Below are 64402 nucleotides of genomic sequence, written 5' to 3' on the forward strand. Positions count from 1 at the left end.
GGGAAACTATTGGTCACACTACCTTTCTGCAACAACTTGAGAGAAAATAACTTTAAACAGTGCAAAGTACCTTCACAAAACAGCTCAGAGTATAATCACCTACGAAAATATGATATACAGATAATACAACAATTGGGTCATAATGTGGATCACGATAAAACAGGCCTAGAAGAATGCTTTCCTAATTTTTCACCAGCGAAAACAACGATCAGATTGTATTTGGGTGACACCTCTCAGGGTCGTTTCCTGAAGCATGAGGTCGGGGAGGGTGGGTGGGGTCTGCACAGACAGGGCTGAGCTTGGAGAGGTCCCTGTGAACACAGGCACAGAATCCAAGGGACAGCTAGGCCTCTGCAGGGTTCAGGCAGGAGCAGCCCAGACATTAGGGTGGGAGCTGGGTGGGCAGGATGTGGCTGCGGGTGTGGGGGTCCCTGAGACGCCGGGTCTTCTCACCACCTATTTGTGCAAGTGCCCACCCTCTCTAACTCCTAGTTCCCCCGTGATGTCCTGATCTACAGCGTCCATTCAACAGAAAAGCACAACGTGGTAACAGCAGCGTGGCAGGACTGCAGAGGGCGGTTCGGACCGCTGAGATCAAGAAGCACTTGAGAAAGAGCAGCGCTGCTGAGCCCGGAGCCCCGGGAGACTCCTTCCGCCCCGCCCTGTCGGTGATCCCCAGCCCCGGAGCTTCCCGCTCGGTCCTCTTCTGGAGAGGGGCCGGGCGCCCGCAAGTCTGAGCCTTGGCCCCGCGACCGATCTCCGATGTGCCGCGCGCGCCCCTTCTCCCGGTCCTCCGCTCCGGTTCCCGCAGCGGCCGGAGGGCCAGGGTCGGGCCCGGCGGCGAGCGGGCAGGGATGCGCGGCCCCGCCGGTGGCCGCGTGCGGGGAGCGGGCGCAGTTTCTCCCCGCGGGCCGAGCCCGGTCGGTCGGAAGCCCTTAGCCCGGCGGAGGGGCCGCTGCGCCGCCGGCGGGGTCACCGGTTCCTCCACATCTCCGGCCTACGGGGTATCGGAACCGTCTCCGGGGCCCGGAGACCGCCCCGCTCTCTCCTCGCCGCCTCCCGGCTTCTCGGGGCGCACCCGGCTCCCGGGTTCCAGCGGCGGCCAGGGGCCCGGAGCTCCTGCGGGAACGGGACCCAGACCCCGCCCGGCCCCGGGCCTCCGTGCGCGTCGCCTGCTCCGCGGGCGCGGCTTCCCGGAGTGGCCGGCCGAGCGGCAGCCCCAGCTGGGGAGATGAAGCCGCTGGAGGCGCCGTCGGACGGGGACACGGGGCCGCCTGGGCTTCTGGCTCCGCCGGCCGCCCCGTCTGCAGCCCGAGGGCCGGGGACACCAAGCGAGGCGGCTTCGCCGTCTGCCCGCGGAGCAGAGGGGCGGCCCCGAAACTACGACTTGGGGTCAACTGCATGCGCGCCGCTTCTTTGATCCATGTCTCTGGTGTGGAAGAACCCAGATCTCCCGCCCTGGGCGGAAGAAATGTTCTTTATAAATATTTTGCAGAAGGCGTTCTTTCCCCGGCCAAAATAAGCCGATTGATGATTTGAAACGCCACCGTCACCCGCACTGTTGGCGGTGAGCCTGAAGGGCAGGTCTGAGCCCGACCCTCTGTGGGCGCGCGGAGCACAGAAGACTGCCCGCCTCGGCTGGTCATCAGCCGCCAGAGAGGCAGACACTCAGGACTGGACTCCAGCTCCAGGGCTGGGGCTGGAAAGGCGGCTTCTGTCCCTCTGGGAGCCTCAGTAGGTACTGACGACTTGATGGGCGAGGAACTGTGCCCAGCAAGTAACTGCTACTCAAAACTCGATGGGCGCCAGCGCGCAGCAGGAAAGGGGTACGGGACAGGACAGCTTCACTCCCTGCTCGAGGCTGGTACGCACAGATGAGGTTGTTGTAGCAAAAATAGAAATGAAGTGTTTCCTCTCCTGAGAACAAGCGAAGCCTAGAGAAGAAACATGACCGGTGGTCAGAGTTATTCGCTCCTAGTTTTACTTGAAGTGTTACTAACCTGTAGTGTCTGTAACCAGAAGTCCCTCATTCTACGTAATCTTCATCCTGTACCACATTTTTGCTCTCGCTGCACCCCTCTTGTAGCAAGTCACCCCTTAGAGTTTTGCTGCTGGATGTTTGATATTTCAAAGGAGAGATTCAAGCCTGGACTTGTGTTTCCAAACAGCAGTTGTTCTAATTAATGAAGCGTTTATCAAAGGTGATGTCCATTATCACGATTGTTGGAAACAGAGTCATTACTGAATGACCACACACTTTACTGATGTGGAGTGGAAGTGCCCCAGAGCCACACACCAGGGCTGGGAGAATCTGCCCCATGACAGGCGGTGGGAGGAGATCACATTCCCATCTTACCGAGTTTACCATCCACTGAATGATCATTCTCACACAGCAGCCCAAGATTCCACATGGAATGTTGAGAGGGTAACAGATCCAGGACCTACTAAGACCTGCACTAGTCCTACAGGTGCACAGAAAAAGAGTGAACTCACTTACATGTGGCATCTTAAAAAAATGAATAAATAAAATAAAAAGCAAAGCACCAAGGTCCTCAATACAGGGTCAGCTTGGTGGCTGCAGAAGGTGGGCTGTGGGGGTGTGTGAAGTAGGTGAAGGTCGTCAAAAGGCACAAACTTCCAATTACAGAAAAATAACTCATGGGATCATAATGTGTAGCATGGCAACTGTAGCTAATAATACTATTTTAAAAAATTATTTTGTATATTTGAAAGTTGCTAAAAGAGGGGATCTACCAAAGTCCTCATCACACACACACAAGATGTAACAATGTGAGATGATGGGGCATGAGATGGACTCATCATGGTGATGATTTCACAGTACATACAAATATTGAGTCATTATGTTGCACATCCAAAATGAATATGAAGGGATATGTCAACTATGCATCAGTTAAAAAAAGAAAATAGTGGAAGGACGATGTGCGCTCTCACAATTGCTGAGAAAGGTGAAGCACTGAGCTTGCCTCAGGATCTGCAGTCTCCCTTCCTCTCAGGGATGTAAAGGATACTTATGGCCTTGGACGCAGTGATGGGATAGGCCTGGGGCTCTGCATTTCTCAAAAGCTCCAGGAAATGACAATTCCTGCAGATCCCTGGCTGCATTTGAGTAGCAAGGTGTTAAAGCTCCTGAGGGTGGAGATTAGCTGGGCTGGTTTCTAAGGGATCCAGTTACACTTATGAGTATAGCACAGGGGCTTTTTTGGTCTCCACTCCTGACAGTGTGAAATAGCTGCGGGTGAGCCAAGGTGGTGTTTCCCTTTCAGAGAAGAGGAAATGGCAACTTTCATCAGACTGGAAATGATGCTGTTTTCATGTTCATATACCGATCTCCTCAGACAAATGGGGCCCACCAGCAAAGACCTTCAGAAATAAAGGCCAAAAGGCCATGGTGACTTTTAAAGTATTATTTTGGAGTGCTATCCACAATGAATAAACTAGATTAAAGGAAATGATTTTATGTCACAGCTCAAGTGGTTCAATTGCCTAGGAGCTTTTTTTTTTTTTAAGTTTTATCTTGAACCCTTCTTAGAAGGGTCTACAATTACATGAGGGCTTGATGGAGTGTGTCACTGCTTGTTCAAAGCTCTGGTGGCAAATAAAATATACAATGACAGGAAGGACCCTTCACTACACTTGTTAAAATATGGAAGGAACCTCCTTGGGAAGCTATAATTATTGGTCACCATGAGGAGTAGAAAGTGAGCCTGCAGAAGACACAGCTGGGCCACAGGAGAGGAGCCTGCTGAGCTCCCGTCCCTCTCAGCCCCTCTGATAAAGGCTCTGTCTGACCCCCAGACACTCAGCCATGCCTCCCGGGGCTCACAGACCCTGAGAGGCATGGCGTGGGTCCCGGTGCTCTCCTCTGACCTGGGGGAGGAAGCGGTGGGCTCAGGAGAGACCCTGGACGTGGAGTGAGGACCCCGGCCCGAGGTGCGCCATGCGCCGAGGAACACCATCTATGCGCTCCGCTGGTGTCGGCTTCCACGTGTGTAAGACGAGCGGCCCGGCTGCTCTTGGGTGTTTCTTTATACTTCAACGGTCCTTGGGCCTCAACAAAATTGGCAGAAGTCAGAAATGTGTAATCTCAGGCATCCCTGCTGACTCAGCGGTAAAGAATCTGCCTGCCAATGCAAGAGACATAGGTTTGATCGAGAAAAATCCACACGCTGTGGAGCAGCTAAGTCCGCGCACCACGACTATTGCTCCTGTAGAGCCCGGAGCCACAACCCCTGACGCCCGTGCCTCCCAGAGCCTGTCTCTGCAACAAGAGCGCCGGGGGCTTTCTTGGAGTGAAAGCTGCTCCCCCACAGCATGGACAGTGCCTGAGATGAGAGCCAGATGGCCCTGCAAGCTGACGGGGGAGCCACAGCCTTCAGTCACCGTGCAGGTGAGCAGTGAGCACCTCCAGGCCTGAGAGAGTCGTGGAGAGTCGTGGGGCCTGGATTCCTGTCCTCAGGAAGCCCTGGGCCTAAGAGGGGCATCAGACAAGATGGAAGTGCCCCACCATGTGGCACATGCTCACTGAGAAAAGGCACACAGGAACAGAAGAAAGACAAGGAGTTACAAAACAGCCCGAGGGAGTCAGGAAAATCAGCAGAGCAGATGGTTTTCAAGCCAAGGTCTCGGAGGAATGCAGTTCAGCAGCCAGGAATCCAGAACCAGGGCCAGTGGTAGGTGCAACAGAGAGCAGGTTCCCCAGAAAGACAGATGTGAAAACAGAGCGTTCATCTCACTCCTGGATGTCAAAGGTGGTGTGGACCGTGGGGTGGACGCAGGGGGTGAGGGCTGGCAGAGGAAGGGGGCAGGGGAGAGAGGGTAAAAGGCATTTAGAGCCTGGCCTGGGATGCCACTATCCTTCCTGGGAAGTGGGAGCCACTCAGATGCTGTGAGTAGAGAACACACATGTTCAGAACTGCAGTTAAAGCATATCAGTTATCACAGGGAGAAAGCGAACAGGAGGGCGGAGAGGCTGCAATCAGAGGGGGGTCAGGAGCCCAGCAAGAGCACTGGTGAGAGGAGCCCAGACTGAACTCAGGAGGTGGAGCTGGAGGGAGGAAGCCTGTCAGAGCAGGGGGAGGAGAAGGAGAGGGGGTGGTAGGAACATGGAGAGCAGCTCCTGCGGAGGCTGAGGATCCTCGTTGTTTGGTGATGAAGGGAAGCTCAGAGAAGTCGGTCCCTGAAGGAGGAAACCTGAATCCTCATCCCTGTCCAGATGTTTGCCTACAGACGTTAGAAGGGTGAGAACCAAACAAAACTCAGGATAAGATGTGTTTCTTGTGTGAATTCTTAAAAAAAAAAAAAAAAAAATCCTCTATCAATCACAATTTTTAAGTTGGAATCTAATTCACATATCATAAAATTTACTGTGTAAAATGTACAGCTCAGTGATTCATCATCTGTGTGCAAAGCTGTGCTGCTCTCATGGCTATCTAAATCAGAGCACTTCATCTCCTCACAGAGAAAGCCACTACCCACTAAACGGGCACTTCCCCTTCCACCTTCCCCCAGCTTTTGGCAATTGTCTGTGTGCTCTTTGACCCTAATGATTTGCCTATTCTGCATATCTAAAGTACATGGATTTGTACAACTGTGGCCACGTATGCTGGTTTCTTACACGTGGTGCTGTCTTTGAGACTCATCTATGTTTAGCACACGATTCATTCCTCTGTTTGACTTGAGAATTTTCCTTTCTAGGCCATTATAATACACACACACACACACACACACACACACACACACCCGAGTTCTTTTCTTTTTAATTGTGAAAAACTCACAGCATATAAAATTACCATTGTCACTCAGTCTACTTCACTAGGAACCGTCTTTGTGCAGGGAGCCTCTTTGCCTCACGGACCCTGAGCCACTGGCAAGCATAGAGAAACCAGCCCAGCCACGACACCCCTTCTCGGGACCCTCCGGACCACCCACCCGACCCAGACTCCACGTGGGCCTCCCCATGGCAGCCTAAGAAGAGAACTACATGGGGGGATGGGGGTGGCGCAGAGGTGGAGAAGGAGAGACCAGGAGAGAGGAGAGCAGAGGCAGGCAGAGGAGCCACCCACACTGAGCTCCTGTCTCAGTTGCATGCCTGCCAGACCAGCCCTGCTCAACTGCTGGGATCAGAAATGGTCAGATGGCTGAGGGAGGTGTGACCACGGATGCCAGCAGCTTCAACCAGACACCCGACAGTCTACACTGCAAACCTGCCAGGCCCAGCTCCACTCCCCGGGCCAGCTTCAGAACCCCAGAGCCCCAGCCTCATGTGGAGGGCTTCCCAGCCCATCCTCCAGAGCTCCACATCCCAGCTCTCAGGAGAGTCCTCTGAGCTCCCAGGAGGTCATGTCCACTCAGGGTGTATGACAAGTGGCATTAGGCTGGGACCAGTTGGAAGTGGCCAGAGTGAAATCAAGTTTCTCTGTATCTCCTCTGCCCCTGAAGTGCCCACTCTCTCCTACTCGCTCATGCCTGTTTTGTCCAGGCGTCCCCTGAACACAGCCAGGCTGCAGGGAGGGGTTTCAGGGCAGGGCAAGAGCTGCAGCATCTCATGGTGAGCAGGGCTGGCCACCAACTCATGCCCGACTCTGGGAGAGCATCACTGTGGGTCGGAAACTGACCCTCTGAAGGCACAGGTGACTGCTCCTGGATCACTCAGGGGCCCCAGAACTTAGATTTGTACTGTGACCTCTACAGCTGGCTCTAAAGGACAGAACATCTAGCAAGGAGACATCTGGACCCTGGTAATCACAGTCAGGTTGGTTAAGTACAAAGGGGATGGGGAGGGCAGTGAGAACGGGGGTGGGGGCCTCCTGCCTCTGCTGTTTCACCCCCAGTCCCCTGCTTTCCCCTGACTTTCTCCTCCTCAGTATCCTACCCGCGTATTGGGTTTTCTTGGCCCAGACACAACAGAAGTGATCATTAAGTTACTCGGTATTCAGTGGAATAGTCACGAAGTGACTTCAAGTGTAAAAAGAAATAAAATTGAAAATAAAACCCACCCAGACTATTAACATTTTGGATGAGGTTAGTGTCAGAGAAGATCCTTGGGCTCCTGGTAAAGGTCCCTCTGAAACTCTGTCTCTGGAAGGAGGGAGAAGAAGATGACCTTTGGTGAATGTGACCTAAGCCTGGTTTGTGTTTGACCAGCTCATTGATTTGATTATTGGTCATCATCACATTTTCTGAGCCCCGTTCTGCATCTGTTTGAGGTCCTCACAGGGCTCACAAGCTGGAGAGCTCACCGAAGTGTGCTTAAAGACTTGAGGGGTCCTGTTTGAGGCAGAAAATGGTGCAGGCAGAGCATGGGATCAAGAAAGGTGTCGTGGACCTGGTGAGTCTGAGCTTCAAGGGTGAGTTCGGCAGGGCCTGGCTCTGAGCAGGACTTAAATACACAATGAATGACTAAATGAATGAAAATGGAAATCTTCCCCAAAAAGAGCAAGACTGTCAGATTTTCTGTAACTGAGTCCAATCTTGTCCTGCTCACCTCATGACAGGCCAATAAATTGAGAGATGAGTTCTTGGGGCAAGGAATAGTTACTTTATTCAGAAGCCCAGGACCCTTGTCCCAGGACACATCTTGCCTGAGTTAGAATTCAGGCTTCCTTTATATTAATCCTCACAGGTGGTGGGGGAGGAAAGTCAAATATTTCCTCATTCTCATCAGGCTCCAGAGGGGATGTGTAAATGTCTGCCTCCCTGTCGTGATTCACAGGTGAGTCTGGTCATGAAGTTTCCTGTTAGTTAAACAAAGTTATTATTTTAGTTTGGTGCTCATTACCTGGGATGCAGGGCTCCCAGAGATGGGACTTTATGTACAAGCTTATAGGCAACATTCCTTTAGTGGTTAACTCGTAATAGGTAGAATACAAAGGGTCCTTCTCTATGACGCTTTCAGGCCAAAGCTTGGAACTGCAGGGCACCCGGGGACAGCGGGAGAGGCCCCGCAGGGTGCCCACTCCACCCCCTCACGGCTGTCTTGCTGACTAAGCAGCTTGTGTCTTGACTCCCTGGGGCACCTGTTTGCCCTTTTCTCTCGGACAGTGCTTGTTGTAAGGTATAGATTGGGCTGAGGCAGAGAAGGAGAGACAACCTCAACAGAAGTAGGTGACCTTTTTTCAGGCAAGGAGGGGCGTCAGTTGGCCTAGTGACCAGGCTGAGCCTGAGAGGGATCAGGGAGGCTTCATATTTAAAGGGAGGTTTGTAGAAGCGATAAGGGAAACGTTAGTCAGGCGGGATTCTTTAGTTGAGATGGCATTTGTAGCTGGGCAGGGGGTGATCAATCCTCTGGACAAGGGGTGACAAGTCCCAGGTAGATGCAACCAGCCTGGAGCATCAGGGCGGGACCTAAAGTTTGGTTTTGTTTTCCCCGAAGTTAGATGACTCAGCAAGGGCCTCTGAGACTGCTGTTTCCTTTTCTAGGCCCAAAGCCTCTTTCACTGGTCAGAAGCAGCACTCACCTGTGCCCCTCCCTGATCAGGCCCAAGCAAACCAGCTGCCCTCACCTGAAAGGGTGTTAGTCTCTCAATCACGTCCTTGCAACCCCATGGACTGTAGCCCACCAGGCTCCTTTGTCCATGGGATTTTCCAGGTAAGAATACTGGAGTGGGTTGTCATTTCCTTCTCCAGGGGATCTTCTCGACTCAGAGATTAAACCCAGGTCTCCTACATTACAGGTGTATTCTTTAACATCTGAACCACCAGGGACATGCATAAGAAACTGCTACCTCCCAAAACTGGGGTCAGAAGGCTGGGCATGTGGTTCAGGCTCTACAAGGCATTTCACATCCTCCTAGTATCTCCTCTTGTCTCCCTAAGAAGCTCTTACATCTCAGGACACCTCTAACCAATACCCTCTTTTGGTGGGAGCTAGTGCTCAGTGGTTAACATTTTCAGCCCAGAGAGACACAGCCTGTGCTTTAGACCATGGCAAACCCTCCCAGCTAGCCCCAGTCCATCCAAATTTATCCTGTTCCTCAGATCCCATGGCCAACAGGCAGTCCCTGAGTCTGTTCAGTGGACAAGCTCCCACAGTGTCCAGAGCTGAGGCTTCTCCCACCCCCGTGTCCCCTCAGCCCTGCACAATGAGCCTGCACTCCTGGGAATGGAGGGCCCCCTGTGTGCTTCTTCTGGGGCTGCTGCTGGGCCTTCTTCCTCCTTCAACCAGAGCAGGGAGCTGGTTCGGGCAGGCCCTTGGGTAGGGGGAGGATTGGGTAGGGGGAGGAGGGGACGAGCTGTCAGTCCCTCCGACTCCTGTGGGCTGGGCCCTGCGGGAGGAGGTGCTGGGGGCTGAGAGCGGGCTTGGCCTGCTCAGTGGTCAGGACTCGGGGCGCATTCGGGGGAGGCTGAACCTACTGGGGAGTGGTGACAGTGTTATGGTGACAAGCTGTTTCCATCTCTGTATGAGCTGGCCCGGTTCACCAAATTCTCCCAAAACTAACACCCATATATAAACACTCTTCCTCTGGCAACAGGGGGTGGGCTGAGTGTTTTCCAGGAAACTCCTCACTAACCTCTGGGAAAGATTCTGACAGAGTCTCTGATGAAGCAACAAATGTCCGCTTTGGTTCGGAATCAACAAGGACTCACTGTTTGGCACACGGATGTCAATGCTATGTAGCAGCCTCGAAGGGAGGGGAGTGTGGGGGAGAAAGGACGCGTGTGTGTGTTTGGCTGAACTGTTCCCCTTGGTGTTCACTTGAAACTGTCACAACACTGTTTGTTAACGGGCTACACCCCAAATACAAAATAAAGTTAAAAAAGAGAACAACATGTGACCAAACACTCACCAAAAGAAGACACTGGATGATCTGAACATTGGCTTCAAAGTGCATTTTGGTAACACAGAAAACTACAGTATTTTAAAATCCTAGTTTATGATTTAGAGTCTATGATATTTAGGTGACTGATCAATTGTTTAATACAGGCACTGATAAGAATACAAGCTAAAGGCTAAGCAGTTTTAATATCATAAATTTCACACTACAGTCTAAAGCCAGGGCACATAAGTCTATTTATCAGTCTCCCTCCCTCCAACTCCCTCTCTCTATAGTTTTAAGATTTGTGTCACCAGTGAGCTCGCTCCAGCTCTCCTGCAACACACACCCTTCATTCTGTGGGAGAAGTGATAACACTTGTTTACACTAGTGTAAGTGAGGAGGTGACGCATGGTGACAGAAGGAAGGAGACTGGAGGGGGGCTCGGCCTGGCCTCGGCCTGAGGGCTTTGCCCGGATCCTCACTCCCTCTCTCACCGCTGACCATAAAAGGGGCCTGGAGAAGCCTGTGAGGAGCCCTGGCCAAGAACCTTCATGCACGTCTCGCCATTTACATCGTGAGCATGAAGTTTTCTCAAAGATCTTCAAATTTCTGTCTTTTTCTGACTTTTTTCATCTTCATTAGTCTTCTCACCAGGGGTGTCGTTAAGTAAATCAGCCTATATATTATTAATATTAACATATATCATTGATATATAAATATTATATTAAAATAATAATAGTACATAACATTTAATGTTTATTTACATTATATGTGCATACATTTATGTAGCATTATGTTATAATAAATTAAATTAATAAATATAAATAAACTAGCATAGTGATATGAGTATATATTACTCCTCAGAGGCAGACCTTTGCCTTTTATGCAGTCAATTCTGCCTGCTGACCACATTTTGTTTGCCAGAAAAAAATGAAGACTGAGGCCAGAGTGAAAAGTGAGGGGAAGGCAGGCAGAGAAGACCCAACCTGAAATTACAGGGAGGCATAATTGAATCAGTCAAGTGAAACAAGAAGTGTGTTCCCAAGACCAGCCTGAAGTGAGGGGAGCGGATGCGACCCTGCACCCTGCCCGGCCTGTGGGCACCTTCTGGGGTGGGGTGAGCGGGAGGGAGCCTCCTCCGGGTGTCTCTCCGCCGGCTCCTCCGTGAGCCCACTTGTCCTCCCCAGGCTCTGCTGAGACCTTTGTGCTTTGCCGCCAGGAGGCCCATTTCCTGCCCTCCACTGTTCTCCGCCTACCATCTCTCTTTCCTGGATTCTCTGGGCTGCTACCGGCCAGGCTGGAGACACAGGCATCAGAAGACCTTCCCCCAGCCCGTGAGCTGTCCTCGCCCGGCCCTCCTCCTTTAGCGCTGGGTTAACGGGGTGCCTGGTGTTCATTGCTGAGACTTTCCTTGCTCATAGTTTCCTTCATTCTTGATGGTGGGATGCGCAGGGCAACTAAAGCCATTTCTGAATTTCCCTGAAGGTGGATGCTAGATGAACCTAGTTTGCTTATAGCAGAATCATGTTGTTCTAAAGAAAGATTTTTATATTCCTATTGAAAACCACTGGAAAACCCCCAAACAGGAAATGGTGACACCTCAAAGTCATACTGTTACATGACAAAAGCAAGTTGTAAAACAACACACATTATTTGATTAACTGAACTAAAAATGAACATATATTATCTGCGTGTAAATAAAATATATTTGAAAATGTTTTCTAAAAAGCTGGAGGAATATATACAAGTGAACCACAGATACTTTGATAAGGATGAAAGAGAAATTTTACTTTTACTCTAAATTATCCAGTTTCTTTTTGGGTGTACTTTTAACTCAGGAGGAACTTGAACGAGAGTGTATATTGTTTGCATTTAAATAAACACTACATATGATTGTACAGAACCAGCTTAGAAGGGCTAGAGACAGAAAGAGCGCACGAGCAGCACAAACAGTGAAACACTGGCTGCACGCTGCTGTGCCCTCCAGTCACTGGGCCATTCCCTGAACACTTGTTGGGTTTAAGGCAGCCTGGAAGTCAATCACCTGTCCAAGGCAAGTCTGAATTGATGCCAGGACCATAGTAAATACATATTTCAATTAGTAGCTCTCAGAGGTAGCAAAAGTACACTTTATTCTCTAAACTTATTTTGGCCCGTTCTATAATGGATTGTTCCATTAAAAACAAAACACTCAAACCAACATTAAAACCACCCTTTTGGTGTACCTGAAAGCTTTTGCCATTTTAGAGCTTTCTCTTTTGCTGTCATCTCTTAAACATGTAAAATAAATACAGTCAAGTCCCCTCAGGAGGGGCCACTCAGGGAGCTCTGGGCCTCAGTCGTTCCTAGGAATAAAAGTGGCAACGAGCAGTTTTGCTCCAGAACTCTCAAGGCATTTTGGTGTGGGATAATCGGGACCCGTGGAAAGCATATGATAGCCTGATACTGTTTCTCACATCTGCCACAGTTCGGTGATTTTCAATATCTTACTTTTTGTAACCAAAGATTGAGAATGCTCAGGAGAGAGCATAAATATAACTACATACTCGTTATAAATAGCATATAAGTAGAAAGTATAGTTAGATGTGAGTCTAACTTAGCTTAATATCCTAGTTCCTGTGGCTCTCAGTCCATAAGGCTCAGACTACATTCCTCGGGCACCTCTGCAGATTGGACAGTAGGTGGCGCTTTCAGCCTGTTTGAAACAGTTCACGGGCTTTGGCTTGTTTACTTGCTTTTTAACTGTTTTACCACCATTGCACAGAAAACAGAGTAATTTGGTACATAAGTGTATGAAGTCCAGATCAATGTCATGGGAGCAATTCCAGAAGAACACAAAGCCATATAACTGGATCTGTAGGAAGCATTTACAAATATCCACAGAAAAGACTTTACCTCTCCGTAGATTCAAACTGAAAACAGAAAGTGAAAGTCACTCAGTCGTGTCCAACTCTTTGGGATCCCTTAGACTGTAGCCCGCCAGGCTCCTCTGCCCATGGAATTCTCCAGGCAAGAATACTGGAGTGAGTTGCCATTCTCTTCTCTAGAGAACCATCCCAACTCAAATTATCCAGTAATAAAACGCTTTTAGGGTCTGTGTCACAAATGCTCCTCACTACTTTGATTCCTGGTAATGACAGAATCTCAGGTCGACCCGGGACCTGCCCTAAAGTAGTTTGTGTCCTGTAACCCTGGTCCACATAGACTTTAGTTCAGTTTTCTTGTTTGGAAACAATTTGACGTAGCTTGCTCACAAGCGAAAAGCAAACTACTATACCTTAAAATGTTCCAGTAGAGCACAGTCAAGTGCTCTTGATTCTAGGAACTTCAAAGGATGTTTTTAAGCCTTGTCAGCCACCAGCTTCTCTTGATTCTGAAAGCTGGGTTTACTAGGGACCGGCAGCAGTGGAAGTGTGATGAAATCACTGCAGCAGTGTTGTGCTTCAAAGCACAGAATCTGTACAGACCAGGAACAAAGATAAAATATTCTGAAGGGGTGAATCCAGGGCATTTACTCTTATCTGAACAAAAGCTTGTGCACAGATGCATTTTATGCATCACCAGGGAGGGCACAGGCTCCCTGGGCTCTCCAAATCCCTCAGGTTAAGAGCTCCTGGCCAGGGAGTGAAAGAAAGCAAAGGCAGCCCTTCCCTCTTCCCCATTCTGACCTCTGGTCCCATGAGAGGGACGGTGAATGCTCAGCGCTGTCCCAGCCGCAGGGCTGCCAGAGGAGTTACAGGAGCAGACCTGCCCAGTGGTGCCGCTGCTTGCTGCCTGCTGCCAGGCCTTGTGAGAAGGCCCCAAGGAGATCTAGGAAAAGCAAAGGGGAGTCCAACTCAGCAGAGCAGCCCCGAAGCACAGGGAGTTAAAGAAACAGGAAGCACGAGTCAGGTCAAGGAAGGACCCCTTTGTGAAGGCTGCGCTGATAACGGGTGTGGCTGAAGCATCACTCTCCAAGCACATGGGGCTCTGAGTCTGCAGGCACTTCCAGTTTGCCTCACCATGAGAGGCGCCTGCTTGTCAGAAGGCAGATCTTTTCTACCATCAATATACTGTCTTTTCCCCGCTGTCAGCCCTATAATCTGGCACTATATGTGCCTTGCTCCATTGGCTGCTAACACTTCTGTAAAAAGAGATCTAACTGTCAAGAGTTCAGAATTCCACGGGTCTGTGGAGTCCCGCCACCAATTCACTCCCCAGAGCTGTGTCTGAATCAAGTAAAAATGTTCATTATAGGCTTAGGATTGAAGATACTAAAGTGAGAACATGAATAAATTTAGAACTTTTGGAAAGTCTGATTTTAAAAGTATTTGTTTATCTTTAAAGTCCAATAATAAACATTTACTCTTGCTTGTCTTGTCTGAGGAATAAACATGGAAAGATACTTACTGAAAAAAAGCTACAAAATCTGAGGCTTTGAAGAAGGGAATTAAAAGAGAATGGGTCTCATGAAGAGTAACTCCTTTCAGACGGAGAAGCTGAGAGGAGAAAGAAATTGATTTAAGACAAGATCTTAATATTAGAGCTGAGGCCTTCTGCCATTTCATCAAATTTGCTTTTCTGCATGCAGGGTCACCTTATACAGACTCGTACAGACACACAATACAGCTACCATCTCCACTGATACCCAGAGAGGTGCCCTGGCCACCGCTTCAGACCACCTTGTGGGCACTCAGGATGCTCAGGACTCTGTCCTGTGTGTCCCTGGGAAGTGATTCCCAGGAGGTCCATCCACTGAGCCGAGTTTGTCTGTTTTCAAGCAGCCCTTTAAATCCCTGAGGCCAGCGACCCTCTCTCACAGCATAAAATGTACCCCCGTGTGTCACTGCTCCTCATCAACATGGCTGCTGCTTTTATAATCAGTCTTCAGATATGGTCACCTGATTCTGTTATTTTTTTATTATGCTGAAGTCAATCAAGTGTTTTATATCTTACTAGCATATTAATATGTCAGATTCAGAGAAATAATTCAAGGATGAAGTCAACTGATTATCCTCCTATCCATATGAAGTATATAAATATAATCTCTGGGAGATGGTGAAGGACAGGGAAGCCTGGTGTGCTGCAGTCCATGGGGTCGGAAAGAGTTGGACATGACTGAGTGACTGAACAATGATAAAGTATTATCTCAATTGATAATGAATGTACAGTGCATAGGGAAAAGTGGGAGAAAAGTATTTTAAAACTTGGATCAAGCTTAGCTAATAAAATTAGCAGTTGCAAATGTTGTTTGAGGGAAGAACATAACGAATTATGAATTAGGACATTTTCCTCTTATGTGAAAGGAAAACAGCAAAAGTCACAGAACATCCTCATGAGTAGATATATTTATTTATTTAGAAACTGGTTATTTTCTGTCAATCAATTTCCATTTTAAGAGTTTGTGGGGTTTCCATAATGGCTCATGGTAAAGAATCCTGCCAATGCAGGAGACATGAGTTCAATCCCTGGTCCAGGAAGATCCCATGTGCCTTCAGAGGAACTAAGCCTGTGAACCACAACCATCAAGCCTGTGCTCCACAGCCTGGGGGCCACAGCTCCTGAGCCCACGTTCTGCCACCACTGAAGCCTGGGGGCCCTGGGGCCCACGCTCCATAACAAGAGAAGCCGCTGCAACAAGAAGGTCAGGCACCACAACCAGAGTGCTCCCCGCTCACCGCAACCAGAGCAAACCTGTGCAGCAGCAAGGACCCAGCACAGCCCCCACCGAAGAAAAGAGCCTGTGAAAGAACAGCTGAAGCCCACGCAGTGCTGTGCCTACCCATCCAGTGGCCTGAGCAGTGGGCGCTGCAGGCCAGCCTTCAGGGGGATCTGCGGAGTAGGCAGCGAGCTCGCTGCCCGCCTGTGGACTAGGCCAGCACCTCAGATCCAGTAGCGTTGCACTCAGCTGCTGAAGTGACCCATTCACGGTGAAGTCCTCCTTGGTCAGAGCTTGCTCAGCTGGCACCTGCTCTTCCCTTTTAATCTCTTCAGAATCTGCAGATGTAGAGATCAGGCACGACCTCCCAAGAGTGTTCACAGGAAACAGTGCCGCGCACGGGCAGAACTTCCCCGGTGAGCATCTGCCAAGTCAGACCCACCGACAGCTCCCTGGTTGCCGGGAATGGGTCGTCTCCAGAGTGCAGAGGAGAGTCCGTGTCACACAGACCGATGGTAAGAAGTTCACATACATGCCTCTGGGAGAGGCCAGCGGTCAGCCCTGGCCTCGTAACCACCAGGAGTCTTGGCTCCTGGAAGCTGCCTGGGTCTGGTTAGTGGAGGCTCCAGGAGCGAAGTGGCTGACCAGAGGAGTGGTGGCAGCAAACTGCAGCTCAGCTCGCTGGCGAGGGTTCCTGGAGGACGCAGCAGGGACAGCAGCTGGGTTTTCACTGGCAACGATGGCATGAGCTGCCTACAGAAGCTTCTCCCAAGTTCTCTTCGGATTCCTAGTGTAGACGCCGTCACTTTTCCTTCTGTAGATGTACTGCTCCGTTGGGAAGTAAAGGTCGGTGCTACCTAAGTGGGCCCCTGCTGCAAGGAACGTGATGACGTCATCCTTCATTTGCTGGACATCAAGGACCGAGGATAGTGTAAAAGATTCACTTCCCGTTATGACAAGAATCCAGACAGTGCCCTATGGACCACTGTGTGGGTAGCGTGGGAAAAGCCTGAGAAGATGTTTTAGAGAAGCCAGATAATCTTTCTGATAAAACAAACTTGACTTTCATTCAGTTTGTAGAAATAACGCTGTGAGTTTTATTCTTTAGAGGTTTAAATTCTTTTATAATGTCTTGGCATTTCTGAGAAACTTATAATACATGTACAAGATTCAAGAACCTAGAAATATAAAATACTTCATATTACATTGTTCTTCCTACCGCCTCCCTTCTTGTCAAGGCCCTGCTGTTCCACAGTCAGCCACGTGTTTTGTTTCTCAGGAATAGCTTCTGGAGGTTTATTTATTTTTTCTAAGTATTTATTTGGCTGTGCCCGCGGGACCTTTGCCATGGGAACTCTTAGCTATGGCCTGTGGGTTCTAGTTTCCTGACAAGGTATTGAACTCAGGCCCCTACAATGAGAGTGCAGAGTCTTAGCCCCTGGATCAAGAGAGAAGGCCCAGAATGTCATTTTATGGATACACAAGCAACTATGAATATCTATTTCTTCTTCACTCCACATGTGGTGCTAATGGTAAAGAACCCACCTCCCTATGCAGGAGACATAAGGGACTCAGATTCAATCCCTTGGTCTGGAAGATCCTCTGGAGCAGGAAATGGCAACCCACTCTAGTATCCCTGCCTGGAGAATCGCCATGGGCAGAGGAGCCCGGTGGGCTACAGTCCATAGTGTCAAAAGTGTGGGATGTGACTGAGTGACTGAGCACAACCACATTTAAAACCATACATGGTCACATACTGTGCACAATGTTTTATGGTATCTTGCTTATATTCAGCTGACAATATCTTGGGGAATATTCTCTCTTGGAACACTATTTTCCACAAATCAGTCCACTGAATAGATGATGTACTATAATACGCTTTACTGGTCCACATTGGAATAAACACTAATATAAAATGACATCTTGACATCACAAAAAACTATGTAATGCATAACCTTAGCCTAATTTATTCCATTGCAGGAAATTGTATCAATTTCTAATGCATATGGAATTTCTATAAATCTAATGGATTTGTAGCCTGAAGTATTTCCAACTGAAATATAGCATCTGATAGGATGTTGCTGGTAAACTAGCACGTTGCTGGATTTCCCCCCCTCCCCCACTCCACCAAGGAGCTATGCAATGATCATTTCTCTTTCCTTAAGACTCAACCTCTCCTCTCCCAGATTTCTCCCTGATCTGTTTTCAAAAACATTCTCCAACCTCTTCTGCCCTTGTGACTTCTCTATAATCTGCTCCTCTTCTTAGCACTGTCCTTCATTCTCATGCCCTCATTGCCTGGTCTGGACTCTACCTGCCATCTCAACATTGCCCATCATTGCTCCACCCACTCCCCTGGAGATGGTATCAGTACGGCCAGATGGTTGAGTATAGAAAAATGGTTCGTGGATGATATTGAATCACTGAGCCTGGATGAGAAGGAGACATCCACAGGGGAGTCTAAGGTAGCTGGGGAAGAAGGAGAATTTAGGTTTTATCTGTGGTCTTCACTCAGGGGAAGATGCTACAGGGCCCACCAGGGAAGGAGAAGTCAGAGTCAGAGGTAAATACTTGGGAGGTGGTGTCCAGAAATTCCAGCAGGAGCTCTGGAGAGAAGAGTGAGGGAGAGCACCTGCTGTGAAGCTGCTGTGAGTGTTGGGCAGGGACACACATGGGGCAGCAGAGAAAGGAGCAGGAAGGTGATAACAGGCTTCCCGAGGGAAGGAGGGTGTCATGGTGATAGTGATGTGCACAGAGTTACACATGTCACGGAGATGAGGGAGGACGGAAAAGAGCCAGTGAGAGGGAGGGCGGATGCAACTAACACATCCTGTACACTGTTTCCTGAGAGGCCAAGAGCAGAGGCCAAGAGAGAGGCTGAGCCAGAGCACAGGACACAGTGAAGGAGACATGAAAGTTGATAAATAAAAACATAGGTGTTCAAATCAAGATTGTGTTAAAACGCTCTTTTAAGGAATACAGTTGGGGTTTTAAGGAACTCCTTTTAAGGAATATAGAAATAAAATTGCAGGTGAGATATTAATTCTTAGATGGTGATTCACAAGAATGACTCCCCTGCCTAAAGAGTGACCATCAGAAGCAGTTCTGTGCAGAGGAGAGCGGGGAGACGGCACAGCACAGTGGTGGAGACACGTGGTCGATGGAGACTCTGGGCCTTCATGGGACGAGGGGGGGTCCTGTAGACCCCATACGCCGGTGTGCTGAGAACATCGAGCAGGAGTTACTTGAGCCATTGAGAGTCACTGTACTTGAAGGGGTTTTTGTTTACACATAATTTTATTTCTTTTTGGCTGCCCTGGGTCTTCTTTGCTGCCTGCAGGCTCTCTCCACTTGTAGCAAGCAGGGCCTGTGCTCTAGTTGGGTGGTTGGGCTTCCCGCTTTGGTGGCTCCTCTTGCTGTGGAGCGCTGGGCTCTAGGATGCCTGGGCTCAGTCTTTGCGGTGTACAGACTTAATTTCTCTGTGGCATGAGGGATCTTCTGGGGACCAGAGATCGAACCGGTGTCCCCTGCACTGCAAGGTAGATTCTTAACCACTGGACCACCAGGGAAGCCCCTGTACTTGAAGTTTTCATTGGAGCTACCTAAAACATGATAAAAGTGATCTCAGCAAAAGGGGGAAGGAGCAGTGAGTGCACGGCCTGCCTTCCACCAAAGAGAGCCTGCTGGGTTTGCACAGACCCCTTTCCGTTTCTGAACCACACTTGCCTCTTTCTCCACCTACAAACCACACATTTCTTAAATTCTCCAAGCAATCTTCCTGGTGGCTATCTTCCATGGAAGTAGAATTTCTAGGTGAAAGATTCTGTGCAATCTTTCTATGTGAATATCAGAAGAAGGTGAACATTTTGTTTGAGGTTATGGTTCTGGAAATTCAGAATTAAATATATTTCAGCTCACATTGGCCAAACATGCTATACCTGGCCTCAGCCTCCTGTATTTTAGTTGGCTCACTGGTGTCATTAAGGTCCTGGGATCCCTCTAGCCCCTCAACTACTTCATCCACCTCCTATGGCATGGCAAAAAAAAAAGGCTCTCTGGTACCATTAATATCCCTGTTGATTGCAGATCCTGTGATCTTGCTGGTGCCTTGACTTACTGCAGCTTCCTAAGTTCTTACCTAGGATTTGTTGGCATAAAGTTCAACCAGGAAAAGCAGAAAACAAAACCTGTTTTAATGTGTCTCTTGATATTTGGTTTTGTTTTTACATTTGCAAGAGCAAAACAGAGAAAATGAAGCAAAGGATACTTTTAAACATATATGGTTAACTGATTTAGAATTACTGATTCAAAGAGTGTCTGTAAAAATAAAATGTGACTTCCACTCCCAGCTTTAAGAGGAACAGTATCTGAACTTGCTCACCTGGCACTGGTAATTAGAAAGCTGAACAAAATACTGGGAACAACTGTTTTCAGATCCTGGACAGCAGGCCATGCAAGACTAAGTTCCTAGAGTGAAGATGGATGCACAAATCCATCTGAAAACTCCTGGCTGTCTGCCTTCAGGCAATTTCCATGTTGCAGGTACAGGGAGGGGAACCCAGATGCAGCCCAGCAAAGCCCTGATCTGAGAACACAAGTGAGCCAGGGAGGTGCAGAAGGTGATATGTGTGGGGCAGGGCATCTAAAAGAGAGAGCTACTCAGACAGAAAGAATGATTACAAGTGCCTAATGAGCCCATTGAGTCTCTGTCATCTGATCACACGCAGGTGAAATTTCCCAAGGCTGGGCAGGAACAACTTTTGAGGAAAGAATTATTACTGGAGAGCTGTGCATTGAGTGGGATCAGATGCCATGATCTTAGTTTTCTGAATGTTGAGCTCTAAGCCAACTTTTTCACTCTCCTCTTTCACTTTCATCAAGAGGCTCTTTAGTTCCTCTTTACTTTCTGCCATAAGAGTGGTGTCATCTGCATATCCAAGGTTATCGATATTTCTCCTGGCAATCTTGATCCCAGCTTGTGCTTCTTCCAGCCCAGCGTTTCTCATGATGTACTCCGCATATAAGTTAAATAAGCAGGGTGACATACTCCTTTTCCTATTTGGAACCAGTCTGTTGTTCCATGTCCAGTTCTAACTGTTGCTTCCTACAGGTTTCTCAAGCGGCAAGTCAGGTGGTCTGGTATTCCCATCTCTTTCAGAATTTTCCACAGCTTGTTGTGATCCACACAGTCAAAGGCTTTGGCATAGTCAATAAAGCAGAAATAGATATTTTTCTGGAACTCTCTTGCTTTTTTGATGATCCAGTGGACGTTGGCAATTTGATCTCTGGTTCCTCTGCCTTTTCTAAAATCACCTTGGACATCAGGAAGTTCATGGTTCACGTATTGCTGAAGCCTGGCTTGGAGAATTTTGAGCATTACTTTACTAGCGTGTGAGATGAGTGCAATTGTGCGGTCGTTTGAGCATTCTTTGGCATTGCCTTTCTTTGGGATTGGAATGAACACTGACCTTTTCCATTCCTGTGGCCACTGCTGAGTTTTCCAAATTTTCTGACATATTGACTGCAGCACTTTCACAGAATCATCTTTTAGGATTTGAAATAGCTCAACAAATAGATGGGGAAACAGTGGAAACAGTGGCTGACTTTATTTTGGGGGGCTCACAAATCACCGAAGATGGTGATTGCATCCATGAAATTGAAAGATGCTTACTCCTTGAAAGGAAAGTTATGACCAAACTAGACAGCATATTAAAAAGCAGAGACAGTACTTTGCCAACAAAAGTCCGTCTAGTCAAAGCTATGGTTTTTCCAGTAGTCATGTATGGATGTGAGAGTTGGACTATAAAGAAAACTTAGCAGAGAAGAATTGATGCTTTTGGACTGTGGTGTTGGAGAAGACTCTTGAGAGTCCCTTGGACAGCAAGGAGATCCAACCAGTCCATCCTAAAGGAGATCAGTCCTGGGTGTTCACTGGAAGGACTGATGCTGAAGCTGAAACTCCAATACTTTGGCCACCTGATGTGAAGAGCTGACTCATTGGAAAAGCCTCTGATGCTGGGAGGGATTGGGGGCAGGAAGACAAGGGGACGACAGAGGATGAGATGGTTGGATGGCATCACCGATTCAATGAACATGAGTTCACATGGGTGAACTCAGGGAGCCTGGTGCACTGCGGTTCATGGGGTTGCAAAGAGTTGGACACGACTGAGCAACTGAAATGAACTGAACTGAATGCATTGAATAATGTGCAACATTCATGTGGGGCGGAGAATCCTCACCAGCCAGAGTGAAGAAACCTCCTTGAATATATGGGGCATTCAACTGAGATGGAAAATGCATATATTAGAGCTGAAACTAAAAAAAAAAGAGAGAGAGAGAGATGAAACTAATCACAAGCCTTAAAATAAAGGGCACATAGAATTCTACTAACAAACCTTAGCAATAATCCTCAAACGTGTCTGTTATGAGGGTAATCATTTCCTACCAGGAAAAAGCAAAATTAACACTTTCAGGAATCATACAAAGAAAACAAGCCAAAAGACATTTCTATCACCCAGGAAACTTCAAGACACTTAGGGGTCCTGTGTCAGACAAGAGGTCTGAAGTATATTTCATATTACCTCATACCCACCCACAAAAATGAATATAAACCCCTTTATATACACTGCAAATATACGAGAATATTCAAGAAATTGACTACTTTCTGGAAAAATATGAATTCTCAAGACCAATATTTAAAGCAGCTGTAACAAAAGAAAAATAAGCAAGGAAGGCTATAAAATAAAATTTTTTTCAAGAATTACTTCTGAAAATCATGTGAAGGCTATGCAAGCAAAGAACAACTGACTACAAAAGCACCACATAATTTTAGAGAATCAAGAATAGACGAACAGAAGAAATCTGTATTTTGTGAACATAATTTAACCCTGATAGGAGTCGGACACAACTGAGTGACTTCACTTTCACTTTTCACTTGTGTGCACTGGAGAAGGAAATGGCAACCCTCTCCAGTGTTACTGCCTGGAGAATCCCATGGATGGAGAAGCCTGGTGGGCTGCCGTCTATGGGGTCGCACAGAGTTGAAGCAACTTAGCAGCAGCAGCAGCATGAGAACTTGACATAAGTGACATAAAACAAAACCACACACCAATTTTACCTACTATTCTTGGTCTCCTAATCCATTAAATGCTGATTAATGATATATGAATCATTGCAGAGAAATTCTCCATCTCTAAAAAAATTTAGGTTTCCTCACAATTTTTGTTCCTTTAAAGTAAGTCAAGCTGTACAGTCTAAGAAGTGCTTGCTCCAGAAGATGTGGAATATATATACAACGGAAAATTACTCAGTCATAAAATCAAATGAAATAATGCCATTTGCAGCAACATGGATGAACATGGTGATTTCACTTTAAGTGAAGTCAGACAGAAAGAGACAAGCATCGTATGACATCACATATGTGGAATATTGAAGAATGATACAGATGAACTTATTTACAAAGCAGAGGTAGAGTCACAGACAGAAAACACGCTTATGGTTACCTAAGAGGACACGGGGGTGTGGGGAGAGGTGAGTTAGGAGTTTGGGGTCAGTACGCACACACTGCTGTATGTACACCAGGTGACATAAGGAGCTGCTGTGTAGTGAGGGAGCTGTACTCAGTATCTTGTGACGACCTGTAACCGGAAAGAATCCGGAAGAATATATAGTGGCTCAGTCGTGTCCAAGTCTTTGGGACTCCAGGGTCTGTAGCCTGCCAGGCTCCTCTCAAAGGACGGGCCACAAGGAGCTGGATACAGCAGAGGGACTAACCACACAAGTCCTACTCTGCTCGTTCTCAGCCAACTTGGAGAAAGACAGGACGCCTTATCAGTGCTGCAGTAAGTTTTGCTCTAAGATGCTTTCCCTGTAGGGAACAATTTGAACATATTCTGAATTTCAGTTGTGCTTGCAAGTAATTTTGCCGGGAGAAAGAGTTGGTGAAAGAAAGCACAGCTGACCCAGAGGAAACTAACCAGGCAGGAAAACACAAAACACCGCTTAACACACAATCAAACATTAAACTGATTGAGGACATCGTGGGAACTGTCCTAGATCATTCTGCATTTGTCCACACTTAATTGAGTGTGCTCAGTTAAGACACTCTGTGTCTAGAGTGTGCTGTCATTCTTGGCTAATTTAAAATATAGTGTATTAGTAGGAAATTGCAGGCATAATAAGGCAAACAGATCAGGAGATAACTGCCCTCGAAAAGAGAGTTGATGACTTACAGTTCCCAAGAGGAGGGACAGGCCACACCATTGGGCCACACGGGAAAGGACCGGACTTGTCCGCAGATTGAGGGAAGGGAATTAGGTACAGGGACCTTTACTGTGACTCCTCAGGAGGAACAGTGAGCTGGGTGTGCAGGCTGAGGACTGGCTGGTGCACGTGATGTTAGCGGCCATCCTCGGTGTCTGCCTCTGGGTGACAAGGGAAGGGGACAGTGGCTCGGAGCGCATTTTAATTGTCACCTCCTCAGAGACACATCCCCATGTGCATCTGTGGTGACAGCTCCCCCATGTCTCCTGCCCTTACCACCTCGGTCCTTCACGGCACCAGGGCTGGCCCTGTCTGCACCCGCTGGGGCTCATCACCCATCCGTCCTCTGTCCCGGGACTCCTTTCCTCCCCACCCTCCCACCGCCCCAGCTCCTCTCTTCCTGCTGTGCCGTGTCCCGCCCTTCACTCCATGGAGCTGACTCTTCTACAAGCTGTTCTGTTTATTCCTTGTCTCGCTCCACAGTGTCAGCTTTGCGGGAGCAGCAGAATCCTTTCTTTTTAAAGTGTGGTGGTTTTCTGTCTTACTCTCCTCTTGAATGTCAAGGACTGTGAGGTGTCGTGGCTGGGTCCCTGCCCCCAGCACAGGCCTGGCACAGAGCACGTGCGCTCTCAGCATTTGGGGAAGAACCAGCAGTGGTAAGCCTTGTTGCTGCCCCCGGGGGACTGTTAAAAACAAGACAACAGCCCCAGAGGAGTTGCTTAGTTAGGAACCATGCTAGCAAAATAGACTTAAATGCAGTTTTGGCTCTTCCAGAAATGAAATCTTGAACCAGTCAGCCAGGAATCTTCTGGCTATCAGTAGTTAAGTCATCTGCCTGAGAAAGCTTTCCAGCCTTTAATGGAAAGTAACCTCACAGTAACCACTTGGATTCTTTGCCCAGTACAACTTCCTTGTTCCTGATCCCTTATGCCTATAAAAGTCTTTTATTTTGTGCAACTCCTCAGAGGTTCTAACTGCTAAATTGGATGCTGCCTGATTCATAAATCTTTAAATAAAGGCACTAAGATTTTAAAATTTTACTCAGTTGAATTTTATTTTAATAGGGCATATAGCTTATTTTGGAGATGGCAATGGCACCCCACTCCAGTGCTATTGCCTGGAGAATCCCAAGGACGGGGGAGCCTGGTGTGCTGCCTTCTATGGCGTCGCACAGAGTTGGACACGACTGAAGTGACTTCGCAACAGCATCGCTTATTTTAAGATTATATTTGGCTTTTAAGAGATTGTTATAGATTCAATCGAGCTTACTGTGAACGATGTCAGATTCAGGATCTCCGAAGATGATTTAGCTTCAGGACCAAAGACCAGGATTGATCACTCAAGAGCGTTTGTGTAGCAGAGTTTTATGACAGTGGAAAAAGGTCAGAGAAAGCTTCTGACATGGACAGCAGAAGGGGGTGGGGAGTGCCCCCCCTTGCTAGTGTTAGCAAGGGAGGTATATACTTTTTAAATTAGTTACTACAAAAAATCAAAAGAATGTCTCAGGTTTGTGAAAGTTTTACCAGACCCACTCCCACAATTAGCATTTTAGGATAACAGGATTAGATTTTAACAGAAAGATCCTACGAGACCCATTCCCATAATATATACTCTAAGATGTCAGGATTAATCAGAAGGTTTTCAGAAAGGAGAAACTGTCCTCAAGCAGGATACATTGTTCTTATATGATCCTTAGTACAGAGTTTAAGTGGCTCAGATGGTAAAGCATCTGCCTACAATGTGGGAGACCTGGGCTGGATCCCTGGGTTGGGAAGATCCCCTGGAGAAGGAAATGGCAATGCACTCCAGTACTCTTGCCTGGAAAATCCCATGGACAGAGGAGCCTGGTAGGCTACAGCCCATGGGGTTGCAAAGAGTCAGGCATGACCGAGCAACTTCACTTTCTTTCACAGAGTTTAAACTGAGTTGTGTAATCATCAGTTCTGGGCCTAAAGAAAGAAAGAAAACAAAACAAAAAAATGTTTTAAGTGACTAAGACTAAGGAATGTAGAGAAAAAAAGATGTTTGTCCTTTCCTCCTCCTTGAGAACTCCAGGCCTCTCTCTCCTTGGCTTCCCCCAGACTTCTTATCAACCTGCCTAGGAATTGACTCTCTCACTTTGAGCACCTCTTCAGCCTGTGAGCTCCATGAGAACATCAGTCCAGAAAGAGAAAAGACCTTGAGTAAATGTTATGATGACTGAATAGCTGTACAGATAAAATGACTACACAGAGTCCATGAGAAGGTTACATTCACTGAAGATTAGCTTTTTCTTCCTCCTCCCTCCCTCTTTCCAGAACAGAAGTTCAAGGGATATTATATCACCCTCACCTCATAAGGAACTCCAGTGGTCTGGGTGAGTTTTATCTTTTCTTTATTTTTACACTGGAAGACATTTCATGACTGTACTCCTCAAAACTGAGAAAATTACTACTTGAGGGGCAGGAACACTTCATGTTGTCTGAGTCAAAACAGAACACTACATGAACATAGGATATTGAGGAGGTGGCTGGGCCCCTGGGCAGCTGGAAGTAGGGAAACAAAGGCAGAGGGGTGCTGTTTCCACCTCCCTCCTCCCAACATGACACACTTGTCCCTCTTTGTACTTAATCAATCCAATCCTGATTATCTGGAGATTGACATGTCTGCTGGCAGATGGTGTGGTCTTAGTTGACAGCATTAAGGCCACCAGACCTGAGTTCTGAGCTGTTTGCCAGACCTAGGACAAGTCTTCAGCGTCTTAGATCTGCTGTTTTTAACCCTAAGCATTGATAGCGGTACTACCTATGTGAGGGTCCAGAGTAGAGGCATCGGCACTTGGGATTGGTCACTGGGAAAGGCTGCAGCCCTGTGAAGGCTGCCCCTAGAACCCCAGCCGGAACATGAGTGGTACGTGGAATATCTGGATGAAGCATTGAAGATGCCAGCAAGAGACACTCAGTTGGTGCCAGGACAGCATTGAATTAGAGCACTGGGATTTTCTCCACTCACTTCCAGAGGGTCAGGCCCTATTGCCACTGGCCACATACCCTGAGTGATAACCATCTCTTGGGAACTCCAAGTCACAGCCTGATGGCTGGGCCTCCACAGGGCTGAAGGATGTGTCAGGAGCGGTTTGTCCACAGATGCTGGGCACCCCAGGGCTCTGACAGGGGCTGGTGAGGCTGGCATGGCAGGGCCCCACAGCACAGGGTATTGGGGTGCCTGGTCGGGGCTGCCATCATCTAGGGCCATGCCACCATGAAGGCCCCTGGTAATTTCTGAGCTCAGAAGCTAAAGCAAGGTTGAGCCTGATTAGTACTCGGTTGCAAGACCACCTGGAAAGACCAGGTGCTGTGGACTTTCCCACTTGTCTCTCCTTTCATCTCTCTCTCCCTTTGCTACCACCGCCCCCCCCCCCCACCCCCACCCCCCAGCACAGTTGGGCTCTCCTTTGGCCACAGGGAGTTGCACCTATTGTTGAGTCTTGGCCTGGGTGGGTTCTGCTGGGAGTTCTGACAATGGGCAGCACAGTTGGGCTGGCATCCTCTGTGCTTGCTGGCTGCTGTGGGTTGGTGGGCAGGTTGAGTGCCTACAGGAAGGCAGTACTTTATGCCATGGAACTGTCTGCATAAAATGGTTCTCATGGTGACATTGGACCTCTGTGTATTTTCCACATTAAAAGAACTGTAGCATGTCTGTGTGTGTGTGTGTGCATGTGTTAAAGACTTAGGAAAATTCTGAAGCCAAACAAAAAATTGGATCACATGATAAAATATGAATGAGCTTCAAAAACATGACACTGTGTAAGAAACCGGACCTAAATGGCCACAGTTGTACAAAGCCATGTGCTTGAAATACACAGAATAGGCAATTCCATGAGGATGAAAGAGTGAGGAATGTGGAATTTAAAGTGACTGATTAAGGAACACTAGGTGTCTTTGTAGGGAGATAAAATATAAAATCTTCTGGATCAGATAGTGATGATGGCTACACAACTATATAAATAGGCAATCACTAAAATATAGTGCTCAAAGGAGAATTTTTTGGTATATGATATATATGTCAACTTAAAATGATTAACTTGATTTTTTTCAAAAATAACAAAACCCATGTATTATCCTCCGTGCTTTATTTGGTTCTCACTCTAAGCTCTGTAGACATAAACAAACATGCCTGTGTCTGTGTGTGCATGCTCAGTCGTGTTTGACTCGTTGTGACCCCACGGCCTGCAGATGGCCAGGCTCCTCTTTTCATGGAATTTTCCAGGCAAGAATACTGGAGCGGTGGCTGTTTCCTACTCCAGGATATTTTCCCGATCCTTCACTGTTTCTTCAGAATTTGTCTCCAGAGCAAGGAGTCAGCCAGCACCACTCGCCTAGGCTGAGACTCAGGGCACACAGAGGAGTGGGACGCGCTCTGGTGGGAAAGAGGGAAAGCATGTCCTACTCAGAGCGTGTAGTGTGGGGAAGCCGGAGGCAGGCTGGGAGGAAGAGGGCCGTCCCAGGTGACTGCTTAGATGACAGATTTGGTTTCCCCCATTTGGTACTAAATTGAAAGGAAGGAAAATAAGAAAGGTGGCAGTCACTGACCACGCACTGAATCCTGGAGCCCATTGCTGCAGGGGCTGGGGTCTGGCTTTCCAGGTCGGCTGTTGCAGGGCAGGGCCTCATGGCTGGAAGGAGAGGTTCCCCAACTTCACAGTGTATGAAGAAAGTTCTTCATTTCAATATCCTTCTCTGGTCGTCTTCAATTGGATACTCTGTGGATAAACTTGAAACTGTTTCTTAAATTAACTGCAAACAAAGGTAATAAAAACATTATTGTTGAGTTACAATGATAATGGTGATTTTCACTATAATTAATAGAATCAGGCCATCTGGTCGACCTCGCCACAGTAGCCACCAATCTGTCGGCTTTGTGAACCTCTCACAGATGTATCTGCGTCTCATACTCGGGAAACACAGGGCCTCCACACAGACACCATCCTTTCCACTTCTGAGCCCGAGGAGAATAGAAGGGACGCCGGGCGCCCCTCGTATAGATGCAGCCCTACCCGCAGGAAACCCATCTGCGGAGTCCTGAGCAAGTCACCGGGAACCGAGGCCGCCTGGGAGCAGCCTCAGCGCCGCGAAGGCAGCGGGACGACCGTTCCCCCAAGGTGGCAAGGAAGCGCTTCCGGGCGCCCTTTGGGGACGAGGACGGGCGGCCCGTGGTCCCTTGCGGTGCCTCCTGTTCTGGACACCAGGGCCGGCCCTCTCCGGGGAGAGGACACACGTTTGTGAATCGGGACTATCGGGGTCCATGGGGGAGGCTGGGAAGACTGGACATGTCTGCGTGCATCCGTGTGGTCCGCACCTCCGGGCGAGTGGGAAACATCGAGAGGCTGTAACTCCGCGGACGCCGGCGCCATGCCCTTTCCTGCTCGCGCTCAGCTGCCCCGGCGGTGCCCGCGGGCAGAAGGGGCCCCGCGGCGCGCTGGTCCACCGGGCCGGGCAGCGACACCGACCGACACCGACCGACGCCGCCCGCCCTGTCCGCCGACCTGCAGCCCGAATCTCCGGCGACAGCAGGCTCTTCCCGGGTCTCATGACACCGGGAACGTTGCCGCTGTCACCCCGGCCTCTGGAGCTCTGCCCCGGGCTTGGTGGCCGAACCGTAGCCCTTCGCGGGAGTCGCCAACGTTCCCCAGGAAGGGACCGGCTCACGGCGGCCGCTGGGTGGCTCCCGACGGGCGGCGCACACGGCCCCGGGCGGACCCCTACCCTTGGGAGGCCAGAGCGCAGCGGGGGGCGTTCTTACGCCCGGGACAAGCCGGGCTGGGAGCCGGCTCCCGGCCCGGCGGCCCGGCAGGGCGCGGAGACCCAGACAACAGACAGGAGGACGGGAGCTGGGAAGACCTCCCCGGGCAGCTGCGGGAGAAGGCGCGCTCCTCAGCGATTCCCTAGGCTGGGACCCAGGCGGCCCCAGAGGGCAGGTCCCTGCTCCCGGGCGGACTTAGGAATTTAGTGAAACTTAGACTGTGGGGACTGTAAAACTGAAACCATGAAATGATTGGGTAAAAACATGTATGAATGATTTTTATTCTGTGGAATAAAAAGAATGGAATCATGATACAACATTAAAAAAAAAAAAAAAGTCCAGAAGCTATCAAAGAAATGAAGATAAACAGCCATAAATCCACCTTTTCATATTCCACACGGAAGGTCCAATGATAACAACTCAGCGTGGGAGGAATATTTGTGCAAATACTTGTGTACTAAGATTGTTGATATTAGTATCACTCAGTATAAAAACAGAACATTCAGGAAACAGCCATTAAGAGGGATCTAGGAAGGAAATTTGTGTCGGTACTGACTTGGAAAGATCTGTATGATGAATTGTTGGATAAAAATAGCCAAGTTATAGGATTTCCACTGGTGTTAAAGAAAAAATATATACATTTGTACATTTATCTTTAAATGAACTGAGATGGAAAGGCAAATGAATTAGAACAGCTAAAGCAGCTTTATAAAAAGAATACAATCTTTCCCATAGGTTGGCACCTGGTGCCAGAAAGAAGTGTCTTCAGAAATCAAAAGGAGCCACACCGCCTGCTTTTCTGCCTCCTCCTCCTGTGGCCTCCAGGCAGGCAGCTGGCATCCTAGCCCCTTAAAGTCACTGCTCCACTCAGACAGAAGCAGATCCAAGGAGGGGTTGGTATGACCTTGGCTCTGCAGACTTGGGCTCCTCAGCCTCTTGCCTCATCCTGGGAGCCCCCAGCCAGTCAGTGATCACCCCAGTCTTCCCCACCAGAGGCTACTGGCCCCACTCTGCAGGGGGCAGTCCTTGTCTCTATGAGCTCTGAGCTGTTTTCCCAAAGGAAGGATTTTCCCTTTGCACCGCAGGTATGAAGCAAGGGGATAACTGACTTTTTGCACCTGAACCCATCGCACACTTTGTCCTCACATCTGGCCCCAATTATGCCCATGAGGGTAGAAGAAGGCCTTCCCTTTACATAGGAGGTGTGAATCAATTGGAAGCCTGAGCTTTCACATCTGGACCTTTCATACACGTTTTGTATGCATTGAGCTCCTGAAGACACAAGACAGAGACAGGGTTAGGCCTCTTAGTGTGGTGTGGCCATTGCTCTCATAAAATATCCAGGGTCTCTAAGCAACACCAGGGTGGCAAGAATAGGGAAGCATGAAATCATTCAAGCCACACACACACACGCACAAAGGAGGGGCTAAAGCAACCACCTGATCCTAAGGGAAAATGCAACTCTGGAATCAAACATGTCAATGTGTTATGCAGATGTAATATCATGTAAATGACTTGATTCTTTAAAAAATTTTAATTATGAATAAATATTTGATGTCCTTGTGTTTATTCTGAGATTATTGAGACTAATATGGCCAGATATACATTACTTAAAAAAGATTTATTTCATTGGGAAAAATTTACTAAAATTTTACATTTCTTCAAGAAAAATTCAGGCAGAGAGTATTGAAAATACTATGTTTCTGTGAGGACCTGTGAGTGAGGCCACTACTTTTGTTAGGTCTGAGAGGGCAACGACCAATGTTGTAAGATGGACGATGGCAAGGTGAACGCCTGTAACGAGACCGATGCCCTGAGCCAGAGCGCCTACGTCCTGTTCTATGCCCGGGAGGGTGGGTGGGATGGAGGTGCTGGGGGAAGGTCAGCGACCCTCCTGCGGGCTGACCCCACAGACCCCGTGCAGTCTGCAGGAGACGCCAGCGGCAGAGCTCCTGGGTCGGAGGAGTCCCCGGGGGACACAGAGGTCGAAGGGATGAGCTTAGAGCAGTGGAGACGCCTGCAAGAACACAGCCGACCGAAGCCCGCCTTAGAGCTGCGGAAGGTCCAGTCTGCCCTGCCTGCCGGCGCAGTCGTGATTCACCAGTCCAAACATGGAGGAGGGAGAAACCGCACGCCGCCCCAACAGGAGAACGAGCGGTTCGACCATCCAAGCACGGACACCCCGCCTCCGGGGCCGAAGAGAGAGAGTATAAAAGCAACAAAAAAAAAAATAACAAATTAACGCAAAATTTTAAAAAGAAGTTTAAAAATAAATGAAAAAAAAAAAAAACCTCAAAAACCCCAAAACACCCAGCAGGGGAAAAAAAAAAAAAAAAGTAAATGATAAAGGAAGAAGGAAAAGGAAGAACAAAGGGCAGCGGAGAGAGAAAAGGAGCTGCAGAAATGAATCCAAAGTTGCAGGAAGCCTATGCCTTTCTAAATGAGCTCGCTTTGGGTCTTGAGCAACGGCCCTGAAGGGAGAAAAGCATATGTGGCACTCTGCTGGCATCTTTTGGTGCTAGGACCCTGAACGCTAGACGAGTGTCCAGTGAGAACGCATAGAAATTGGGGAGGACCTCGCTGGAGCGCAAAGTTGAGGCAAGGGTTTATTGTTGTCCGGGGAGGGGTTGTCCTCAGGCAGGGGTCTGGGGTCGGGAGACCCCTAAAGGGGAGAGGTTCGGTGGGCAGACATATGTTTCCACACGTGTGTTAGGATGTGAATGGTGAGCCCACGGAAGTCCTGTGCAGCCGGCATTTGTGTGCTGAACTTGGAAGCCCTGCAGTGAATCTCTAGCGGGCAAGGCTGGAAAGCCCAATGCCCCCGAATCACTTGCATCCTGAGCCCTTTGGTCCAGGGGGTCAGGTCGGAAGTGCGTGTGGGGCCTCGTCAAGGGGAATTCCCCGAGAAAAGTGAGGGTGGTTGGATGGCGGGAGTGGGAGTGGGCACGCCCTCGGCCGCCTCAGCCAATGAGGAGCCTGCACGTGCGGGGGTGGGGCTGTGGGGAAGCCCCCAAAGGCCCGAGGGGGCGGGGCCCAGGCCCTTTTCTGGAGCCGGACCGTCTGAGGGAAGGAGGCGTCGGCGTGCAGCTGCAGGTAGGAGATGGAAACCCTCGTGGGCCTTGTGTGCAGAGCCCCGGGGGCTGCTTCTGAGCACGGGGGAGGTGTGTGTCCGTCTCCCTTCGACGTCTTCCCCGGAGGGCAAGGTTGTGGGCCCAGCGCCGCTGGTGCGGATGCCCTTCGGGGACCCTCTGTCCCTGAGGGGCCGTCGCCGGCGCTTGGGCGTCCCCAGCGGGGTGACTTGGCTCCCGGGTCAGCAGGGCTGACGCCTGGCCAGAAAGGCGCCCTGAGTTGGAAGGGGCCGTGGGGGGTGGGGGCTGGGCTTCAGAACCTGGGGAACACCTGCTACGTGAATGCGGCGCTGCAGTGTCTGAGCCACACGCCGCCCCTGGCCAGCTGGATGGTGTCCCAGCAGCACGCCACCCTCTGTCCGGCCCGCAGCGCCTGCACGCTCTGTGCCATGCGAGCTCACGTGACCCGAGCCCTCCTTCACGCGGGAGAGGTGATCCGGCCCCGCAAGGACCTGCTGGCGGGCTTCCACAGACACCAGCAGGAAGATGCCCACGAGTTTCTGATGTTCACTCTGAATGCCATGCAGCAAGGGTGCTTGAGTGCATCCCAGCCGTCGGGCCATGCCTCCGAGGACACCACCGTCATCCGTCAGATCTTCGGCGGGACCTGGAGGTCTCAGATCCAGTGTCTCCGCTGCCTCGGTGTCTCGGACACGTTCGACCCTTATCTGGACATCAGCCTGGATATCACGGCGGCTCAGAGTGTGGAGCAAGCTCTGAGAGAGCTGGTGAAGCCCGAGAAGCTGGACGCGGACAATGCCTATGACTGTGGCGTCTGTCTCCGGAAGGTGCCTGCCACCAAGAGGTTGACTTTGCACAGCACCTCCCAGGTCCTGGTGCTGGTGCTGAAGCGGTTCACACCGGTGAGCGGGGCCAAAAGGGCTCAGGAGGTGCGCTATCCCCAGTGCTTGGACCTGCAGCCCTACACGTCCGAGCGGAAGGCAGGGCCACTGGGCTACGTGCTCTATGCCGTGCTGGTGCACTCCGGGTGGAGCTGCGAGCGAGGACACTACTTCTGTTACGTCCGAGCGGGCAACGGCCAATGGTATAAGATGGACGATGCCAAGGTGACCGCCTGTGACGAGACCGCTGCCCTGAGCCAGAGCGCCTACGTCCTGTTCTACGCCCGGGAGGGTGCGTGGGAAGGGGGCGCTGGGGGAGGGGCAGCGGCCCCCGTCGGGGCTGACCCCACAGACCCCGGGCAGCCTGCAGGAGACGCCAGCGGCAGAGCTCCTGGGTCGGAGGAGTCCCCGGGGGACACAGAGGTCGAAGGGATGAGCTTAGAGCAGTGGAGACGCCTGCAAGAACACAGCCGACCGAAGCCGGCCTTGGAGCTGCGGAAGGTCCAGTCTGCCCTGCCTGCCGGCGCAGTCGTGATTCACCAGTCCAAACACGGAGGAGGGAGAAACCGCACGCCGCCCCAACAGGAGAACGAGCGGTTCGACCATCCAAGCACGGACACCCCGCCTCCGGGGCCGAAGAGAGAGAGTATAAAAGCAACAAAAAAAAAATAACAAATTAACGCAAAATTTTAAAAAGAAGTTTAAAAATAAATGAAAAAAAAAAAAACCTCAAAAAACCCCAAAACACCCAGCAGGGGAAAAAAAAAAAAAAAAAGTAAATGATAAAGGAAGAAGGAAAAGGAAGAACAAAGGGCAGCGGAGAGAGAAAAGGAGCTGCAGAAATGAATCCAAAGTTGCAGGAAGCCTATGCCTTTCTAAATGAGCTCGCTTTGGGTCTTGAGCAACGGCCCTGAAGGGAGAAAAGCATATGTGGCACTCTGCTGGCATCTTTTGGTGCTAGGACCCTGAACGCTAGACGAGTGTCCAGTGAGAACGCATAGAAATTGGGGAGGACCTCGCTGGAGCGCAAAGTTGAGGCAAGGGTTTATTGTTGTCCGGGGAGGGGTTGTCCTCAGGCAGGGGTCTGGGGTCGGGAGACCCCTAAAGGGGAGAGGTTCGGTGGGCAGACATATGTTTCCACACGTGTGTTAGGATGTGAATGGTGAGCCCACGGAAGTCCTGTGCAGCCGGCATTTGTGTGCTGAACTTGGAAGCCCTGCAGTGAATCTCTAGCGGGCAAGGCTGGAAAGCCCAATGCCCCCGAATCACTTGCATCCTGAGCCCTGTCCCAGCACGGACACCCCGCCTCCGGGGCCGAAGAACGTCGGCAACGGCCCTTGTGCCAGCGGGAGGGCCAGAGCCACCAAGGGGAAGAACAAGAAGCCGCGGCCGTCTCTGGGGCTGTGGCGGTAGGTCGGCTCCGACGCACATGCGTGCAGACGCCCAGGCACACGCTGTGTGCGGCACGCCCTGTGTGACGCACCGAGAGTTCCGACGCGGAGCGAGTTCCTCTCGGCCGTGCGCGTGATGCAGCCTCCTGGGAAAGAGCGGGGCCTGGAGTGTGCCCGGGGTCTCGGCGTTCACTTGGGACGGGCTCGTGCCTGAGCGGCTGAGCTCTCGAGGGCTGGCTCTGCTGGGAAGTCGCTGGAGAGGATGGGGTGATGGGGTGCATGAGCGGGCCTGGGCACGGTCCGAGGGCCTCCCACTCCTGCGAGGGTGGGAGAGTCCTCTCGGGATGGGACTTTGGGTGTGGGTTTGCCTTTCGTTCCCCGTCTCTTTCGTTCCCTGGCCGCACCGCTGGCCTCGGGTGAGTGACGCGGCCTGGAGACGCCTCACAGAGCGCTCACAGCCAGCCGAGCAAGGAGAAGATCTCGGGAGCCCTTCGGGGGGCAGGGGAGAGCGGGTGCAGGTCCATGAACCGTCTCCTTCCGGCCGGTCAGGCTCTCGAAAATGCCCCAGACGTCGAGAGGCGTCCGGGGAGAGGACGGGCAAGCAGCCTTTATGGGTGTCTGTCCTCGGGAGGCCTCGTGCTACTTGGCGGAGGGTCCGGCAGGAATGAGGCGGGGATGCGCGCGTCCCCGGCACGACGCTCGTCCGCAAAGATCCCTGGGGCTCCATGTCCGGTGCAAGGAGTACGCTGGAGAAGCTCCAAGTGCCAGACAGGAGAAGCGATCCACAAGGCCATGAGCACCGCCACCAGCACCACCAGCACCAACACGAAGGCCAAGGGGAGAAAGGCAACCCAACCAGTCCCAAAGACACTTCTCCACCAGCATCGCACCGGTGCCTGAGTGGAGATATGTCGCGCCACGTTCATTTCTGAAAGCAAAGGTCCTCCCCGCACTGAGGAAAGACCCGAGCCTACCCTAGATTGTGATAGCAAGACAACTGGACTTCCGACTCTGCCCGTCCTGTCTGGCAGTCTCATCCAGCTGGGCCCCGGGCAAACGCCTCTGGACGCGAGGAGATGCGGCCGGCCTCCAAAGTGCCTGGGGCGGTGGGGAAGCTGTCCTCCCCTAGCTGCTTTCGCGACTGCCTCATGGGCCCGCGACCCGCTGGAGGGGCACCTGAGGCCCCTTAGCGACCACCTCTCGCGTTTTTCTTTCTTTGGCTTGGCTGATGGCTTCAAACCCCAAACCCTCCATCAAACGGCAGACCGGGAATTTGCGATGGAACATCTCCGACCTCGAGGGCCAACTCTGGCTCCTGACTGCGCTAGTCGGCGTGGCAAGGAACAGAGAACGTTCCGATGGCTTGTTTCCCCCGCATGGCTGCCTACGCCGCACCATGCCCTCCGCACGTAGAGAGGACAAAGAATGATGAGCAGTATCTTCCCCCGAGAACACGAACAAGCGTGCCCTGCACGAGGAAGCGGAGCCACCCACAGTCCGCCCTCATCATCACCACGCATCTTCCTCCGCCCCATCGTCTCAAATGGACTTACTGCTTGCCCCATCCACACCCTCTGAAGAAGGAGGAGGAGGAGGAGGAGGAGGAGGGGGAGGGGGATGACGAGGAGGAGGAGGAGGAGAAAAAGGAGAAGAATGTCGACTGGGGCGGCGTGACAGAGGAAATGGGAATTTCGGCTTATGCTGTAGGATGTCCGTGCAAAAGAGAGAAAAATCCTGGCTGATCTCGCTTCTCCGTGCCATGGGAAGGAGGCAAGTGGACAGCAAGTTTGTGAGCACTTGGATCATAAAGCACGAAGCGGTAGGGTTCTTGAATGGGGTGGGTGACTCGGAGATTTGAGGGGTGAAATAGCCTAAGGAAGAGAGCGGCGTCAGGGCCGTTTTTTCCTAGTAAAGATCAACGGAATCAACCCATCAACTATGATAAACCCGTGGACGGTCAAAGCCCCATAGTCCTGGAAGGGAAGCATAATGTCCAGGACAGGAGAGCAAACAAACACACATGTTACACACCGAGAAGGAAAGCAACAGTCACCCTCCTCCAGGAGGGAAATTCGTTCATTTCAGTTCAGTAGGTAACTCGTATTGCTCTCTTTGCAACCCCATGTACTGAACTTGCCAGGCTTCCATATCCAATAGGTAGTCTCAGAATTTAGTGTGTCTAATATCCTTTGTGTTGGTGGTACCATCCTGCCATCTCATCCTGTGTTGTCTCCTTCTTTTCCTGTCTTCAATTTTTCTCAACATCAGGGTCTTTTCAAATGATTCAGTTCTATTCATCAGATGTCCAACTTATTTGAGTTTCACCTTCAGTATCAGTGCTTCCAGTGAACATCCAGGACTCATCTGCTTTCTGAAGGACTGGCTTGATCTCTTTGCAGCCAAGGTGCTCTCAATAGTCTTCTCCAACACCACAGTTCACAAGCATCAGATCTTCTGCGCTCAGCTTTCTTTATAGTCCATTTCTCTCTTTCATACATGCCTATTGGGAAACCATAGCCTTAGCTAAAAGTACCTTTGTTGGCAAAGTATTGTCTTTGCTTTTTCATATGCTGAGTTGATTAGTCATACCTCTTTTTCCAAGGAGCAAGCATCTTGTAATTTCATGGCTACAGTCACCATCTGCAATGATTTTGAAGCCCCAAAATAATATAAGCTGAGTTCTCCACCACAGCAGCAAAGAGACTTTGAGGCAGAAACGCCCACATAAGCCATTTCTAGCTCACAGACTGTGAAGAGTTTAATAGGCAAAGTTTATTAGTGCAGTCTTGGAGTAATGCTGCCAGAGAGGAACAGAAAGCACCATCTACCAGGAACCAGGAACTGACTTCACCACCCACCACCATCTCCTACCAGCCTCCCTCCAGAGGCAACGCTCACATTCCTAGCCTCACCTGGGCAGCTCACTTCTGCCTTCATGTTTCTGTGTAAGGGCTGCCTGCTCTCAGACGTGCTTCTCCTAGAATTGTGCAGGCCCAGCTCCTTCCTTCATCCTGGTCACCGCAGCAAGGCCTTTTAGACCCTCTTGACCAGTGACTCCAAGCCCTCCCTCACAACGCCCTTTTTTATTTTCAGTAGAGCACTTGTTCTTTTCCTTCCCCTGTCTGGCTTCCATACTTTTCTCTTTCTTCACTCCAAACCGAGAGCTCCTTGAAAGGACGGGCCGCTGGTCATTTTCAGCACTGTTCTCTGTACCACTGACTCACGTGGCATAGAGTGAGTACTCACAGCCTGGGGGCAGAGTAAATAAACGTGAAGATCCTGGGGCTCCCCTTCCTCTTCTGTCCAGGTCGGTCTCTTGAGATGATCACTCTTACTAGGAAGCGCGTGCTGTTTCTGAGGCGGGAGCATGGGCAGAATGACCTCCACCATCCTTTTTCTCTCTCCAGTTGCTCCTGCAAAGCTCAGCCAGCAACCCCGACTGGGTGCCTCCTGGTGGCCCGCGCTAGCATTGCAGGACTAACTCGAACCTTCATTCAGGTCTTCAAGGCGGAGGCTCTCCAGAGTTCCCGAGGTGAAAGTGTACTTCAGGCAGGCTGTGGAAAGACCCAGGAATCTCCTCATTTTTCATTTCCTCTCCTCTCTTTGGGGTTTAGTTCGTTCATGTTGCATCCTCGGCTCAGACAGGGCAATAATTTCCCCCTACTTTCAAATTAGAACCTCTGGAATCCGGTTAGGGCTGGTCTTCTTTCTGGAACCCTGACTCTGGGTCCACAACTGAGCCCTCTCCTGCTGACCACAAGCCCTTGTTCCTTCAGCTCCTCTCTCCTCTGAGGGACCTCTGTGAGTGGAAAGCATTTTTCCAAGCTCTCAGACACAGGGGTCAATGGTGGAGAACCAAGGTCGACAGATTTCCCAAGCATACTGAGTGAACGCTTGGGGGGCCCAACAGCAAGCACACAATGTCTAGGAAAGGAAAGCAAGTCCTTCTGCCCTGTAGCACCGTCTATACTGGGGAATGGGGTGTGTGCTCAGCCTGGTTTTAACAGCCCAGAAAAGTGGACTGTGAGACTGAGACCGCGTTCACTGGAGAACACTGAGGAGAGGGCCCACACCCAGGCAGGACTCAGGGAACGTGGAGAATTCCCCTCACGCTTTGGACTTCTGAACGCAGTGCCCGTTGCCAGGAGCGGGGTGTGGAGGCCCCTGCTCCATGGCGGAGCTGCCTCCAGCCCTTCCTGCTCTCCCAGCCCTGACACAGTGTGTTCTCTCCCTTTACCATCTCACATCGTCCCCACTGTGGACCCTATTTCTGTTTGTGCCTGCTTGTGTGAGCATGAAAATGCAGAGAGAATAATGGCCCAAGTGGGGCCAGGTTGGTAGAGTTCACCAGGAACTTAGGGTCTCACTTCCAAACCAAGCATGATGGATAGGACTGCGAACTGGCTTAGGGAGCTGGGGTCCTCACTTTCCTACTGGCTTCTGCTCACATACTGTGTTCCAGACAAGTCTGCCTCTTTCTAGGCTTTAGTTTTCAAATTGTACCAAGAGGGCTTGGATAAAAAGCTGCATAAGCGCATGCACAGGCAAACGTGTTCTCTGACTCCAGCGACAATAGATGGGTTGTTGGCATGGGTGGTCTCAGGAGGCCTGTGCTCCTGATGTGGGCAGAGGCAGGCGAGCTTGTAGCGGGAGTGGCCAGGACACCTGTCCTGTCCCAGCACCAGCCAGAGGGCATGTGCAGGCCCAGGGACAGTGAGCGCACCCGTGCCCGCCTCCCTGCACAGTCACCGACACTGGACCAAGGGCTCCGCTCCGAAGGGGAGTTGTTTCTGGTGCCCCACCTGCAGCCTCTGAAAGGCCCGCATTTTCTGGAGCCCTAAGGACAGATGGTTCACATGGAAGTGGTTCCCAGCAAGTAAAAATGGAATGTGGAAGGGATATTTGCCGTGTGTACGCTCAGGCTATGAAAACATGGCCCGTGATGTGCCATACATTTCCCCTTTACAACGAAGTGAAATAAGCCCAAGGAACATGCCTGCATTTGAAAGCACATGTTGAGGATGGAAAATCCATAAATTAAAGGTTGCTGAGTCCCAGAATCTCTGACTGGAGGAAAATCAACAAGAAGAATCGCTTGCTATTGGAAACTCATTTTATTTTATTTGTATTGGGCTGTTAATGAAGAGAGCTTGCCAGGTGGCGCTAATGGTAACAACTGAGAGTGTTAGCAGCCTGGGTAGGGAGGCCAGAGGTCCCAAAGCAGCAGGAAGAAACGAACTGCAAGTGGCAGACTCCTTTCCCTTCTCTGTTGAGGACACCTGGTTCCCTCTGAACTTGACTTTTCTCAAACCTTGAGCTAACCAATGCGGTTTTCTTATGGAAACGTTTTTCGTAAGCTATGCTAATGAAACTATGTACTGGCTTTGGGATCTCACTTTCTTCAAATCGGTTCTGCTTGAGACTAACTTTTGTCTCAAACCTTGGGCTGTTAATGGCTCAACAGATCAGTATTCATGTCAATTGTTTTCCTGGCTGGGGACGACACACCTTGTGCCATTCTATCTCGAAGACGTTCATTGTGGGAGGGGGGCCTGGTGACACGCCCTCAGCCTTGAGGCATCTCCTGACCCAAGACGAAGTCTGCCCAAACCCATGTCCATTGAGTCGGTGATGCCATCCAACCATCTCATCCTCTGTCATCCTCTCCTGCCCTCAATCTTTCCCAGCATCAGGGTCTTTGCAAATGACTCAGCTCTTCTCATCAGGTGGCCAAAGTATTGGAGTTTCAGCTTCAGCATCAGTCCTTCCAATGGATATTCAGGAATGATTTCCTTTAGGATGGACTGGTTGGATCTCCTTGCAGTCCAAGGGACTCTCAAGAGTCTTCTCTCTCAGGACTATGTGCCTGGTAGCCATGGGGATAAGATGCCTTTGGCTGAACTGGCCTCCCAGACTGACAAACATGAGATTCCATACCAAGATTTCCCATTGCCAAAAGGCTTGTAATAATCCCCTATATAGTCGGTCACCTTTGTAAGCTTTATGGCACCCATTGGTGTAGGCTACAATGTCTAACCAGCTGACTCTTCTGATTTTGAATCATGGCTGTAACCTGACTGTATCTCCCTTTAACACTTTCCAGGCTAGGTTTAAGGAATTTGGGGATGAGTACACTTGCAACCCACTCCAGTATTCTTGCCTGGAAAATTCCATGGACGGAGGAGCCTGGGGGGCTACAGCCCACGTGGTCGCAAAGAGTCGGACACGACTGAGCGACTTCATTCACTCACACTTAAGGTATATAAGGTTTTCAAAAAAGTCGGTCGGGGTCCTTGGCTAAGAGGAGACTGTGCCTTGGGCCTGCCAGTGTAATAAACTGCACTCCACTATCTGCATGCTGAAGACTTTGACTGTGTGGATCACAATAAACTGTGGAAAATTCTGAAGCAGATGGGAATGCCAGACCACTTGACCTGCCCTTGAGAAACCTGTATGCAGGTCAGGAATCAACAGTTAGAACTGGACATGGAACAACAGACTGGTTCCAAATAGGAAAAGAAGTATGTCAAGGCTGTATATTGTCACCCTGCTTATTTAACTTATATGCAGAGTATATCATGAGAAACCCTGAGATGGAGGAAGCACAAGCTGGAATCAAGATTGCTGGGAGAAATATCAATAACCTCAGATATGCAGATGACACCACCCTTATGGCAGAAAGTGAAGAAGAACTAAAAAGCCTCTTGATGTAAGTGAAAGAGGAGAGTGAAAAAGTTGGCTTAAAGCTCAACATTCAGAAAACTAAGATCATGGCATCCGGTCCCATCACTTCATGGGAAACAGATGGGGAAACAGTGAAAATAGTGGTTGACTATTTTTATGGGCTCCAAAATCACTACAGATGGTGATTGCAGCCATGAAATTAAAAGATGCTTACTCCTTGAAAGGAAAGTTATGACCAACCTAGACAACATTATTAAAAAGCAGAGACATTACTTTGTCAACAAAGATCCATCTAGTCAAGGCTATGGTTTTTCCAGTATTCATGTATGGAGGTGAGAGTTGGACTATAAAGAAAGCTGAGTGCTGAAGAATTGATGCTTTTGAACTGTGGTGTTGGAAAAAAAAACCCTTGAGAGTCCCTTGGACTGCAAGGAGATCTAACCAGTCCATCCTAAAGGAGATCAGTCCTGGGTGCTCACTGGAAGGACTGATGTTGATGCTGAGACTCCAATACTTTGGCTACATGATGCGAAGAGGTGAGTCACTTGAAAACACCCTGATGCTAGGAAAGATTGAGGGCAGGAGGAAAAGGGGACAACAGAGGATGTGATGGTTGGATGGCATCACCAACTCAATGGACATGGGTTTGGGTAGATTTGGGAGTTGGTTATGGACAGGGAGGCCTGGCATGCTGCAGTTCATGGGCTCGCAAAGAGTTGGACACAACTGAGCGACTGAACTGAACTGACTCTCTGAAATGTCCTTCTGAATGAGTTTGTTTCTCAGAATGCGGGGCTACAACAGATTTGCTAAATGAGGGAAACGCACAGTTTGATTCCCTACCTTACAAGCTCCAAGGTATGCCGGCTGTATCCCATTGCTTCAGATGTCTATTGATTCCTTGGCATTAACTCTGGACTCCTATTCTCAAATGGCTAAAAGTCCATAGATTTTCCACTTCCATCTTCTGTTTCAGTTATTTGTGATTGTGATGAATTTAATTCAGATGACCATTATATTTTTTACCATGGGCAAGAATCCCTTAGAAGAAATGGAGTAGTCCTCAAAGTCAAGAAAAGAGTCTGAAATGGAGTACTTGGGTACAATCTCAAAAATGACAGAATGATTTCAGTTCATTTCAAAGGCAAACCATTCAGCATCAAAATAATTCAACTCTATGCCCCAACCACTAATGCCAGAGAAGAACAAGGCCTTCTAGAATTAACACACACACACAAAAAAAGTTCTTTTCATCATAGGGGTTGTTGTTCAGTCGCTCAGTAGTGTCTGACTCTTTTGTGACCCTATGGAATGAAGTACACACTATCTGTCCTTCAACATCTTTCAAAGTTTGCTCAAACTTATGTCCATTGAGTTGATGATGCCATCCAACTGTCTCATCCTCCGTCATCCCCTTCTCCTCCTGCCCTCAGTCTTTCCCAGCATCAGGGTCTTTTCTAATGAGTCAGCTCTTTGCATCAGGTGGCCAAAGCATTGGAGGTTCAGCTTTAGCATCAGTCCTTCCAGTGAATATTCCGGGTTGATTTCCTGTCAGATTGACTGGTTTCATGTCCTTGCTGTCCAGGAGACTCTCAAGAGTCTCCTCCAGCACAACAGTTCAAAGGCATCAATTCTTTTGTGCTTAGTATTTTTTATTGTCCAACTCTCACATCCATACACGACTACTGGGAAAACCACAGATTTGACTATATGGACCTTTGTAGGCTTTTTAATATGCTGTCTAGGTTCATCCTAGCTTTTCTTCTAAGGAGCAAGCATCTTTTAATTTCATGGCTGCAGTCAACAAACTACAGTGATTTTGGAAACCAAGAAAATAAAGCCTGTTACCGTGTCTGTTTTCCATTCTATTTGCCATGAAGTGAAGATGCCATGATCATCATTTTTTTTTATGTTGAGCTTTAAGCCAATTTTTTTCACTCTCCTCTTTCAGCTTCATCAAGAGACTCGTTTTTTCCTCTTTGCTTTCTGCCATAAGGGTGGTGTTATCTGCATATCTGAGGTTATTGATATTTCTCCTGACAATCTTGATTCCAGCTTGTGATTCATCCAGCCCAGCATTTTGCATGATGTATTCTGCATACAAGTTAAATAAGCAGGGTGACACTATACAGCCTTGGCATACTCCTATCCCAATTTTGAACCAGTCAGTTGGTTCCATTTCATGTTCTAACTGTTGCTTCTTGACCTGCATACAGGTTTCTCAAGAGGCAAGTAACGGGATCTGGTATTCCCCTCTCTTGAAGAATTTCCCACACTTTGTTGTGATCCACACAGTGAGAGGCTTTGGTGTAGTCAATAAAGCAGGAGTAGATGCTTTTCTGGAACTCTCTTGCTTTTTCTTTGATCCAACAGATGTTGGAAATTTGACCTCTTGTTTCTCTGCCTTTTCTAAATCCAGCTTGAACATCTGGAAGTTCTTGGTTCACATACTGTTGAGCCTGGCTTGGAGAATTTTGAGCATTACTTTGCTAGCATGTGAAATAAGTGCCATTGTGCAGTAGTTTGAACATTCTTTGGCATTGCCCTTCTTTGGGATTGGAATGAAAACTGACTTTTTCTAGTCTTGTGGTCACTGCTGAGTTTTCTAAATTTGGGGGGCATATTGAGTGCAGCACTCTTACAGCATCATCTTTTAGGATTTGAAATAGCTCAGTTGGAATTCCATCACCCCCACTAGCTTTGTTTGTAGTGACTGGAATGCAAAAGTAGGAAGTCAAGAGATACCTGGAGTAACAGACAGGTTTGGTCTTGGAATACAAAATGAAGCAGGGCAAAGGCTAACAGAGTTTTGCCAAGAGAACGCGCTGGTCATAGCAAAAACCCTCTTCCAGCAACACAAGAGATGACTACATATGGACATCACCAGATGGTCAATACCAAAATCAGATTGATTATATTCTTTGCATCCAAAGATGGAAAAGTTCTATACAGTCAGCAAAAACAAGAGCAGGAGTTAACTACAGCTCAGATAATGAGCTCGTTATTGCAAAATGCAAACTTAAATTGAAGAAAGTAGGGAAAACCATTAGGACATTCGGGTATGATGTAATCAAATCCCTATGGGTATACAGTGGAGGAGACAAATAAATTCAAGGGATTTAGGTCTGATAGAGTGTCTGAAGAACTATGGATAGAAGTTCATAAAATTTTTCAGGAGGCAGTGACCAAAACCATCCCCCAAAGAAAGAAGTGGTTGTCAGAGGAGGCCTTACAAAGAGCTGAGAAAAGAAGAGAATTGAAAGGCAAAAGAGAAAAGTAAAGATATACCCATCTGAATGCAGAGTTCCAAAGAATAGAAAGGAGAGATAAGAAAATCTTCTTAACTGAACAATGCAAAGAAATAGAGGAAAGCAACAGGATGGGAAAGATTAGAGAGCTCGTTGAGAAAGCTGGAGATACGCACTATGTGACAGTGGCCAAGCTACATTTTATTTGGGGCAAAACGAGGACTGAGCCCAGGAGACAGTATCTGAGATAATTCTGAGAGACTGCTCCAAAGAGGCAGTGGGGGGAGGTTAGTATATAGGATTTTGGTGAATGGGGAGTTCAATGCAATCAAGCACTTATTTTACAAAAGGTTTTCTGCTGGTCCGGAGCTGATGTCACCATGAAGGGATTTAGTGATTTTCTAGATATGAAGAAATGTAAGAGTTGGGATCAAGAAATCAGTTCCTGAAAATATCTGACTATCTAAAAGACCTGTTCCAGCAGTTTCCCTGGAGCAGAGTGCCTGGCTCTCCACCCTAGGTTCCCCTCAGCAGAAGTTGACGGTCCACAGCTTCAGCAGCACAGGGTCAATCTCCGCTGAGGCAGCTGGCAAATCCCCTGTTGCAGGTGAGTCTCTGGCCAATGCTCCTCACAAGTGCCAATTTGTAGCTGACATAGATATCACGTGGACGCAGTTGAGAAAATATTGAAAAGGTAAAGCAGAGATGTATTAAAGTGCGCTATGTTAGGTTTGTCAACCGCAAACTGGCACTTGCAATGGTCACTTGCCTTCCACCTCTACAAGGATCAGATAATGTGCTGCTGCAGCTGCTGATTTTCAACACCCCTTGAAAGCAGTTCAGGCTGGAGAGCAGAAATGAAGACCCCTGTGCTCTGGGAAAAACTGGTGGAACAAGTCTTCAGATAGATATTTTCAGGAGTCAAGTTTATAAGGCCAATTCTTGTATCTCCTAGTATCTAGAAAAGGGCTAAAATCCTTCATGGTGGTTAAGTCGACAGGTTTTATATTTTAAGGAATCAGAATTTATTATACTTTTGCTTTCCCATTGAGAAATGGAATATTTCCTGCCATATCAGTAACAAATGATTTCACAGTCATCAGTGATTGCAGCCACCAGCCAAAGGTGAGCCTGGTGAAGCCCTGAGGGGACTCAGGAGGGAAAGACTATCTGCCCTCTGGCAGCCTTCAGACTGCAGCTATGCCCCATGGCGAGCCCTGAGGGAACTCAAGATGTGAAAATGCGGTAGGATATAGATGGGTCCCAGGCTGCACACCTGGTGATTGTCAAGGGGAGTAAAGTTGAAGCTTTGCTCTCACCCAGACACTCCAAGGACAAAGCTAGTGGCAAACACTGAGCTCTGCTGAAGTAGAGATACAGTGCCCACTCCTTAGGTCAAGGAGGACTTCTCTGTGCACACATGTGCAGGAAGGCTTGTTGAGGGTCAGAAAGGGAAGGGAGTCCCACCCCATAAGTGTGGACATACACCTACAGGCTTGTGTGGTGGAATCCATATTAGCAGAAATTTGCACAAGCATCTTAGGGGCAAAGGACCAGCCAGGTGTGAGAAAAGAAACAAAGTAATTGGCCAAATCTAAACAAAGACCCTATATAAGGACACTCCTATATGAGTGTTTTCTTTTTCTTTTTTTTCTGATCTTATTTTTTTCTTTATTTGATCTAATATTATGCCAAAAGTGAAGACTTATAGAGCCCATACACCAAGCGTAATAGTGAAAAGTTTAGAAAGAAACTGGACCCAAGATGCGTGTTGAGTCACTTAATCAGAGCCTATAATGGTCTTCCATCTTTGCCTTCTAGTACATGGTCATGTCTGTATCTGTAGCTTTATCACTGGTCTCTAGAGAAATCTAAGGAGAGTTGTATATGATATACACAAATGGAAGTCCCACTTCCACCTTCAAGTTAACATGTCAAAACTGAATTTATAACATTGTAATCTACCCCAAAGCCTTTATAAATATCATTACCATTCCCCCAGATGCCCAGAATAGACACGTATGTGGCATTCTTGTCCATACCTTACTTTTTATCTCTAGTTATATAATTTTTACTCTCAAATATGTTTCAGTTTGCATCTCTTCTCTTTACTTCTGTTGTGATGTTTTGTGTCTGCTGCTGCTGCTGCTGCCAAGTCGCATCAGTCATGTCCAACTCTGTGCAGCCCCATAGATGGAAGCCCACCAGGCTCCCCCGTCCCTGGGATTCTCCTGGCAAGAACATTGGAATGGGTTGCCATTTCCTTCTCCATATATGAGTATTTTAAATCAGCTTCTTACTGCACTCCCCATTCAGGACACCCGTGCTCCTCTCCCAGTGTGTGTTACTGTCATGCTTCTGACATAAATAAATTATTTCTGAGTGCTCTCCTATGTGTTGCGCTGTGTCTCTATATAAAAAACTTTGCACCTGTTCTGCAGTTTTTGCCTACTTGAAACATTTTTGCTTTCAAATGGAGTAAGAATCAAGGAAGTTAGCTTGTAGCCTCTAGCCACTGGTGGACTGGCAGCTGGGTTCATTTCCTAGATGGGGAAATGAGATCCTACTTCAAGACTAAGACTGTGCCCCCAGTGCAGGGGGCCTGGGTTCTGTCCCTGGTCAGGGAATTAGGTCCCACATGCCACAACTAACATGTCCCACGTGCCACAGCCCAGTCTTGGCACAGCCAAATAAATAAATAAAGACTGCTATTCCTTCCAGGACAAAACCACAGGATCCTGTCCCCAAACAGCTGAGATGCGTATCAAAGGAATGATTTCAGTGAGGCCAGCCTCTTGCATCTTTCCACACATAGAAAAGTGCTAAATTCATTCACTTGAGATATCTGGCTTTCTTTTAATTAACAATAATCTTTGATGTTCTGACTACTTGCCCTTTGTGCAAAACTTCTATGTAACCTAGCTCCCCCTCACCTCAGAGCAGTTCCCTCGGTTTTCTTGAGGTGCTGTCTCCCTGTTTGGAAATCCTAAACATTCCTGCTGAATAAAATGTAACTCTAAACTTGTAGGTTGTGCATAATTTTAAGCCAGCACTTCACTGTCTTTAAAGGAATAAAATTATTTGTAATATATGTAATATATACTTCTTAGGGGCTTCTGTGGTGGCTCAGATGGTAAAAAATCCACCTGCCAATGCAAGAGATTTGGGTTTGATGCCTGGGTCAGGAAGATCCCCTGGAGAAGGAAATGGCAACCCACTCCAGGACTCTTGCCTGGGAAATCCCATGGACAGAGTCTCAGAGAGTCAGACGCAACTGAGTGACAACAGCAAGATCTGCAACAACAACGACCTCTGCCTAAACGTGCTCGTGTCCCGCCCATCACCTTATCTGTCCATGGAGAAGGTTTTGTGTAGACCTGGGAAGACGTGTATTCTGGTTCCATTGGGTGGAATGTTCTATATATGCCTCTTAATGTAATTTGGTCTAAAGTTTGGTTTAATTCCAACATGTCATTCTTGATTTTCTGTTTGGATGATCTATCCATTGCTAAGACTGAGATGTTGAAACCCCCTCCATTGTTGTAATGTTGTCTATTTTTTCCTATAGGTCAGTTATTATTTGCTTAAAATACTTAGGTGACCCAATGTTGTTTTATATATTTGCATATGTAAGTGTGTGTGTGTGTGTGTGTGTGTATACTTTTTGATGTATTAACCCTTTGTCATACAATGGCCTCCTTTGATGTTTGTTATCATTTTTCTTAAAGTCTATTTTGTCTGATATAAAAATTACTATGCCCCCCTTCCAGAGAAGGCAATGGCAACCCACTCCAGTACTCTTGCCTGGAAACTCCCATGGACGGAGGAACCTGGTAGGCTGCAGTCCATGGGGTCGCTAAGAGTCAGACACGACTGAGCGACTTCACTTTCACTTTTCACTTTCATGCATTGGAGAAGGAAATGGCAACCCACTCCAGCGTTCTTGCCTGGAGAATCCCAAGGACGGAGGAGCCTGGTAGGCTGCCGTCTATGGGGTCGCACAGAGTCGGACACGACTGAAGCGACTTAGCAGCATGCCCCCTTCCTTTCTGTTTTCATTCCTGTGAAATACCTTTACCTATCCCCTCACTTTGAGCCTTTGTGTATCCTTAAAGCTGAAGTGAGTTTCTTGTAGACAACATATACTTGGGTCTTTTTTTTTTTAAGCATCAGTGTCTTTTTATTGGTGAACCCACTCTATTTGCATTTAGACTGGGTATTGATTATAAGAGCTGACTCCTGCCATCTGAGTGATTGCTTTCTGGTTGTTTTTTGTCTCCATTGATTCCCTTTCCCTTTGTTTCTGCCTACTTTTGTAAATTGGTGGCTTTTCATCCTGGTATTGTTTCCCCTTTCTATATTTCTTGCATCTACTCTAGATTTTTAATGTGGTTACCATGGAGCTTACATTAAAATTTTATACCTAAAACAAGTTTGTCTTGTGCTGATGGCAACCTGGCTTTTTTAGCCAATAAAGTGGCTCCACCATTTAACTCTTCTTCTGCAATGTTCTGATGTTCCGGTTCTCTCTTTTATGCTGTGTGTTTGGTGATAAGGTATACTAGCTGTAGTTACTTTTAGTCATCCTTTCCTTGAGCCTTTATACTTGAGCTTGTTAATATACCATTCTTCTAAGTAATTGGAATTAACTAAATCTGACTATACATTTTTACCTTACCTAGTGTGTTATATACTTTTGTATGTGTTCATGTGTTACTTTGCATCTCTTTTATTCTGCTTGAACTTCTTCAGCATTCTTTGCAAGGCAGATCTGGTGGTGATGAACGCCCTTAGCTTTTCCTTAGGAAAACCTTTATTTTCCCTTCATATTTGAAGGATGTTTGGTGAATAGAGTTTTTCTGGTTGGCAATTTTTATTGCTCTGCCCTCTGAATATTTCATTTTACTCTCTCCTGGCCTGTAGAAATCCCCTGATAGCCTCGTGGGGTTTCCTGTGTCAGTTATAGTCATGCCTGTAAGTAAATCAGACATTTCTATTTTAGATAGGAAAATTTAATCAGTATTTTGTAACAACAGTAAGGAAAATTGTCATGATCTTGGCGCTGGTTGGAAAAGAATTTCCTGACATGAGACAGAGTGAGAGGGAAATAAAGTTTCTTAGCGTGGGAGATGCTATTAGAACAACAGGGCCAGCTCAAGAAAGAACCGTCTTTGAACAGGGGCCCTTAGTCCAATTTTATACCCAGGGTACAGGGAGCAGGATACGGGTCTTGCTGGTCATTGCTGATTGGATGAGAAGGAGAGCAGAGAGTAAAGCAAAGACCTTCTCCCTATGGGCTAGGAGGGGAGACAGGTTGTACTGCTCAGCAGGACCTGAAATCCGTTAGTAGTTACACCATGGGGGAGGGAAGGACGATCAGGGTCTGGTTCTCCGTTCCTGCATTTCGTTCCCCCTCGGTTTTCTCTGCTCTTCCGTCCTTGGGTCTCCACCTTCCTCCCTCTCTTTATTTTTAGGGCCAATTCTTTGGCCCCTTTTGAGACCCTGCTCACGTCTAACTATCTACCTATTTCCCTTCTCAGGCATTTGGGAACCCGGTCTCAGGGAAAGGGGTGATGACCACTCTGGCTTCTTCAGGCTGGAGGGGCATTGTGGGGCTCTAGGTTCCCTTTGCCTGCTCTCTGCCAGGATGCATTTACGGAGGGAGATGAAAGTCCATGGAACGATAAGGCGGCACGTTTCAGCGTCGTCTGGGTGTTGGCCAGGGAATATTCTTGTCAAACTATCACTTGGAGATTTGTTGTTTTCTAGAAGAAACAAACTTAACAAGAAAGTTAAAGACACATGGCCCAAAGATTGAGAGAAGCAGAAAAGCTCCCGAGGAGCTAGCCAGGAGAACCAGGACCAGACATTGGGTCATGACATTAGTGTTTCTCTGGGTGCAAGAAGAGGTGAGAAGCTGGGCTCATAAAAACCTTTACCTGAAAACATCCGACTCCCTGAAGGCCGGTTCTTCTGGGTTTTTCCCAGAGCAGAGTGCCTTATTTCTAATCTCCACCTTGAACTCCTTTCAAGGTCAGCAGCTTGCAGTGGTCACGATGTAATCTTTGTAGAGACAGCTGGCAAGGGCCAACTTCCAGTCAGCAGGGTCCCTTCATAACCACATATTTAACCATGCTTTGGGGGCATTTCAGGGCCCTCGTGTCTCAGGTCTAATGAAGATTCCATTGACAGGCCATTGTGTGCTGTTACTAGACCAGACCTTGCAAGTAGCAAAAGTCTCAGGACCACACCTGTCTTACTAGCCTCTTGGCCCAGGAGAATATTCCCTCTTGTTGCTTCTTTCCATATCTAGAGTTACATTATTACATTCATTGATCTCATCAGTTCAGTTCAGTCACTCAGTCGTGTCCGACTCTTTGTGACCCCATGAATCGCAGCACGCCATGCTTCCCTGTCCATCACCGACTCCCGGAGTTCACTGAGACTCACATCCATCAAGTCAGTGATGCCATCTAGCCCTCTCATCCTCTGTCGTCCCCTTCTCCTCCTGCCCCCAATCCCTCCCAGCATCAGAGTCTTTTCCAATGAGTCAACTCTTCGCATGAGGTGGCCAAAGGACTGGAGTTTCAGCTTTAGCATCATTCCTTCCAAAGGAATGTGTGGTTAGATTTTAAACTATTGATTCAAAAGTATAATTTTCTCTTGAAATGTGATTTCTGCTTCTAAATTCAAGGAGGAGTGTCTGGACTTCCTTAAGGGGCACACTTAAGAGTGGTAGCAAAAGAGGAAGGCATGTCCTGCTGAGAGCTTGTGATGTAGGGAAGTTAGAGGCAGGCTGACAGGAACAGGGGCGCCCAAGGGATTGCTTAGAGGAACATATTCCCGCCGATTTGTTTCTAATTGGAAAGGATAAATGAGGAAACAGTCACTGACCAAGACCGGAATGTGAGGCCTAGTGCTGCAGAATTTGGGGGTCTGGATTTCCAGAATGGTTGCTGCGGGGCATGGGGCAGGGCCTCGAGGGTTGTAGGGAGTTCCCTCTGCTTTTAAACATATTTAGACATATTGAAACTCCTTTGGTCATCTTGAACTGAGCAGCTAGCTATTTTGTGGGTAAACTTTATCACTAATTACACACAATGGTAATAACCATAATAGTAATTTTCATTATTGGAGATTTTAGTATTCCTCATCTACTACAACCTACAGTATAACATAACCATGGCAACCTACAATATGGCAGAGTTGAAATCGCCAAAGTTGTCTGGCCACCTGGTCGACCTGTTGGCGGTGACCAGCCGGCTACAAACAAACAGCATGAATGCTACCTGGACAAATTTTGATCACAGGGCGAAGGTACAGCACCACCACTGCACTCATTTCCTACGAGTTCGCCGCAGGTTGCATTTCTCTCCCCTAAGCGTCCTCCCGTCCACTTGTGTTCAGAGGCTCTTCCAGAACCAAAGACCGAGCCAGGGTCCGTACCCTGGTTCCCTCAGCGGACGGCCCCGACCACTCTTTGGGTCTCAAACACTTGTTTGGTGCCTCTGATCACCGAAGCCGAGCAGGACTAGAGCCGCGCGTTGGGCGGCCTCCTTGCTCGCCCACGGGGGAGGGACCCGTGTGTGGTTCACACAACCCCCGAACCCGCAAGAACAGCAGAAACTACATGCGGTCCCCGCGAAGACGCAAGCCCGCTCACGAACGATCGCAGAGTATGGTGACACGACAGCGTCCGTCCCGGAGCGGCTTACCCCGCCGCCCGGCTCTGGTGAGCACCTGGGCCTCCAGGCGGCGAGGACGTGGCACAGGGAGATCCGAGCCCAGTGATCGCGGTGCCGGCTGGGCGCGCAGTCCAGCGCCGCTTTGTTCCGCGCCTCCGGCAAGGCCCCACTCCGGGGGAGGACGCACGGGATTCAGGGACGGCAGGCGGGAACCCTGCGCCGTCTCCCGACGGAGACACACGGCTACTCAGACGAGGCGGGAAAACAAGAAAATGTGGCCCCAGGACACCGCGCGGTGCACCGTCACTCTCCTGGCCGCGAGCTGTACCCCAGGCGGACGAAACGTTCGGATCGCCGCACAGCTTCTGGATACACGGCCCGTCCTCGCCACGCAAGCCTAAACGTTCAACTCTAGCGGGAGCAGGACGCGTCCAGGTTCGGAGACGGGGCCCAACCGCGCTCGCCAACGAGCCCTGCGAGCACGGCTTCGGCCAGGCTGTCCAAGACCCAGAGCCTGGAGCGGGAGGAACGCGGAGGGGAGACGAACGCCCCTAACGGTGACCCAGGAGCCTGGCCGCCGAGCCACAGGCACTCCGGCGCGGAAGACCCTCTTCCTGCGCGCTCCCAAGCCCCGCGGATGGAAGGACGAGGAGAGATGCTGGTCGACCAGAACAAGCGGCAACCCACCACCGAGGTACGAGACCGCCTCACAAACCTGCAAGTCCAATCTTCAACAGGAACAAGCAGGCCTAGGTCTCCGCAGCACCGCTGTTATCGCCGCCCGTGCTGCCAGTCTCTGGAGCTCTGCGCCGCGTTCGCCGGCTGAGTAGCAGTCCTTATGAAGGTCGCGGAAGGACAGGAACGCTCTAAAAGCGGCCGCCAGGGGCGCCCGACAACCGCTTCGAGTGTCCCCGGGACGAGTCGCCCGCAGGCCGCAGCGGCGCCGACCGCCCTTACGTCCGAGCTTGCCCGGGGCCTCTGCTTCGGAGGGGACTCCCCGCTCGGGACAGCGCGACGCGGCGTCGCGGAGCGGCCCAGGCGGCAGACGAGGGCGGGCGGAGAGCGGGAGGCCGCGGCGGAGAGGCCCTCCCCGGAGACTGCAGGGCCGCAGGCCAACCTGAGCAAGGGAGATTCTGCAGGGGGCTGGGCTGTGTGAACTGTGAGCTGGAACCGTGAAAGTAAAACAGAAAGAACAAAAGCACGGAATACGTTTTATTCTGTAATTTCAGAGTTGAGATGTTACTAAAGCACAAAAATACAAGGCTCAGAAGCCATAAAGGAAACGACTGAAAACTTGACTATGTAATTGGCCTTTTAGTCTTTACCAAGCAAAGCCAGGTGACAAAAAATGGGTGTGTGAGAACATTTGTGCAACTAAATATATATTAAGAATGTTGACATCAGCATTACGTAATAATAGAATATTTAGAAAACACGGCAAGGGACCAGTTAAGTACATTTTCAGTGCATTCACGTAACACAAGATTGTCAATTTGCTTTTTGGTTTATTGCTGTTGTTTAAATGAGTTAGATCCATAGGTATTGACTTGGAAGATGACGAAGGCAAACTGTCAAATGAAAACAGAAAATTTTAGCACTTCCAGGGGTGTATATATATATATATATATACACCTTTTTAAAAAGTGAAGTGGACATATAAAGAGTTAGAATAGCTAAAGCGGTTTTAAAGAACAAGAATCAAGTCTTCCCTGTAGCCTGGTGTCTGGACAGAAAGACGTGCCAGAAACAAAGATGGGCCACACTACGTGCTTTTCTGCTCCCTCCTGCTGTAGTCTTGGGACAGGCAGCTGGCATCTCAGCCCCTCCACGTCTCTGCTCCACTAACACCCACAGCCCCTGCAGGCAATCAGAACTCTGACTCTGCAGGCCTGGGATCCCTATGTCCACAGTCTCTTCCTTCACATCAGAAGCCTCGAGCAATTCACTTGGTTTGCCCAATTATCCATGCCCAGAGCTGCTGGCTCTAACATACAGCTGTGTAGTCCTTCTCTCCATAAGCTTTGAGCTGATATCCTAAGGGAAGACCATTCCCCTCACAAAACAGGTATGACCCACGGGAACAACCGGAAGTTTGCACCTGGACCCATGATACAAACTCTGTGTGCACACTCAACCCCCAAAGACACTACCCTTTCCACTGTGCTGTTTGCATGGCATGACCATTGCTTACTTGAAGCATCCAGGCTCATTTATGTGGCAGGAAGAAATATGACACACACACACACATGCACACACACCCACGTACAAACATAGAGGCACACACACACCCCAGGAGCTAATCTGGACTCCTGCTAGGGCTGGCAATGGTGGGAGCAGAAAAGAGATCATTGTTGCTGCTTCTCGGGTCCTCTGCGCTGGCAGACCCTGGTTGCTTTGCTGACTTCACCGTGGGGAGTGCGGGCTTGGGGCGCCCTAGTCTGCAGTTTGCTGTCCAGCGCCCTGCACTTTATTCGGTCCACTCTACCCTCTCTCCTCAATGCACAGTCACCATTAAGAAATAAGAATCGACACATATTGCATTCAATTTTCAAACTTGAACAAAGTTTAAGAACAGAGAGAAACGGAGTTATTGTCAAGAAGGTAGTGAGGAAGCTTTATTTATCTGTTTTATAGCTACCAAAATGTTCAAATATAGTCTATAAAAGCTTAATATTTTTTAAAATTAGGAAAAATAAATAATCCCTCATTACTCCTTCTTGCCCATCACCACCTCTGCCCCAGCTTCTGTCACACTGGGCTCACCTGATGACATGCCTGTTCTCCTGGTTTGGAGGCTTCTTTCACACTCATCACTATCCTCTATGCTCATTACACACCTGAGGCCATTGTAGCCATTCACATGGTAAGTCAGGGGATTTTTCTCTAGTGAGCCTGAAGGTTGTACTTTTTTTTTCCTTTTAATAGAAACCTCTCCCATCTGTCCTCTAAAGTCACAACCTTTACAGATGCTGTAACAAGTGGGTGTGAATGACAGAAAGAGGGTGTTTCCATATCAGTCCCTGAGCTGCCATATGCCTAACAGAGTGGTGGATGTTACTGGCATTAGTATTTCCTGGGTGGTGTTAGAAGATCCAAGCTGAAAGGAGAAACTGGACAATTTGGCAAGACACAGATCAAACCTGGACTGAGAGCAAGTCCCTCTCATTGTTTCAAGGTCAAGAACTCAGCCACCACTGTCCTCCTCTGCATCCTCATGCAGGACTGTTGAAACTGATTAGATAAAGCTGGGGAGATGGAAAGAAGTCATGAGAGCCAAGCCTTTAAAGCCCTGCTAGATACTCCAGGCATGAGTCCCCAACCATTCACCTGGGGGTGACTCCTCTCACCAAACCACGGGCATGCAGAGAAATAGGGAACCCTCCTTTCTCTGGGGTCAAAGGTAAAACACTAGGGGGCTGCTGCTACTGCTGCTAAGTCGCTTCAGTCGTGTCCGACTCTGTGCAACCCCATAAATGGCAGCCCACCAGGCTCCCCCGTCCCTGGGATTCTCCAGGCAAGAACACTGGAGTGGGGTGCCATTGCCCTCTCCAAAAATACTATGGGCTACTCCCCGCATAAACAATGTAGTAATATTTCCATTTTACACAGAAAAAAAATGAAAGTCATGAGCTTTATACTCTGATTAGATCTACTTATTCAGAGTTATTTAATTAATACTCAATTCCTATGATTTACATCAAATCCCAGGAAACCCTCACAGTGATCATTTGGGGAATCTTGACTCCACAGAACAAACACCACTCTCAAACATTTCCATAACTAATTCTTGATCAAATGCATCAGGCTTTGTTCTCTGATACCCACTGAAGTCATTTAGAGTCCCCACCCTTCCTGCTGTGCCCTTCCCTGACCCTCTGGATGCAAGCGCCTTCAGTCATCTTGAGTCCTCCCCATGTGGGAATCAGGCAGCTTTGGAGCCCGAACCTTAGTTCTGTCATGGCCTCAGATATGTGACCAAGCCACTGTGAACCTTTTCAGTGGTAGGTGAAACAACATTAAGGGTCATGTCTTGGTGAAAGGTCAGGCACTCTGGTCACACAGATAAGCTCTTAAACCCCCTTGCACAGGAAAGAAGCAGGAGCACATACATCATGAGTCCCCTGGTGGTTGTCACAGTCCCACAGGGCAGACACGCTCATCAAATGCAGAGGAAGTTTAATTTGGGGTGAAATCTAGTTGACACCTTCAGAGGCATGGTGAAATACTACATGGATTTCTGTCCTGCTAAATATTATTGGCAGAAACATTCTTCATTTCATACTTTTTGTATAGGAAGGTATTTGTCTCTAAGGAAGGAAAATTAATTACTTTCTTCATCAAACAAATTTGTGTGCTCACTCAAAACATATTCTGATATTTAGTTGACACCCTCCATCTTCTTAAAAGATAAGAAATATAATCATTTGTTTCATTTCACCCTGCTCATCTCCAGGTTTCCCATTTTCCCAAAAGGGTGTGCCTCCTCTGAGTACAAGTCCCACCTACTCCCTTGTCTTCATAAGACAGCTCAGGCCTCAACCATAAGTTCGCTCTTGAAATAAATATCTCAGATGATCTAGTGGCCCCAGGAGAATGAGAAGCTATCCCTAGTATGGTGAGAATCCTTGAGTTCCCTCCCCAACTAATCTGCCAAGTCTCCCCTGCTCAGGGCTATTTTCCTAAATGATGTCTGTGGGCAGCAGCTGATGTGAAAGAGAAGAGTGTGCCCAGAGGCCCAGCACCGCCCCATTCTGTCCCCAGCAGCTCTAATTCTGGGTCTGGTTTCTTGTTTCATTTATTTTACCATGAGAGCTCTTTCCAGCCATCCTAGGACTTCCTTTAGAGTAGTTCTTTAAAGATCCCCCAACCACCATTGACCACTGCTATACTTCCCTCCTGAAACTAAATTCAGTTCTTTTGAAAGATTGAGTCCGGGGACTTCCCTGGACATGCAGTGGTTAAGAATCCACTTGCCAATGCAGGGGACACAGCTTTGATCTCTGGTCTGGGAAGATCCCACAAGCCACAGAGCAACGAAGCCTGTGCACCCAGACCACTGAAGTGTGCGCACCCTGGAGCGGGTGCTCCACAGCAAGGGAAGCCGCCACAGTGAGAAGCCAGGCGCCGCAGTAGAGGAGCCTCTGCAGGTCACACTGCAGACAGCGGGTGTGTGGCAGTGACGGCCCGGTGCAGCCAAAAGAAATCAATCAGTTAAATTTTTAAAAGACAGAGTCCAGCAAAAAAAAAAAAAATAATAACATTTCATTTCTCTTTATTTTCATTCTTCTTCTGACATTTTGTACCTGATTCTGTTAGGTATTTAGAATGCTTACAAAACTCCAGGTCACAGAAAAGGAGGAATTTCCAGTGTTCAGCTTCTCAGGGAACAGGCACACATCACTTCTGCTGAATAGTCCAAGGAGATGTGAGGGGAGCAATGAACCAAAACCACCAGAAAATCCCAAGAGGAGAGCAGTGCATGGACCCCAGAGCAGCTGTCTGTGGGCTCACTCGGGGCAGCAGAGGGCCCGCAGGCTGGCCAGGCTTCCTGAGCCCCCAGACTGCTGGCAAAGGTTGCCATCTTTCAATGATTCAGACTCCCCATCAGGAAAACCAGGCCTGATCTCAGCATCTCTGACTCAGTAAATACCTTCAGGACCCACCCCGAGTCCACCTTCTCCTCCTCTCTCTCAGGCAGAATGAATCAACTGCATTCAGTGCGGGCTAGGTCGGTGATCATCCTGGGGTGCTAAGGCCAGGGCTGGCCACATAACTCACCACCTAGGGATTCTCGGGGTCATAAGAACTTACCTACTTCCTCATTCAGGGTGAGGAACAGCAGTGGCTGTCACAGGCAAGACGTCCCAATAAGGCAAAGGGACAGGAGGAGTCAAGGTGAAATGACAGGAGGTTGTCTGTGTGGGAAGCTGACCAGGGCAGCGTGGCCAGCCCTCTGTTCAGAGACAGGCAGGCGCCCTTGTCATCAGAAGCAAATGCAAATCAGCCAGGGTCTCAGGGCTGTGACTCATAGCAGGTAATGACATCATCTTCTTGGTCCCTGTACCAGATGCACACTTGTGAATCTGGGGTGGCCAAGGAGAGCCAAGCCAGGTTGAAGATTGGCCCATGGAGTCTGCAGACCTTGTCACCCACTGGGTGGAACACAGAGAGAAGGGCTGACTGGTTACCAACTCTCAGTGAGAGGGAGGCAGCAGGAAGCTTTGGCCTGAGTCTCATTCCTAGGACCTACCTACAAGGTTAAAGACTGACCTGACCATTACTAGATTATTTTTAACAGAAGCCCAGGGTTCCTACTCTACCCAGTTTCTAATGGGCCATGGTGAAGATGGAAGAAAATGTTAGCTTCATTCCTTCTTGGATTCATTTGTAAATTCATCCAATATTTACTGGACATTTTTATCACTAGTGATAAAGAACAAAATCTCTCTTTGAGAAGCTCATTCTCTGCTGGTAATACAGAAAGTTACCCCCATCACAGGGCAGTGGAGAGTCCACTCGCTCCGCCCAGGAGTCTGGGGACCTTGACAGTCTCATAGAGGAGGGGAGGTTCAGGTGAGTCTTTAAAAGTGAGGCTTTTTTTACCTGGAGGTGGAGGCAGCTCATGTGAAGAACGGGAACATTTGTGAAAATGAACCTCATCCCCCCCCACCCCCGCCTTCTCCTCTCAGGTGCTGGACCACATGGCACCCCGGGCTGTTCTTTGAAATCCCAACACCCCCTCAGTCACAGAGCATTTCCTTTCTCTCTGATTCCCCTGAAACACGCTTCTCTTCCAGCGACAGACAGCTCATTCCTCCATTGGCTTCAAGCCTTTACTTAAATGCTCCATCCTGGGGGAGAGATCCCACACCACACATGGAAGGCATCAGCTCTATCCTTCTCTTCCACTTGTCCTGCTCTCTCTCTCTCTCTCTTATTTCTTGCATCTCTGACAGCCTCTAGGGATGGGGCTGTGGGTGAAGGGAGATGTGGGGAGAGGGTAGGGTGCTATCTTCTCTCCACAGGCTTTGCTGGAAAGGAAGCTGTTTTTCTTCAGAGACAAGACATGAATATAAACTGCAGGTAAGTTGAAACTTAAATTGAAGATATTAATAAATTAAACATTAAGTGTGAAAGACAAAAAACATGAAACCTTTTGGAGCATACCTAACAGAATGCTATTATGATGTCTAGGGGATGAAGAACTTCTTTAAAAAGCCAAACAAACAGGTAAGTAAAATTTGGATAAATATGATCATGTTACAAGTAACAACTGCTGCTCATCAAAAGACATAAAATGAGGAAAGCAAAAGCCAGGGAGTAGGAAGTGACATGTGCAACAAGTGTAAAGATCTTTCACCAACAAATATTTTTTTAAAGTAGATGTCAAAAACACGTTAACAGGCTTTGCATGGAAGGTGAAACATGGAAGTCCAATGAACATTTAAAATGTGATCAATTTCATTTGTGATAAGTTAAATACTAGTTAAAATTGCAACAAAACACCATCTCACAGCTCACAGTTGAGCAAACATTTGTGAGTGACTATGAAAGGCTGGCTCAGATGTGGAACAGAAGAAGCTGTCATTCCTTGTTAATCAGAATGGCAACTGTAGTAACACAGCACAGCTGCACAAGTGCACACCCTAGGCTTCATTAATTCCCATCCAGCTCATAAAGCAGATACATGTGAATGATATTCTTAACAGCAAAGAGCTGTAAACAGCGCCAACATTCAGCAACAATAGAATGGGTAGATTTGGTACATTTAAAGTATGGACTACTATATAGCAGTAAAAGTAATTCAATGGCATGCATATGAATGAATGAACCTCAGAAACCGATACCACACACAAAATAAGTATTATGTCACAAAAGGATAATCACTGTGATTCTACTCACATAAAGGGACAAAAGAGGAAAAGCCTGTGTACTGTTTAGGAACTCATAAGCATGTGAAAATCTCAAATAAAAGGCAGGGAATGACATAGAATTGACATATACAGAAAAATTAGAATCTTTTTAAATGAGAGTGGGTGTTGAGAACATGAGAATTTGCTTTACTAATATTCTGCAAATTATGTATTTATATTACCTACAAGCTTTTCTTTATATAATCTATTTCTCAGTAAGATTTGTGCCACATATCAAAATAAATTCCAAGTGGCATTTAATATAAAATTTGATACCATAAACCTTAAGAATAAAGTATAAATATGTATGCAATCTTGAGATGAGGAAGACCTTGATAAACTCTGATGGACTGGGTTGTGTCCCCCCAGGGAGATGTGTTGAAGTGCTAACCTGAAGAGACTCAGAATGTGACTATATCTGCAGACAGAGTTTTTAAAGAGATAAATAAATTGAGGCCTTTAAGTTGTGCGCTAATTCAGTATGACTCTTGTGCATGTAAGAAAAGGAAATTGAACACAGAAAGAAACCCCAGGAATGGGTGCATACAAAGGAAGGGTCAAGGAAGGACCTAGAGAAATTCATTGTCTGCAAGTCAAGAAGCAAGTCCTTGGAGAATCAACCCCAACCACACTATGATCTTGGATGTCCAGCCTCTGGAGCTGTAAGAAAACAAATGTCTGCCATTCAAGCTTCTGAGGATGTGCGATTTTGTCATGGCAGCCCCAGCAAACTAATATATAAGCATTACATTGAATGCCAAAGTACATAGAAAAGTCTTCGTGGGTTTTACTACAACATTGCTAAACACTTACATGTCAAAAAGGAAAAGGAAAGTTACAAACTCAAAACTATAATACACTTGACAAAGTCTGACATTACCAACACATAGCCCCTATAAGTGTGTAATAAAACAATCTAGCAAAAACTTTGGCAAGATCCATAAACTGAAATGTTCATATAAAGAAATACAAATGCTTGTTAGAAGACAGAAAAAAAAAGTCAACTTCTCTCAACAAATTAAGGCTGAGATATTATTTTTTCTTCTATTAAGAGACAAATGCCTCATAAAATAATAGCATACACATTTAACAAAGATTGCAGCTATCATCCTTAGCAGATTAAGTATTCAACATTCCTTCTTGTTTGGTCCTTTGACAGTACATACAGATCAAAGAGCGGTAAAAATGACTTATGTTTGACATGGAAATTTTAAGTCTCACTTCTGGGAATTTATACCAAGTAATTAGGTAAATATTTTGACTATTTATTTTGACTATTAGAATATGTACTCTAAAATGAGAAATAATCTTTACTCTCAGCATAAGGATTTGGTTAAACAAAGTATAACAACTTTCACACCATGGAAATGTTTAAATTGGAAAGGAAATAAACCAAAATATGAAATGAAATCATCTCTGATAGGTTGATTTTCTGAATTGTATACAGGTAAATTTAAATGTCTTCTTTCCTAGTTATCAATATTTTTCAAAGTTTGCTACAATAAAACATAGATTGCTTTGATAATAATATGGTGGTGGTTTCATCACTAAGTTCTGTCTGACTCTTTGTGAACCCATGGACTGTAGCCCACTGGGCTCCTCTGTCCATGGATTTCCCAGGCAAGAATACTGAAGTGGGTTGCCAGTTCCTTCTCCAGGGCATCTTCCTGACTCAGGGCTGGAACCCATATCTCCTGCACTGCAGGCAGATTTATTACAGCTGAGCTTCCAGGGAAGCCCAAGAAATCTATAAAGTCAGAAACATGAAAGCAATTGCTGAGGCGATTTGAGTAGAATGGGAAGTGGACCTCCTGTGGGTCTGAGACCCAAGGACAGGACGCAACTGCATTTGAATCGTGGTCACTCTCACTTGTTCTAATCTTGGCTGGGTTTCTAAAAGTATCAAAGTCTGAGTTTTGTCAGAGGCCTCAGAACCTTGTTTCCTGAACTCAAAGGGCTCAGAGTGGGCACAGAGAAAGGCTGCTTCTCACCAACTCCTCCAACCTTGTACAGTGAAAAGTAGATTTTTAAAGTTGAGAGTAATAAGGTTTTTTTGAACCAAGGGGGATGCAGAAGTAGAAACAGGCCAGATGGATGGAAAGAATCCAAAGCAGGACCAGAACCCAGAGGATGCTAAGCATGATCCCCCTGTGCTCAGTATCACGAGTCATTCCCTGGGATCTGGGGGGATCACTAGCTACCCTCACAGATGTGAAGAACTGACTCATTGGAAAAGACCCTGATGCTGGGAAAGACTGAAAGCAGGAGAAGGGGGCGACAGAGGATGAGATGGCTGGATGGCATCACCGACTCGATGGACATGAGTTTGAGTAAGCTCCGGGAGTTGGTGATGGACAGGGAGGCCTGGTGTCCATGGGGTCACAGAGAGTTGGACATGACTGCGTGACTGAACTGAACTGAGCTACCCTCATATAAGTACCAGTACATGTCTTACCTCATGTAATTTTCCACACGGCTCTATGATGCAATAGGATTGTCATTTCTACCCTAGAAGTAAAGAAACAGGTGATTAAAGACACTAGGTGTCCTGTCCAAAGTCACACAAGTAGACAGGGGTAGCGATAGGATGTGGATGTTTGTGTGACTCACAGCCAACTCGTGTTCCTCCAACTCACACAAGCACAGTTTACTTCAGGCTTGTGCACTGAGAATGCCTGGCTTCTTACCTCAGCATTTGATAACATATCGCTGTCACTTTCAGCTAGGTGTCAGAAGAGAAAGATGCAAAGCTAAGTTTCCATGGGGCACGTTGTGATATAAGATCATTTTTTTCCCCTGGTTACTCTTTCCCTCCAGTGGGACCCCCCCTCCGGCCCCCTGCTTCTGGATGCTCATCTTTGAGGGACGGCGCTCACCTGGTGGTCAAGATGCAGACACAAGGCCCCAGGAGCCCCCTTGTGCATCACCCTCTCTCAGCTCAGCTGTCTCCAGAGCATCTCCAGATCTAAGTAAGATCAGGAGCACAACCCTCCCAGCTGTTTCCCTGAGGCTCCTCTGCCCGCAGTACTTCCTGCCCCCAGGGAAGGCCTTTCATATCTACCCACATCTTCCCTTCCCTCTTTCTCAGCAGAGAGGCTTCTGAACTGCTTTTCTGAAGATACATATTATCAGATTACCTTTCCTCATTCTAACTCCCTGATCTCAAAAACGTCAGAACGATCTCTGTTCGTTTCCAAGACAAACCATTCAATATCAGAGTAATCCAAGTCTATGCCTCAAACCAGTAACCTTGAAGAAGTTGAAGGTGAATGGTTCTATGATGACCTACAAGACCTTTTAGATCTAACACCCAAAAAGATGTCCTTTTCATTATAGGGGACTGGATGCAAAAGTAGGAAGTCAAGAAACACCTGGAGTAACAGGCAAATTTGGCTTTGGAATATGGAATGAAGCAGGCAAAGACTAATAGAATTTTTGTCAGGAAAATGCACTGGTCATAACAAACACCCTCTCCCAACAACACAAGAGAAGACTCTATACATGGACATCACCAGATGGGCAACACCAAAATCAGATTGATTACATTCTTTGCAGCCAAAGATGGAGAAGCTCTATACAGTCAGCAAAAACAGACCAGGAGCTGACTGTGGCTCAAATCATGAACTCATTATTGCCAAATTCAGACTTAAATTGAAGAAAGGAGGGGGAAATCACTAGACCATTCAGGTATGGCCTCAATCAAATCCCTTATGGTTATACAGTGGAAGTGAGAAATAGATTTAAGGGCCTAGATCTGATAGATAGAGTGCCTGGTGAAACTATGGATGGAGGTTTGTGACATTCTACAGGAGACAGGGATCAAGACCATCCCCATGGAAAGAAATGTTAAAAAGCAAAATGGCTGTCTGGGAAGGCCTTACAATAGCTGTGAATAGAAGAGAAGCAAAAAGCAAAGGAGAAAAGGAAAGATATAAGCCTCTGAATGCAGAGTTCCAAAGAATAGCAAGAAGAGATAAGAAAGCCTTCCTCAGAGATCGATGCAAGACAAGAGGAAAACAACAGAATGGGAAAGACTAGAGATCTCTTCAAGAAA

At 48.2% G+C, this 64402-nt stretch overlaps 1 protein-coding gene and 1 pseudogene across 1 annotated transcript; one reads left to right on the top strand and one right to left on the bottom strand.

Annotated features, from left to right (window-relative positions):
• Positions 1-15251: 15251 nt before the first annotated feature.
• On the bottom strand, positions 15252-28328 carry LOC113889134 (annotated as a pseudogene).
• A 3489-nt stretch (positions 28329-31817) lies between these two features.
• LOC113889135 (ubiquitin carboxyl-terminal hydrolase 17-like protein 6) lies at positions 31818-34099 on the top strand. Its single transcript, XM_027535957.1, has one exon. It carries the CDS (start codon positions 32558-32560, stop codon positions 34097-34099), a length of 1542 nt encoding a protein of 513 aa, XP_027391758.1. The 5' UTR covers positions 31818-32557.
• The last annotated feature ends 30303 nt before the right edge of the window (positions 34100-64402 follow it).

Source organism: Bos indicus x Bos taurus, unplaced genomic scaffold (assembly GCF_003369695.1).
Source record: "Bos indicus x Bos taurus breed Angus x Brahman F1 hybrid unplaced genomic scaffold, Bos_hybrid_MaternalHap_v2.0 tig00003574_arrow_arrow_obj, whole genome shotgun sequence".
Taxonomy (NCBI): Eukaryota; Metazoa; Chordata; class Mammalia; order Artiodactyla; family Bovidae; genus Bos; species Bos indicus x Bos taurus.

What these genes read in the sequence shown, in the direction of transcription:
- LOC113889135 (XM_027535957.1), top strand. Translation starts at nt 32,558, where the DNA reads ATGGAAACCCTCGTGGGCCTTGTGTGCAGAGCCCCGGGGGCTGCTTCT.